The 66,418-nt window shown below is 45.8% G+C and overlaps 2 protein-coding genes across 4 annotated transcripts; one reads left to right on the top strand and one right to left on the bottom strand.

The window, feature by feature from the left end:
* Positions 1-16,805: 16,805 nt before the first annotated feature.
* On the top strand, positions 16,806-31,967 carry RMDN3 (regulator of microtubule dynamics 3; the record flags this gene model as incomplete). 2 transcript variants are annotated; one of them, XM_084239885.1, is made up of 12 exons in its annotated part: positions 16,806-16,986; positions 18,527-18,719; positions 19,151-19,294; positions 25,824-26,103; positions 26,815-26,917; positions 29,270-29,330; positions 30,381-30,456; positions 30,605-30,682; positions 30,859-30,957; positions 31,492-31,545; positions 31,627-31,707; positions 31,914-31,967. In XM_084239885.1, 12 exons carry the CDS (start codon positions 16,806-16,808, stop codon positions 31,965-31,967), a joined length of 1,404 nt encoding a protein of 467 aa, XP_084096011.1. The 2 variants fall into 2 exon arrangements, with proteins under 2 accessions (XP_084096011.1, XP_084096010.1); XM_084239884.1 differs by having other exon boundaries at positions 19,136-19,294.
* A 1,760-nt stretch (positions 31,968-33,727) lies between these two features.
* Positions 33,728-65,105, bottom strand: RAD51 (RAD51 recombinase; the record flags this gene model as incomplete). 2 transcript variants are annotated; one of them, XM_084240981.1, is made up of 9 exons in its annotated part: positions 33,728-33,851; positions 34,279-34,400; positions 34,623-34,752; positions 35,289-35,402; positions 40,835-40,929; positions 53,334-53,425; positions 55,560-55,677; positions 61,984-62,121; positions 65,019-65,105. In XM_084240981.1, the coding sequence occupies 9 exons, from the start codon at positions 65,103-65,105 to the stop codon at positions 33,728-33,730; spliced, it is 1,020 nt and encodes a 339-aa protein (XP_084097107.1). The 2 variants fall into 2 exon arrangements, with proteins under 2 accessions (XP_084097107.1, XP_084097108.1); XM_084240982.1 differs by lacking the exon at positions 34,279-34,400 and having other exon boundaries at positions 33,783-33,851.
* Between the last annotated feature and the right edge of the window lie 1,313 nt (positions 65,106-66,418).

The following is a 66,418-nucleotide window of genomic DNA, read 5'->3' as shown; positions in this document are numbered from 1 at the left end:
GCAAAGAGGACCATGTACTCCTAAAGGATCCTTAGCCGCCCCATTTATTATTCTATAGTCCCTACTGTCATTCTGTCCCCCCAGGACTAACAATTTAGCTAGAGAGATGACTTCTGCTTAACAAGGGATTCGTTAAACCGACAAAAAATGAATGCCCAGGACCTATAAGGAACTACAAAGCTGGGGTCTCCCTGGTGGCACAGGGCTTAAAGCCTCAGGGGTATGAAGCTATTGCCAGCCACTGCAGCATGAGTTTGATCCTGGCCAGGCCAGGGAGCTGACCCATAGGGCACAGCAGACCTCTCCTGTCTCCCCTGCCACCCTCAGCAGTGTTTTTCAGTTAATCCATCTGTTCTGCTGCCCCCTCTGTCTCTGGTGAATCTTCTCACCCCCCACACCTCTGACCTACACCCCAGTTTTCGTATGCATAAATGAATAAAATAAATCTTTGTTAAAAAATCCAAAATGTGTGCATTGGGATGGTTTCCCATTCATCTTGATTCAGAGTGCTTTGAGCACAGCTTCCCTTCTGTAAGCCTTGCTTTTCCTCCTGTCGCTGGCAGAAGACAGTGGAGCCGCCAGCACACAAAACTGTCATTTGTGTGTGACTGAAGGTGGTGGTGATTTTAAAGCATCTTGGGCTTTCCACATCCATGAGGTAGGAATTGAGAAATTCCCAAGAAGGGAAAATGGTGAATATACATTTACATGCTGTTCAATGTTATTGATACCATTAGAAATCCCAGAAATGCAAATGAAACTATATTTTACATGACAGTGCTTTACAGATTTGCAAAAAAGAAAATCTCTAAAGATCAAGCGTTGGTGAAGCTGTCTGATAACTGAAACACTAATGTTGGGGTTGCAAATTTTATGAATGATATAATCACTTTGGAAAGAAATTTGGCATCTACTAGCAAAGCTGAAGATGTGCTTTCCCTAGGACCCAGCCAAACCTTTCTTAGGGAAACTGACAGGCAGGAGAGCGCCTAACAGCTCTGTGATTATCAAAAATCTGGAAATAGTCCCATGGCCATGAAGTGAGGTAAGTCTGAGGTAGATTCATACAATGGAAACTGCAGAGCAATGAATGGCTGAGTGAAAAAGCAACTCTTGGAAAAATACAGAGTAATTTACAAATATGCAAAACTAAACAATACACTAGTTTTTAAATTTTGTTTCTATATATTTTACATCGTTGTTCACTTTTTCACAATGTTTGCTTTCTTTTTTCAGGTGTAGTCCTCATAAAATTCCCACCACCAATTCCCCATAGTCCCTTGTGCTCTTCCCGCCTTTGTTTTAATCCCTCTCCCTCCTCCTCCCCTGCAGAATGTCTCTGATGAATAGTTGTCTGTTTATTTTTGTTGTGTTTTTTATTGCTAATATTTTTTCCGTGATCCCTTATTTGGTTCCCCTATATTCCTCCTATAAGTGAAACCATCCAATATTTTTCTTTTTTCCTTCTGACTTATTTCACTGAGCATAATCCCTTCTAGCTCCACCCATGTTGCTGTGAATAGCATGAGTTTATATTTTTTGCTGAATAGTATTCCATTGTGTATATATATCACATCTTGATCCAGTCATCTATTTTTGGGCTTTTGGGTTGTTCCCAAGACTTACCTATTCTAAGTAGTGCTGCAATAAACATAGGGGTGCTGGTATCCTTTTGAATTAATGTTTTTGTGTCCTTTAGGTAGATCCCTACGAATGGAATTGCTCTGTCATATGGTGGTAGCTCCATTTTCAGTAGTAGTTTGAGGGACATCCAGACAGCTTTCCATAGTGGTTGGACCAGGTCGCACTCCCACCAGCAATGTAGGAGAGTTCCTTTTTCACCACATCCTCCCCAACATTTGTTGTTGCTTTTTTTTTTTTTCTTTAATATGTGCCATTCTTTTTTTTTTTTTTTTTTAAAGACTTATTTATTTATGCATACAAGAGCTGGGATACAGGCCAGAGGTGGGTGAGAGGAGTCACCAGAGACAGAGCAGGGAACAGAACAGGCAGACTGACTAAAATACACTGCTGAGGGAGCAGCGGGCGAGACAGGAGAGGTCTGCTGTGCCATGTGGGTTGCTCCCTGGCCGGCCAGGGATTGAACTTGTGCTGCAGAGGCTGTGGCTTGCTTCATAATGCGATGCTTAACCCCTTGCGCCCAATATGTGCCATTCTTACTGGTGTAAGGTGGCATCTCATTGTGGTTTTGATTTGCATTTCCCTGATTATGAGGGATGTTGAACATTTTTTCATATGCCTGTTGGCCATTTGCATTTCCTCTCTGGAGAAGTTAAACAATACATTATTGATGCAACAAAGAATATGCCTCTCTCTGCTCACTAAATAAGTTCCCCTTAGGCTTAATAAAACCCTTTTTTTTTACATTCCAAGGACAAAGATAATATCACTACCAAGGTAATATCAGAATTACTGATCACCAGAAGATGGTGAAAGCAAGCTGGCTGGCCTGGACCAGAATACAAAGAGTGGTGACCTTTGCCCTCTCTCTCCTCTGCTCCCTTGTAGCCCTGGATAAATACCCCTGCACTCTGCCAAAGAGCAGGGCGGTCGTCTTTCAGACACTAGTCTGCGGCCCTCCTCCATTTGTCGACAACCTAAACGACTTTCCTTCTGCTCACACGGTTTCCTCTCACTGGCCCGGGGACTGAGGCTGGCCGGCGTTCCAGGGTCAGAACGGGTGAGCCTAGCCCGGAGGAGGGCGCCATCCTGATTCTCCCGAGCAGCGGCCAGGACTTCCAGGTCCACTCTGTCAGAGGGGCCCAGGCATCTTGGGTGGCATCCTGCCCCCTCCTGTTGAGGAAGGGAGCTGCTTTCCAAAGAGGATGGGGGAGAGTCCCAGTGGCTGCCAAGTTTTGTTTCCTCTGGGGAACCTCCCTCCCCTCCTTGGAGGAGGCACAGCTCTTTTCTCTGCCTCATGGATTCATGTCCGAGGAGATGGAAAGTGGACCTGAAAACCGCGGTCCCCTGGCTGTGGGGTAGTCCTCCAGGGTGTACAGCGAGACAAGTGTACTCGCCTCAAACCTCTGGGAGGGAGGCCGAGGATGTCCCTCAAATTTGGGGTGCCATTCATGTGTAGGCCAGGTGAGTGGGAACTGGGAAACAGTGGGATTTAGTATTTGGAGTTTCCTATTTATTTTAGGAAGTTGGGGATTTAATTTTTTTATCTATGAATAGATTTTTTAAATATAAATTTTATTTTTATATTCCCCATACAATTGCAACCCCCTGATTTTGACCCCAATCCCTCCCCTCCCCGACATAGAGTGTCTCTGGTTCATAGTTTTTTGTTGATTTTGATTTTCACTTTTTTTTTTTTAAGATTTATTTATTCATTTATACAAGCACTGGGTACAGTCAGAAGTGCGGGAGGGCGAGAGAATTCACCAGAGCCAGAGCGGGGAGCAGAGCAGGCAGAAGGACCGAAGTACACTGCTGAGGGGAGCAGCGGGCGGCAGGAGAGGTCTGCGCGCCATGTGGGACCCTCCTCCGGTGGCCGGGGAGCAGCAAGGGATCGAATTGGTGCTGCGGAGGCTGCGGGCAGCTTCACAACCCAGCGCGCTCAACCGCTGCGCCACCGGGGAGGCCCCGATTTTCACTTTCTTATAGTTATTCATTTTCCTGGTCCCTTATTTAGGTTTTCTAGATTCCTGCTATGAGTGAGACCATCCGGTATTTTTCTTTTTCTTTCTGGCTTATTTCGCTGAGCATGATCCCTTCCAGCGCCATCCATGTTGCTGCAAATGGCATGTGTTTATCTTTTTTGAATGCTGAGTAATATTCCATGGTGTATATGGACCACATCTTCTTGATCCAGTCATCTATTTTTGGGCATTTGGGTTGATTCCAAAGCTTAGCTATTGTAAACAGTGCTGCTATAAACATAGGGGTGCAGGTGCTCTTTGGAATGGATGTTTCTGTGTCCTTTGGGTAAATACCTAGGAGTGGAATTGCTGGATCATATGGAAGCTCTATGTTTAGTAGGTCCAGAAAGTTGGGGATTTAATTTTTAAAAAAATATGTTCCATCTGAAAATCTCTTGGTAAAAAATGTTAATTGAGTGGTTCATTGATTAGTACCTGTAGTTAGACTCCTGTATATAAGCAGCAACTTCCATCCCCTCTTCCCCCTAGAAGCCCAGGTCCACCTGACGGTGGGAACAGACTAATGATTTCTCAACACCAGAGCCAGGCTGTCTTCTTTCCCAAACCGGCGCCCTCACGCATGAGTATTTTTGATCTGCCTTTCCACGATCTGACAGCGCAGTCCAGCTTAAGTTCAGGTGCTTTGGCAATAGGCACCCTAGCATAACCCCGACTTTTCTGTGACGCTGGCTACCTACACAGAAGGGCTGGGGTGACCCAGTGACGCAGTGGGCCCGGGCCAGGGCTTCTACTTACTTTCTGTTCTCTGTGACTTTTTCTCCACTGAGCAAATAACTTCGTGGTACATACAGTCTATGTGAGGAATTCAAGTGAGTATCTAGAACTGGGTCTTGAATGATTCATATATTGGTATTTTCTGCCTTTTTGTGTGTTTTGTCAGACAACTAATTCAGTATCATCCAGTCACTATAAGAGAGAATTGGATGTGGAGGAAAGTAGAGAGCTGTTTCTCTACTTTAAGAAGTCCTTTTCCTCTTCTAAACTTGCTGGTGTCTTCTGATCATACTCTTTAGTTCAGCCTCCTGGGATTGGGCTTAGTCGGTTTTGTCAACGTGTTTTAAGACCTTTTTATTTTTCACTTTTTTAAATATTTTATTTATTTTTATATACAAGAGCTGGTGTAGGCCAGAGGTGGAGGAGGGGTGAGAGGATTCACCAGAGACAGAGTGGGGAGCAGCAAGGCAGATCGACTGAAATATACCACTGAGGGGAGCAGCCAGATGGGACAGGAGAGGTCTGCTGTGCCATCGATGGGTTAGCTCCTTGGCCAGGGATTGAACTCAGGCCTTAGCAGTGATACTGCTGAGACTTTAACCCCTTGGCCACCAGGGAGGCCCCTTATTTTTCACTTGAGGTCCAATTTTTGGGTCAACAACACATTTTTTAATTTTCATATTTCTCCCTGGAACTCACACTACTGTCTGTGAGAACCAGCTTGCATTCCCCTTTCTCCAGCTTCCATCTTAGCTAGGTCATTTGGATGGTGGCTGAAGCAGCATGGGTGAGTGGCTCTGGCTGGGAGTTGGGTGAACTGGAGCTGCATGGTGGCCATGATGGCAGCAGGATGAGGAAACTAGTACTTCTGGACAAGCTGACATGCAAGGTGAAGGTTTTTGCCAGACTTCTAAACTTTCCTCCCTTATAAATATCTAATGAAGACCAAGTGGTGAGAATTTTTTATTATTAAAATAGGTAGAAAAGAGGTTTTCAGGTAAAAAAAATTAACTGACATTGTAAATTTTTACTTAAAAATGATTTTTATAGTTAATGTCAGTTACTTGCCCCAAGAAGTCAATTTTCTGTCTTTCCTGTCTGTCTCTTAAAACTTTTGTTTTATATTTCCCAACTCAAGGTTTGGCCTTTTCCACCTTGCCAAGCTGTTTTGCTCTGATGCATGAGTAGGAAATTGTATTTTCCTGGTGCTTTCCTAGCCTTGAAAAAGGGCTGCCTCCCCACTCTGTTTAAGGCAAAATTTGTTAAATTATTTTGGACTTTCTAGTAAGCCGTAAAGGATGTTTATTGGTTGATTGCAAAAATTTCTAAACAGCTTATTGGACCTATGGAAAAAATAGATTTTTTTTAAATCTAAGTTTCTTATTTAAATTAATTTGGTAAAGAAAAAAATAACCGGAAAGGAAATGTGGCTCTTTACAAGTAGAATTCCAAATCTCAGATATCTAATTAGGGTCTATGAACACGCAAATACAAAATAACGTATCTTGGGCCTCCCCGGTGGCGCAGCGGTTGAGTGCTGGGTTGCGAAGCTGCCCGCAGCCTCTGCAGCGCTGGTTCGATCCCCGGCTGCTCCCCGGCCACCGGAGGAGGGTCCCACATGGCGCGCAGACCTCTCCTGCCGCCCGCTGCGCCCCTCAGCAGTGTGCTTCGGTCCTTCTGCCTGCTCTGCTCCCCTCTCTGGCTCTGGTGAATTCTCTCACCCTCCCGCGCTTCTGACTGTACCCAGTGCATGTATAAATAAATAAATAAATAAATAAATAAATAAATAAATAAATAAATAAATAAATAATAAATCTATAAAATAAAAAAAAAGAAAATGAAAATAATCAAGATTACATATCTTAGCCTATCCCCTCTCTTGTCTTCCTCATCTTCTATGAATTAGGTGTTCTTTTTGTTTTTCTTAGAAATGGACCTGATCCCAAGCAAGGTCCAGCAGAAACAAGCGCTTTGTGAAGCCATCTGACTTTTCTCTGCTTGTCTTTAAAATGGCTCTAGTAGGGCCTCCCGGTGGTGCAGCGGTTGGGCGCTGGGTTGCGAAGCTGCCCGCAGCCTCTGCAGCGCCGGTTTGATCCCCGGCTGCTCCCCGGCCACCAGAGGAGGGTCCCGCATGGCGCACAGACCTCTCCTGCCGCCCGCTGCTCCCCTCAGCAGTGTACTTCGGTCCTTCTGCCTGCTCTGCTCCCCGCTCTGGCTCTGGTGAATCCTCTCACCCTCCCATGCTTCTGACTGTACCCAGTGCTTGTATAAATAAATAAATAAATAAATCTAAAAAAAATGGGTTAAAGAAAAAGAAATTATTTTTAGGCAAAAGGTCTTACAGGTTTGGGGGTGGGGGCAGAACAGGGCGAAGGGAGGGAGAATCTGTCATCCAAAATGTGCCTCTGGCAACTTTATTTCACTGGAGGGACTCTGGAGACTGGAAATTCCAGTCCTGGGAGAAACTCCACCTTGACTCTGTTCCTTTTATCATTATTTAAATAGTTCCCCCAAATCTTATAAAAATTAAGGTTTTACAAAGAGAAACCCCACTGACTCGGAGAACATTTTTGCACACAACACTAATGATAAAGGACTGATCACAAAAATCTACAAAGAGCTGATGAGACTCAACAACAACGAAGAAAATAATCCAGTCAAAAAATGGGCAGAAGAGCTAAAAAGAAACTTCTCTGAAGAAGAAATGCAAATGGCCAACAGGCATATGAAAAAATGTTCAACATCACTTGTCATCAGGGAAATGCAAATCAAAACTACCATGAGATACCATCTTACACCAGTGAGAATGGCACATATTAAAAAAACTAGCAACAACAAATGTTGGCGAGGGTGTGGAGAAAAAGGAACTCTTCTGCATTGCTGGTGGGAGTACAAACTGGTCCAACCACTGTGGAGAGCTGTGTGGAGATTTCTGGACCTACTAAACATAGAGCTTCCATATGATCCAGCAATTCCACTCCTAGGTATTTACCCAAAGGACACAGAAACATCAATTCCAAAGAGCACCTGCACCCCTATGTTTATAGCAGCACTGTTTACAATAGCTAAGCTTTGGAATCAACCCAAATGCCCAAAAATAGATGACTGGATCAAGAAGATGTGGTCCATATACACCATGGAATATTACTCAGCATTCAAAAAAGATAAACACATGCAATTTGCAGCAACATGGATGGCGCTGGAAGGGATCATGCTCAGCGAAATAAGCCAGAAAGAAAAAGAAAAATACCAGATGGTCTCACTCATAGCAGGAATCTAGAAAACTTAAATAAGGGACCAGGAAAATTAATAACTATAAGAAAGAAAATATTAAAATCAACAAACAACTATGAACCTGAGACACTCTATGGGGAGTGGGGGGCAGGGAAAGGAGGGATTGGGGTCAAAATAAGGGGGTTGTAATTTTATGGGGAATATAAAAATAAAATTTAAATAAAAAAATAAAATTTACAACAGGAAAAAAATTAAGGTTTTACTAAGTTTAACAATGGGAATATATTAAATATCTAGGTTATTTTATCTAAAATTACTGAGTTTTTAGGTTTCCTTTTGGCTTCTTTTTGTAAGGAAACAGGAATATTGTTATATATCACACAAAAATTTTTTTTAAGCATTTGTTTTAAAATTTGACAGATTAGGGCCTCTCTGGTGGTGCAAGGGGTTTAGATGCAACCTATGAAGCAATCGTCAGCCAGTGCAGCAGGAATTCGATCCCCGGCCAGGGAGCTACCCACATGGCACAGCAGACCTCTCCTGATTCACCTGCTGCTCCCCTTAGCAGTGTATTTCAGTCAGTCTGCCTGTTCTGCTCCCCACTCTGTCTCTGGTGAATCCTCTCATCCCCTGAAACTTTGTTTCTAAAATATATATATGAGACTTCTTGGCAGGGGTTAAGGTCTTAGTGCTATCAAGCTATCACCAGCATGAGTTTGATCCCCGGCCTGGGAGCAGCCTATTCTGCTCCCCACCCTGTCTCTGGTAAATCCTCTCACCCTGGCACCTCTGGCTTACACCCCAGTTCTTTCTTTTTTTAAAGATTTATGTATACAAGAGCTGGGGTACAGGCCAGAGGTGCGGGGGCGGGGGGTGAGAGGATTCACCAGAGACAGAGTGGGGAGTGGAACAGGCAGATCTACTGAAATACACTGCTGAGGGGAGCAGCAGGCAAGTCAGGAGAGGTCTGCCTTGCCATGTGGGTTGCTCCCTGGCTGGCAGATGATCCAACTCGTGCTGCATAGGCTGCGGATTGCTTCATAGGGCAGTGTCCGGGCCAGCCGGGCAAATCAACGGGGTACCCGGGGGAGGAAGCAGGGGCTTGGTATGGGAGAGGGGTACGCGAGGAGTGGAGACAAAGCCAGGATCATAGCCAGTCTCATTTATTCAGGAATGTGTACAATGTTATATAGGGTTCAGAGGAGGAGGTCTCTCGTTATCTCTAGCAAGGAGAGACCACCAATGCAAACAAGCCACAGTAGCAAGCAGGGGGAAAGGTTCAGTCGTCACAATAGGAAACTTGAAACCTTCCCTAGAGCTAACATTCAGTACCTGCTTCAGGCAAGAACCCGGATGTTCAGGTCTGGGCCTCAGGTCTGGGCCCCGACAGGGCAGTGCTTAATCCATTGGGCCACCAGGGAGGCTCCTACACCCCAGTTCTTACACGCATAAATAAATTTTAAAAATCTTTCCCCTGGTGGTGCAGGCGGTTGAGCGCAGTGCTGTGAAGCTGTCCGCAGCCTCTGCAGTGCCTGTTTGATCCCAGTCGGCGGGCGAGGGTCCCACATGGCAAGCAGACCTCTCCTGTCTCACCCGCTGCTCCCCTCAGCAGTGTATTTCATCAGTCTGCCTGTTCTGTTCCCTGCTATGTCTCTGGTGAATCTTCTCACCCTCCTGTGCATTTGGCCTGTGCCCAGTTCTTGTATGAATAAATAAATAAATCTTTAAAAAAATAAATTTAAAAAATCTTAAAACATATATGAGATATTAGGTTCTTAAAACCCAATATATTCTGGTGTAATACATTGGTCACTTCCAATTATTCTACAATATGTATGTTGCAAAATTAAGCAAATATCCTTGTCTATTACTTTATTCTCAAATTTTAAGTGTGGTTATTTTTAAGTTTTTTGCTATTTACAGGAATTACTTAGTAAGCTTTGTGTTCAGAAAAAGCTCAGGAAAGTGACTGACAGTACTCTGGAAATATATTGTCATGGAACTGAGAAAAACTGCAGAACTTATAGAAAAACTGGATTTATAAAATCACCAACAGAAGATTTACTATACTGAATACACTGAGAAGTGATGGGGTTCAGATGTTGGCATTCTTGGGTCTCTCTGAGAAAGATTTTGGCAGATTTTCCCATTCATCCCATTCATCGACATACAGCAAGTTTACTAAAGATGTTTGCATAGACACAAACAGGCAAAGGCTGCATTTTAAAGTTTTATTAGGAAAAAAAAAAGGGGGCGTGGAAGAGGCACCTCCATAGGTGAGCAGTGTATGCAGCCAGAGCTATGTTTTGCCTGAGCACAATGATATTTTTTATAGATTTTTTGGTAGGGAGGGGTTCTTTCCTTTGTGGAATACTGTCTCTTTGGGGTCTGGTTGGGCTGGTTCTCTGAACAGATAATCCTTTCTGAGCCCCACCTCAGATTCAAGAAATTACTGTGGAATTTATTGCTTGGGTATCAGTTTGGGTTGGTTTTCTGTAATCGATAATCCTTTCTGCCTCTACCCCAGATTCCTGGAAACTTCCATAGCTGGTTTAACAGCTGGTTAATGATCCCTACCCCTATCTCTGGCCTTTGTCCTTGTGAAATATTCCATCTAAATTTTTCTACTCTAAGCTTCCACCGGAAGGACTAATATATTTTTTAATGACTTAAAAATATTGGTTTTTGATGTTTTTATTTCCTGTTTCTCTTTGCTTCTTTTTATGAGCAAACTAGAACATTTGATTTTCTCTCTGTCTCACCCCAAAATGTAAAAAACTTGCAGCGAATGTTCCTACCTCTCATGGTAACATATCTATCTCTGCGTCATTTCAATAGGGAATGTCATTTGTTTTTCCTTAAATTAGAAAATTGGAAACATGTTTTATTACATGGGTTTGATTGAAGTTCTTCTGGGAGTTGAATTTGAGCTGAGCCACAAAGAACCTGCCACTTTGCTTGTAGGGTCCCAGAGACCTCCAACGAAGGGAGGAAGCTTGCCTCCTTTGGCAGGACTGGACAACCTGATAGAAAAGCCCCGGATAACCTCGGGTGGAGTCTGGTAAGACTGTGTTCCTTTTTTTTAAATTAAAGATTATTTATTTATGCATACTAGAACAGGGTATAGACCAATGGTGCAGAGGGTGAGAGGATTCACCAGAGACAGAGTGAGGAGCAGAACAGGCTGAAGGGAGCAGCTGGCAAGTCAGGAGAGTGCTGCACCATGTGGGTTGCTCCCTGGCTGGCCAGGGATTGAACTTGTACTGCAGTGGCTGGAGATAGCTTGATAGCTCTGTCTTTAACCTCTGTGCCACCAGGGAGGCCCAGGACTGTGTTCTTGATCCTGAAGCACAGACTGGAGTTGGGAGTTTACTCTAATCCTTTGTGGAGCACTCCAGCAAAGCCAACGAATTTTTTTTTTTTTTAAGATTTATTTATTTATTTTACAAGCACTGGGTACAGTCAGAAGCACAGGAGGGTGAGAGAATTCACCAGAGCCAGAGTGGGGAGCAGAGCAGGCAGAAGGACCAAAGTACACTGCTAAGGGGAGCAGTGGGCGGCAGGAGAGGTCTGCGCGCCATGTGGGACCCTCCTCCTGTGGCCGGGGATCAGCTGGGGATCGAACCAGCGCTGCAGGGGCTGCAGGCAGCGTTGCAACCCAGCACTCAACTGCTGCGCCACCTGGGAGGCCCAAAGCCAATAAAATTCTGCTTGGTTATTCTGCCCTATGAGTTTAGGTAATATGGTTTGAAATTAGGTTTGGTTTACCATTAAATAAAATTGGGATGAGGGTAGAGAGAAATTATGTTTCATTAAATTTTATATATCAGTCTGTGGTCCTCTTCGGCCTGGATAGGAAAAGTAAGGATATGATCCTAACACTTTTAATATCTATTTTGCATATGTTTGCTTCCGACAGACTACAGCTCCAACAGGCATCTCTGGTGATCGAAGTGTTTCTAAAAACCTGGAAATGTCATCATCTTGAGGCCTGGGAATAACCCTATACTGTCCTTCCCGTCATCCACTCTGCCCCCCAAATTGCCTCCAGTACATTTGGGACTATGTATGTTATGTTACTTAGTGCTGCTGCACCACCACAGACTCCTTCCACAATTAAAATTCCCAACTACAGCCCAGTTTAACAGGCAGTAGCCACAGGATTACAACACCCTGTTCTTGCGTAGAACTGGAAGAGTGGGGGACATGATGCAACAAAATATACGTCTGTGTCTCACCAGATAAGTTCCCTCAGGGCCTACTAAACCCTGTTCTTTTACATTCCAAGGGCAAAGAGCCTCCCTGCAAAGATAACATCAGAATTGCTGACCACCAGAGGAAGCAGGCTGGCTGGAGTGAACCGGAATACAAAGAGTGGACATGCTGACCCTTGCTCATTCTCCCCGTGTCCTCAAACTGTTTCCTTTTATTGGCGGAGGGGACTCCAAGACTGACCGGCATTCCGGTAGGTATCACTCTCAGCCTATAAACATACGTGTTTATATAGAAAAGTCAGGGACGGTAAATGCATATTCAGAGGAGTGGTTACCTCTGAGAAGGGAAGGGATAGGGTGGGTTGGGACATGCGGAGGTCTTTAAAGGCAAAAGTGATGTTTTCGTACTTATACTAGGATGCGGATGCAAAGGGTTATAACTTTTTAGTCTTTTTTTTTTTTAATTTTATTTATTTATTTATTTTATAGAGGCATGTTTATTTATTTGTTTGTTTGTTTGTTTTGTTTATACAAGCACTGGGTACAGTCAGAAGCGCGGGAGGGTGAGAGAATTCACCAGAGCCAGAGCGGGGAGCAGAGCAGGCAGAAGGACCGAAGTACACTGCTGAGGGGAGCAGCGGGTGGCAGGAGAGGTCTGCGCGCCATGTGGGACCCTCCTCTGGTGGCCGGGGAGCTGCCGGGGATCGAACTGGCGCTGCAGAGGCTGCGGGCAGCTTCGCAACCCAGCGCTCAACCGCTGCGCCACCGGGGAGGCCCATAACTTTTTAGTCTTTATATATGTGTTATAGGTATTCTTTTGTAGCCATTAAATATTTATCTTTTAACGATTTATTTATGCATGCAAGAGCTGGGGTGCAGGCTAGAGGCACAGTGGGTGGGGGGAGGTAAGAGGATTCATCAGAGACAGAGTGGGGTACAGAGCAGGCAGAGCTACTGAAATACACTGCTGAGGGGAGCAGCGGGAGAGACAGGAGAGGTCTGCTGTGCCATGTGCGTTGCTCCCTGGCCGGCCGGGGATTGAACTCATGCTACGGAGGCTGCAATCAGCTTCATAGTGCTGTGCTTAACCCCTTGTGCCATCAGGTAAGCCTGTAACCATTAAATATTTAATTAGAACAATTTTAAAGCATGATTTTTTTAAAGTATCAAGTGCCTTAGTGATTAGACACAAGAGGGGAGGCCACCATCCACGCCATTTGACTATGTCACCTCCCTTGGAAGAGCCAAGCAGATGAGGCGTTCACATTCTGGGCAGAAAGCAGGACAGGGGTTTGGGGTCTGCTCTGCTCTCCTCTCTTGGGCTGAGGGGGTGGGTGGAGGCGTGGGCAGGAGGCAGGAGGGAAGTGCTGGTAGCCAGGCTGTCAGGGCTTTATTACATTTGCAGAATGGGACTGCAGAGGCAGCCTAAGAGTGCACGCCATCCTGAATCGCCTACCCCACCGCTGATTACCCTGGCAGCTGCATGCCCACCAGATAACATCTTTAATATCCAGAGGGAAATGAATTCCCCCGCTCTGTCTGCCCATCTGGCTTTGCCACAATCAGTTTATCTGGCACATGTCTCTCCCTTGTAAAAAGAGAATTGTTCTACAGCTCAGACTTTCATCATGGAAGTGCCATCAGCATGGCAAGGCCTGGATCTTGGTCATCCATTCTTTTCTTCTCCCTCTATTCTGTTTTCAGAGATGTCCTCTGCATTAGAGCTGTGCTAGGCACAGGGCCTGAGGAGATGCATCGGCACAAACCCCGCCCTGGAAGCGTGAGAAGTCCAATGGGGTAGGTAGACTAAAAAGCAAATAATCATAGAACCAAGTGTAAGAGAAGTAACCAAGCATCGGGAGCAGCTCAAGATAAAAGATGAACTCCAAGGTGGCGTTTGGGAAGGTTTCGCAGAGGAAATGAATTTTTATTCCCTCCAAAACAAAGTCAACATTTTTAATTACATAAAAAATATATGCTTATTTCAGAAAACATGGAAAAAATACAGAAAATTATATTTAAAACATTTTCTTCACCAGCAAGACAATCATAGTTTATCTCTTAGTGTATCTCAACAGGTACTAATTGAACTGAATTTTATTTTATTTTATTTTTTTATTTTATTATTATTTTTTTAAATAATAGATTTTATTTTTATATTCCCCATACAATTGCAACCCCCCTGAACTGAATTTTAAAAGTCAGTAGGAGCTGCTGGTGAAATTCTGTTTTTTAAGTGGGTACTTCATTGCTTTAAAATTATTCTTTTTTTTGTGTGTGTGTGTGACCCTCGCTGGTGGCCGGGGATCAAACTGGCGCTGCAGAGGCTGAGGGCAGCCTCGCAACCCAGCGCTGAACCGCTGTGCCACCAGGGGAGGCCCTAAAATTATTCTTTTTAAAAAAATATTTATTTATTTATGCATACAAGAACTGGGGTACAGGCCAGAGGTGTGGGGGGGAGGGGGCGAGGTGAGAGGATTTACTAGAGAGAGTGGGGAACAGAAATACACTGCTGAGGGGAGCAGCGGGTGAGACAGGAGAGGTCTGCTCTGCCAAATGGGTGAGCTCTCTGGATACCAGGGAGAACCTAAATTATTCTTTGCAATGTACATTTACAGCAATTGTACTCTTTTTTTTTTTTTTATAGAGGCATGCTTTATTTATTTGTTTGCTGGTTTGTTTGTTTTGTTTATACATGCACTGGGTACAGTCAGAAGCGCGGGAGGGTGAGAGAATTCACCAGAGCCAGAGCGGGGAGCAGAGCAGGCAGAGGGACCGAAGTACACTGCTGAGGGGAGCAGCGGGCGGCAGGAGAGGTCTGCACGCCATGTGGGACCCTCCTCTGGTGGCCGGGGAGCAGCCGGGGATCGAACCGGCGCCGCAGAGGCCACGCAGTTTCGCAACCCAGCGCTCAACCGCTGCGCCACCGGGGAAGCCCAGCAATTGTACTCTTATATGATAAAAATAAAACAAATAATACAAAAGGTAAATATCTAGATGAGGATTTGAGAGGACTAATCTAGATCTATATCAGCTGTCACTAATCTAAATGTTAACTCTTAAGAAATGCTGATAAAATTAGAACCATAATCCATAAAGCCACATCTCTTTATTTCTAAAATTACAAGCAATTGCATGAAATCAAAAGAGCAAAATGAAATCATAAAAGAATCTATAGGCCATGGTGGGAACCGCAAAAAAAAGAAAACCAAACCAGGGCCTCCCTGGTGGTGCAGGGATTAAAGTCTCAGCACTATCAAGCTATCACCAGACACTGCAGCTTGAGCTCCAAAGTGCCTGGGAGCTGACCTGCATGGCATAGCAGATCTCTCCTGTGTCTGCCACTGCTCCCCTCAGCAGTATATTTCAGTAATTGTTCTGTTTCCTACTCCATTCTCCCTGTTCTGTTGGTGAGTCCTCTCATTCCAGGCACCTCTGGCCTATACCCCAATTGTTGTATGCATAAAAAAACCAACCAACCAACCAACCCGAGTGGTATCTGAACCACTTCAAGCAGAGATCAGTCTCACCCAAATGTTAAAAATTTTTATTAGATGAATGAATTTTATTTACATTCTGGAAATGGAGAAGTTTATAACACTTAGTTCAATTAGTAAGAGTATAAGCTTTAAATTTTTAAAAAAGATTTTGTTTTTGCATAGAAGAGCTGGGGTCTAGGCCAGAGGTGGGGGGATTTTGGGGGGATGTGTGTGTAAGAGAGAGAGAGGAGAATGTCACCAGAGTGGGGAGCAGAGCAGGCAGATTTAGTGAAATACACTGCTAAGGGGAGCAATGGATGAGACGGGAGAGGTCTGCTGCGCCATGTGGGTAGCTCCCTGGCTGGGATCTAACTTAGGAGGCAGTGGTGACAGCCCTGAGACTTAACCCCTAGTCCACCAGGGAGGAACCCCTAGTCCACCAAGTCCACCGTTTTTTTTGTTGTTGTTGTTGTTTTGTTCTTTTAATGCTGGGGTATACTTTATGAATTTTCAAGGGTTAGCAGTACTCAGGGATCTCTTGTGGATAACCAGCAATTTATCTGTTCTAACTAATTTGAACTGAAAACAGCGCTATAAATGTAGTAAATGGCTTGAAAAAATTTATAAACTATTCAGTCGAGACCAAGAACGCGCCATGACAGCGCTGCGCACCGGGGACGGCACTTCGCAGTTAGGAGACTGAGTCGTTTAAGCAGAAGCAACAGGAGACCCGCAGGTCAGGGCGCGGGCGTGCTGAGCTGCTCTCCCGGGACAGCAGGGCTGACCGCAGGGAAAGGCGCCTCGGCCGCCGGCCTCTGGGGGCTCCGGCTCTGCATCCGGGCCAAGGAACGCCCCCGCTCCCCTCCCTCGCCCCCCCGCTCCCGTGCGCGGGTCTCCGGGCCCCTCTCGCGTGACCCCGCCCCTGCGCCCCCGGCCCCACCCCTCGGGGAAAACGGGCGGCGGAGGCGGAGCTTCGTGTGGTCATCTCATCGCGCCTTCTTAACAACGGCGCGCGTGGCTGATGGCGTCGCTCAGTGACGTCACGGTCATTGACAGCGTGAGGCGGCGCCGCCGCTGCCATGGTGGAGAGCAGCAAGGTGAGGGTCGGAATTCGCCTCCTCTCGCTCCCGGGCGCGCTCCCGGGGCGCGGGGAGGCCGGGCGCTGGCCGCGAGGACGGCGGGCCTGCTCGCAGCGTCCTGAGGCGCGGGAAGGAGCTGGAGCCCCAAACCGGTCAGGACGGGGGGCGTGTGGAGGGAAGGCAGGCGGCGTCCCGCGCGGGCGAGCGGCGCGGCGTCCGGGCGCTGTGGGCGGGCGGAAGATTTTAGGGTACGGATGGGGATGAGGGTAGTCGGGAGCCCAGGGTCTGAGGAAGTGAGCTGTCTTCAGGGGTTCGGCCTTAGGGGTGCGTGGACTGGACTCACGAATCTCTCACACCCCTCCCTTCGCCTCCGGCCCGCGCGGGCTCTGCAGGTGCGGCATGCCTAGGCTGGGGGCCTTTGGCGGCGCCCGCGCGGGGCTGGGACTGTTGCTGGGCACCGCCTCGGGCCTGGGATTCCTGTGTGCCCTTTACAGCCAGCGGTGGAAACGGACCCGGCATCATGGCCAGAGCCTGCCCAACTCCCTGGGTTACGCGCAGACTTCGGAGCCGGAGCACCAGGGTAAGGAGCCTGTCACTTGAGACCACAGGGAGGCTGGGCCTGGGGTCCCTCGCGGCGTTTACAGCCCCTGAAACTACTCTTTTCCCCTATAATCCCAGGAAAGAAGAGGGTGAAAAAAAATTTATCTTTCACTTTCAGTTGCGGCCACAGGTGTGCTGTCCATGTACTGACGCCACCTGTGCAGTGTGGGTGCGATGCTTTGAGTAGAGGACGAGGCCAAGGGAAGGCAAAAAGAATGATCTTGCAGGGATTCAGAGTCTTGAGATGTACATACTAGAAGGGGCCTTGGAGGTTATCTACTCCTTTTTGCTTTTAATCCCCCTTACGAGGAAACTGAAATTCAAAAAGATTGTGTAACTTTCGGGAGGTTGTCCTAGAGCAAGTAAGTGGCAGGATTGGGCCTGGCCACCTAGACCAGGGACTTCCATACCAGGAGCTGGGACTGCACTTACTGCAGTGGAAGCTGCACATGGTGGGGAGCCAGCCATGGCTGAAGTGGGCAGCGCTTTCAGCTTTGCAAACCTTTCACGTGAACGCACTTGAGCAAAGCACCTGCAGCTGGTTCAGATCACGCCCCTGAAGTTGGTATGCGAGGAGCATGCGGACCCTCGCTCGGGTTGATTAGAAATGCCTGTTTCTCCGATGACCGATGCCGGATGGATTGGCAAAATCATCATTGCCTTGGATGTCGACCGTCAGCATTTTAGAACCCAGTGGTCACCTGCAAGCGTGCTTGTCGCTCCTGCCTTTTCCTTGTGCTTGCTCATCTGTAACTTCTCAGCAGCTGTCTTCCGCCGAGCTTGGGAGAAAAGGGCCATGCCCCCAGGGATCTTTGTCGCTCACCGTTTCTGAACGTTACTGGGTGTGTTTTGTAATCTGGCCTTAATGCATTTATGCCTGGACTCTGGATCCTCCCTCCTTGTTTCTTTCCTGTTGTTTCACAGTTCCACCGCATTCTCTGAGGCAGTTACCTGTTTACTGGCATTTGGCCATTGGAATTTACCCAGCGCTCTGCTCAGGGCTTGGTAGTGATGTTTTTTCAAGGGGGGCAGGATGGGTTTTCTCTAGTGTAGCTGTTACCTCAGCAACGGCCCCTATTCTCTTGGCCTTGCTCTGATGAGACGAAATGAAGTTGTTGAGAGGAGCTGACTTTTCTCTGCTGTTCTTTGTGAAATGAGGTCAGAACTTGAGGAGCTCACTTTTCGTTTTGCTGTGGCTGGTATTGACCACCTGGGATTTGGGCTCATACAGTCAGGTGGTAGGTTTTCTTCACTAGAGTAGGGCAGCACACTCTCGCAAGCATTTTACATGGTCTGCCATGGAAGGTTCTTGAAACAGAGGGTTGTTATTTAGAGATTGGAACTTTGATAGTTTGCCGGGGCTTGTTATCAGGACCTAGTTGTGAGGGTACATTGTCTGAACCGCAAGGATCTTGTCTGTAAATTGAGCTCCAAAGAGAAGCAAGCGTTCCTGACTTCTAGGTCCCAGATCCTTTCGTCATACATGCCATGGGCATCGCAGTCTCCTGTCCTCCTTTCAGTGAGGCCATTGCGGGCAATCCCAGGTGAGGCTGGAGATGCTGCGGTGCTGCCCAACCTTCCACGAGCAGGGCAGGAGGAGGTGCTGGACCGCCTGGACTTTGTGCTGACCAGTCTGGTGGCCCTGCGGCGGGAGGTGGAGGAGCTGCGGAGCAGCCTGCAGGGGCTGGCTGGGGAGATTGTTGGGGAGGTTCGGTGAGTACCAGTCTCCTTTGCTGCCTTGTTCGCTGCCCGCCCCACTTCCCTGCCTCTAGCCTTTACAGCCGAGGTGTGTCCGGCCTCTGCTGTCTGTTGCTAAGGAAGAAGCCTTTTTTATTTCTTTTCCCACAACTTCTCACCTTGTCTGGGGGGAAGTCATCTGCTTGGTTCCTGGCTTGCACACATCCTTTCTGGGTCTGGCCCCTGCGGTCTGTTGTAGCAGCTGAAACACTTTGCGCAGGCGCACCGTGTCTGCTGTGCGGCCGGGCGGGGAGCTGCCCTTCGTGCTTTCCCGGGGGAGGGGGGGGGGACGGGACACGCAGGGTTTGCTCTGCTCTTGGCCCTTTAGTGAAGAGTGGTGTAAGAGGCTTCCTCCCGGGGAGGAGGCGACAGGCTGGATGGGGCCTAGAAAGGGGCCTGCTTTTCAGATCCCATTTGGAAGAGAACCAGAGAGCGGCGCGGCGACGAAGGTTCCCGTTTGCCCGGGAGAGGAGCGACTCCACGGGCTCCAGCTCCGTGTACTTCACGGCCGCGTCGGGAGCCGCGCTCACAGACGCCGAGAGCGAAGGCGGGTGAGTCTCCTGGAAACGTCGTTCTCCAGCAGATGATGTTCTGTAAACAATGGGGAATTCAGACCAGGCAGCTGTAATCAATTTTTGGAAGAAAGTGCGCGTGTGAATGAAATAAAATACGGAGCAGCCGCCCCAGAACCCGTCCGCCGGCGAGCGCCCAGACGCCAGTGTTGCCTGGTCGCCGCCTGCCCGGAGGCCGTAGGGCGGCGCTTTCCCTGGCCAAGGACTTTGCAGGTGTAGCGTTAGGCCTTTGTCTCATCGGGTGAGCGCCAGCCTGAGCTGGGCCGAGCGCCCTTCCCGCAGGGGCGCCCCGCAGCTCGCGCAGCCTCGGGCCAGGGCGGGGTCGCTGTTGGGGCGCTGGGGTTGCGCGGTGAACATCTGCTGGGAGCGGCGGTTTGATGTTAAGCCATGAGTGCCATTCGGAAACCTTTTTATTTTTGTTTACGTTTTGGCTACCTTTCCCACGTGGAAACTTTGATCCGAAGAAGGCTGGAGTCTGAGTCAGTAACTGTCGTGGTGCCCGATGCATCTGCCTTTGTCCGCACAGCTCGGTCGTCTGGGGGCCGGTGTGAGGTCTAGAAACTGACCTGTCCTTGGTGGCCGCGCCTGACCTTTCTCCTCAAGGGGAAAGTTGGCTCAGAGAACAGACAGGGGTTCTGTCAGGTCAGGTGATGCATCTATAAAGATGCACATGGACACGAGTTAAAACTAGCCATTCAGGGTCATCCTTGCAGCACCGTCCTGCTTGCACCCAGACGCCTCGTGAAACTACTGTCTATTCCTCTGCGACAGACACTTTGTGAGCACTTTATTTTTTAACTTAATTTTTTCTTTGGGGGGTGTGTGAGCACTTTAGATGTATTTTCTCACTTAATTCTCATAAGGATTCTGGGAGGTAGTGTTGCTGTTCTTCCTGTTCCTCAGATGGAGATGTGAGGCCTGGTGGGGTTTGATGCCATGCCCAGGACTCTTCAGCCACGACATGCACGCTTGGTCCCCCTCTCCTGACAGGGTGGCTCATCAGCAGGGATGTGAGAGAGCCTTGGATGAGACAGGGCCTGCTTCTCAGGGCACAAAGGGCTTTTTCAGGAAGATGGCGCCGGCGTGCCTTGGGTGTTCTTCTCGTTGGCTGAGCACTACCCCAGCTCACTGCGCAGAAGACCTGCACGTCGTGCTGCAGTTTATTCCGTACATCTTACTCAAGACTGTTAGCCTTGTTTTCTTGTCTGGGCCATTGTATTCTCCTCCCTCTCCTCAAATTTTTTTTTTTTTTGGTAAGATTTATTTATTTATACATATAAGAGCTGGGGTACAGGCCAGAGATTGGGGGGGGGGAGAGGATTCACCAGAGACAGACCTGGGAACAGAACAGGCAGATGTACTGAAATACATTGCTGAGGGGAGCAGCGGGTGAGACAGGAGAGGTCTGCTGAGCCATGTGGGTAGCTCCCTGACCGGGGGATCAAACTCGTGCTGCAGAGGCTGCAGAGGCTGCAGACAGCTTCATAGTGCTGTGCTTAACCCTTTGTGTCACCAGGGAGGCCCCTCATTTGATTTTGAGAAAATGTTTTATGCTTTCCCTGTCACTGCTGTTGTCTGGATTTCATTGTCACCAAGGTGCCTCTTGAAACAAGTCTTGGTGAGGCTTTAGTACCCCGCTAATGACTGCTGTTGTATGGGTCACCTGACCCCTGTTGTCTGTATTCTCAAGGACTAGTAGAAGTGGCCCTTTCTTTTTTTTCCTTTTTTTTTGTTTAAAGATTTATTTATGCATACAAGAACTGGGGTACAGGGCCTCCCTGGTGGTGCAAGGGGTTAAGATGCAACCTCTGGAGCTAACTGCAGCATCGCAGCACAAGTTCAATCCCTGGCCGGCCAGGGAGCTACCCACATGGCGCAGCAGACCTCTCCTGTCTCGCCTGCTGCTCCCCTCAGCAGTGTATTTCAGTCTGCCTGTTCTGTTCCCCACTCTGTCTCTGGTGAATCCTCTCACCCCCGCACCTCTGGCCTGTAACCCCGTTCTTGTATGCATAAATAAATCCTTAAAAAAGAAAAAAAAAAGAACTGGGGTACAGGCCAGAGGTGTGTGGTGAGAGGATTCAGATCAACTGACACTGCTGAGGGGAGCAGCAGGCGAGTCAGGAGAGGTCTGCTGTGCCATGTGGGTAGCTCCCTGGCCGGGGCTTGAACTCATGCAGCAGAGGCTGTGGATAGCTTCACATTGCGTCTTAACCCCTCGCGCCACCTGGGAGGCCCAGAAGTGGCCCTTTCTATTCAATTTGCCTAATAACCTCTGGCCAACATACGCTTCTGGAGGGCTATGTTAGAGGAGGGGGCAGAAATGAAATTATGATAGTATTGACACACCTGGATTGAAAAGGCTAAAGTAGTGGGTCACTTGGGTGGAGAATTATCACTTGAACTTTGTAAGAGGGTAGAACAGAAGAGTAGTTACGGCTCTGCTCAGGATCAGGATGTAGAACTCAGGGTTCTTCATGATGATTTTAGGAAGTTGTATACATTTGTGGCCACTGAGAGCCAGAGGTTAACCAGGGAAACCTGTGGGTGCATCACTGTTTGGGGTGTCACTGGGACTCCCAAGACCATAAAGGGAACAGGACAAGCCTCCCAGCAGCCTGTGTGGGAGGGCAGCAGGGCAGTAGGAAGGTGCTTCTTCAGTTAGAGTTTCAGCAGAGGGGGCCTCCCCGGTGGTGCAGCAGTTGAGCGCTGGGCTGCAAAGCTGCTGCAGTGCCGGTTCGATCCCCGGCTGCCAGGCGAGGGTCCCACATGGCGCGCAGACCTCTCCGGCCGCCCGCTGCTCCCCTCAGCAGGGTACTTCGGTCCCTCTGCCTGCTCTGCTCCCCGCTCTGGCTCTGGTGAATTCTCTCACCCTCCCGCACTTCCGACTGTACCCAGTGCTGGTATAAATAAGTAAATCTTAAAAAAAATTATAAAAAAAAAAAACTTTAAATAAAATTTCAGCAGACTCGGCCCATGACTGATCCTGTGACATGTGGTGCAAGACGGGTGTAGCTGGCTGCTATCTGGGCCAGCGGCCACAGTGGGTAATTCTTAACTGCAATGGTCAGTGCAATGTAGGTCAGAGGAGATTCTGAGAGACCACACACTCTGGGCTGACTTTGAGCATGCAGGCCTGGGGGAGTGCTGCTCCGAGGGGTGGAGAGCTCCCAGGGAGTCAAGTGAATGTGGCAGAGCCAGACTCCCCAGTGGGTGTGTGAGCTGGTTCCCTGAGCATTGTCCCACGCGCAGCTTTATTCCCTCCCCGTCAGAATGCAGCCGGCCCTAGCGAGCCTTCTGGGCTTCCCAGCCACGGAGGGTTGCCTGTACCCTCATCGCCTCTCCTTAGGCATTCATCACTTCACTTAAGTTGCGCTCATCTTCCCTACCACTAGGTCTCGTAGGGTTAGGATCCAGGCCTGTCTTTTTTTTTTTTTAACATTTATTTATTTATACAAGAACCGGGGTACAGGCCAGATGTGCGGGAGGGTGAGAGGATTCACCAGAGACAGAGCAGGGAACAGAACAGGCAGACTGACTGAAATACACTGCTGAGGGGAGCAGCGGCCGAGACAGGAGAGGTCTGCCGCGCCATGTGGGACCCTCGCGGCTGGCCGGGATTGAACCTGCGCTGCAGAGGCTGCGGGCAGCTTCGCAGCCCAATGCTCAACCATTGCACCACCAGGGAGGCCCCAGGCCTGTCTCTCTCGATTGTCTCAGAGGAACCCCTCTAATAGGGCTTAGGAAGAGCTGAAAGAAATTTAATTGCTAAGAGGAAGTAATGATCACTGACTTGCAGGATATCTTTAGGTGGCCTAGGGGTTAAGTCTCAGCGCTACCACTGTGAAGGCTCACTGAGACGGCCTGAGGTTAATCCCCAGCCAGGGAGGTGCCCCACACGGCGCAGCAGACCTTCTGTCTAGCCCGCTGCTCCCCTCGGCAGTGTATTTCAGTACATCTGCCTGTTCTACTCCCCACTCTGTCTCTGGTGAATCCTCTGGCCTACCCCCCAGTTCTTCTATGCAAAAATATCTTTAAAGAAAAAAAGAGTCGCTCTGTCCTGCATCGAGTCTTGGGTCCTTGATGGGGACAGTGGGTTCTACCCGAGTACAAAGACCCAAAGGGCCTTTTCAAAGGCCCCGCCAGTCCCTGACCTAAAAAATGGCAGAGCATGTCAGACAGAAGTACCCTGGAAGCCCATAGGCTGTTGTTGGGGCACGTTTGCTCTCTGCTCGTGCTGAGGGCTGGGGGAGCGGCAGATGAGTAAGGCAGAGCCCCTCTGGGGCCGAGGTGCAGTAAAAGGCACCTGCATCACCCCAGCCTCCTCCCCACCTCCCAGGGCTCTACCCCTCAGGCTTTTCCTTGACTGAACTCCCCAGTGCTTTTAGACCCTAAAGCCCCGCAGGACTGTCCTCCTGGCTCAGCTCCCTGCAGTCTGTGCCAACACCCGTGCTCTGGAGGCCTGAGAGCAGGGAGACTCCAGAGTTCAACTCCCTCTTGGCCAAGACAGTTCTGTCCTCAATGGATGACAAAACTGAGCCTTTCTACCCCAGACAATCCAGTTACCCATTTTGCCTGGGTGGGGCACTGGTGGAGATTTGATTTTGTCATTTGGGTCACTGTCTGAAGGGATCGCTGGAAGCTCTAGGCCGTACCTCTTTATGGTCTTGCTCCTCACCACACAGGTTGGTCGTGAAATCTGATAACATACTTTTCCCTGTCCCTTTACTTTTTTTTAAAAAAAAGACTGGGAGAGATACCTGTTTATTTTTTTATTTTTAAAGATTTATTTATTTATTTATACAAGCACTGGGTACAGTCAGAAGCGCGGGAGGGTGAGAGAATTCACCAGAGCCAGAGCGGAGAGCAGAGCAGGCAGAAGGACCGAAGTACACTGCTGAGGGGAGCAGCGGGCGGCAGGAGAGGTCTGCGCGCCATGTGGGACCCTCCTCCGGTGGCCGAGGAGGAGCAGCCGGGGATGGAACCGGCGCTGCAGAAGCTGCGGGCAGCTTTGCAACCCAGCGCTCAACTGCTGCGCCACCGGGGAGGCCCTGTCCCTTTACTTTCTAAAGTTCTAGAGGGGAAAGGTTATAAGGCAGGGTGAGATTAGGAAGTTAAGTGCTGCTGGGGTCCCCTGGTAGATCTCTGTGGAAGCTCCTCTATAAAGTAGTCAGCACAGATTGGGCACCAGGTCTGGGTGCCCATGTGGTGCCTTCAGAGCCTGCCTCCTGGTCACTGGCTTTCTGGGTGAGGAAGATGGCACTTTCAGCTGCTGACTTTAGCACATTTTGATTTGGATTTATTTGTAGTTGCTTTTCTCATCTCACTTTTGTTCCAGCCATAGGGATCCTACCCCTTTTCCTTCCAGAATGGAGAAAGTCTCCCTTAAGTGATCCTAAGATCATCCCTGTGCCTCAGCACCTTCTGGCTCTGATAATACACCTGCTTTACCTTCACTCAGCCTGAAGGGCTCTTTGCTAGAAGGTTCTGGCCTACGAAGTCTTCTCTGCTCAGTTTTGGTCTGATTCATGTGGCAACCAGGGAAAACACCCTAATAAGCTGCTGGTGGAGGCCAGCATCATCGTCCTCTCCTGCCTCTAGCTGTTGCGAAGAGCCCCACACCCACCCCAGTGAGTTCCCAAAGGTTCCTCCTGCTGTGGCATAGGTTAGCTTGGAACAAAGGTACACATTGAGAAAGAAAATGTGGATATGTGGCTGCCCATGGCCTCGGAGGCTGGCACCCACCCATGTTGGTTCTGGCAGGTGCCTTTGGCTGATAAGCAGAAATGATTACCAAGTCCTTAGCCTGGTGAGTTGTCTAGTTCAGATCAGCCCCACCTACATTTTTATCTTGAGCAGTTCTTAGAATTTTGCTCACTAAAGCACAAATAGAAAAGACAGAAAAAATTACCTTTAATTCATCTGCTTGTTTTTTTTTTTTTAAGATTGATTTATGCATACAAGAGCTGGGGTACAGGCCAGAGGTGCATCCTCTGGTGAGAGGATTCACCAGAGACAGAGCGGAGAGCAGAACAGGCAGATCTACTGAAATACACTGCTGAGGGGAGCGGTGGGCGAGACAGGAGAGGTCTGCTGCGCCATGTGGGTAGCTCCCTAGCCGGGGAGTGAACTTGTGCTGCAGTGCGGATAGCTTCATAGGTTTCCTCTTAACCTCTTGCGCCACCAGGGAGGCCCTACTCTGAGTTCTGTTGGCAACATTTTGATACCTACCTCTCTAGGCCTTTTTTTATGTTTTCTGGCAGACTTGGTGGTAACTAAGCAGGGGTTCTCTGTTGCTCACATGGCCCGGGTTGGTCACTCATGCCTCTCAGGTTATTTTTCCAGGCCACAGTTCCCATAGGAAGTTTTCTCCGGGGGACTAATTCTGCTCATAAGCAGCGGGGATGGTTCCTTCTTGGTGCTTTGGACAATGCCACGAGACTTCGGGGGGTGGGTGCTCTGAGGCCGAGTTATCCCCTCCCTTGACCCCGTCACTTCACTTCTCCGCCAGTTACACAACAGCCAATGCCGAGTCTGACTACGAGCGGGACTCCGACCGGGAGAGTGAAGATGGGGACGATGAAGTGATCTGTGAGACTGTGAAGATGGGGAGAAAGGATTCTCTGGACCTGCAGGTGGCTTCCAGCCAGGTGCCTGCCGCCCTGGAGGCTGGAGGCTGCTCTGGCCTGGAGGAGGTGCTGCCCCTCCTTCGGCAGGCGGACGAGCTGCACCGGGGCAGTGAGCAGAGCAAGCGGGAGGGCTTCCAGCTGCTGCTCAACAAGAAGCTTGAGGTAAGGCCCCAGCTGCCTGTCCCCCCCCCCCCGCCCCCCCCGGGGCAGCTAGATGTGGTCACTCACCTGCACAGTGACTTGGAAAGGGAAATGAGGGGAGATGGTTGTGGTTCTGCCTTGGGCGCCCAGGGCGGCGCATCTTATTCCAATGGCGGACAGGCCTCCTGTAGCGCCGACTGCAAAACCACCCCACCTCTCACTGCAGGAGGGCATCCGGAGGCCTGGAATGCTGTGTTCCTCTCCTAGCTCCCCTGACGCAGTGCCCAAGCTGCTGCCCCTGCTTCAAGTTTCTACCACAAGTGACGTGTGTGCACGCGCGCGTGTCAATCGAATGCCACCCCTTTTCCTTAGGTTCACAGCCAAAATTTGTTTGTCCAGGTGTAAAGGCCCCCAAAGTTAGACTCCTCCCGCTTTGGGTATTTCCATTTTCTTCCTGTGCCGGCAAGGCTTCGCGCCCGCTCTGCCTCCACTGCGCCTTGGGATTGACCTTTTCCTCCTCAGTGTCAGGCGCTCGCTGTTGTGCAACCTGTTGGCTGGAGATGTGTCGCCAGTTAACTGCATGTGGGAGGTCACAGGAGTGGGGGGCTGTGCGTAAGGCTGATTGTTTTGTAACAGCGGTTTGGAAACAAACCTGGAGTAGGGGAGAAGGCCAGGGGCCCAACTCCGTGACGCTGAGGAAAGGGCGCCTCATTTGCTCTATTTGGTCTGCAGCATGGAAGCCAGCAGGACTTTCTCTGGCGCCTGGCTCGGGCCTACAGTGACATGTGCGAGCTCAGTGAGGAGGCGAGCGAGAAGAAGACATACGCCCAGGAGGGTAAGTGCCCAGGGCTGCCCGGGAAGGTGGCTGTCCCAGGGCGAAGCAGCCGGGGTCCAGCAGAACCACACAGGCCGCGGCACTTCCGGCTCATCTCACTAGGGACACACTCAGGCTCCAAGGGGCCTCGGCTTCCTCCTTAGGGCAGAGATGGCTGCAGGTTGTCGGAGCTTGGGGCTTAGCAGGTGCACGTTTTTGAGTAGTTATGTCACGTTAGCGTGATTCTTCTTATTCCCAGCCACAGAGGGGCCCAGACCCCTGAATGTGAAGGGGTATTTTGCTGCTGCAGAATCTGGTTTCAGTCATGGAGCCTGTGGGGCAGCTGTTCTGAGGATAGGGTGAGTGGGGTGTATTTGGCAAGCGCCTAGAAGCAGCAGTTTGGCTGAGCAATCCTTGGGATCTACTCAGCAACAGCACCCCCGTTGTCAGACGCTGTGCCCCGGTGGTAGGTCCATCCACCTTAGGCCAGGCACGGGCTCCTCCTTGTTTGTCATGACGTCACGCGGTCCTGGTGATTGCAAGAGACTGGTCTCTGGGACAGGTGATGTGTCTGAGCCTGGCACCGCCGGTCTTGTTACTCAGAGCTGACAGAACTATGAAGCGCACATCCATCTCCTTCCCCACTTTTATTAGCAGAACCATGCAACTATTACTGAATCTCCGATAATCTAGAATCTGACGGCATGTCAAGGTCACTGCTCTAAACATTGTAGAATTCTCTTGCCCTAACTAGAGCAGGCTATGGGGTTGAATGTTTGATACAAGTCTTCAAAAAAAAAAAAAAAAACAAAACCAAAAAACTGCTGGAAGTTGTAACAAGTGGCACTTAGTTTGTTTTTCTTTTCAAAACAGTTTCTATTTTCCCTCCTAAATTTCAGATGAAATCAGCCGATCGGCTTTGGACTCTTGGTGTACCTATTAGCACTAGCAGCCGGCAGCACGGTCTTTTAAGGCAGAGATGCCACAGCCAGTGTTGGTCCAGTTCGGTTTCCCCAGCTTAGTGTTCCCAGTTGTCTGTTGCTGCTGGAGGCCAGACGGCTGGAGTGTCTTAAAGACACTTTTTTTTAATAAAAAATATTTATTTATGCATACAAGAACTGGGGTATAGGCCAGAAGTGCAAGGGGTGATTCATCAGAGACAGTGGGAAACAAACAGGCAGACTGACTGAAACACACTGCGGAGGGAAGCAGCGGGTGAGACAGGAGAGGTCTGCTGCGCCATGTGGGTAGCTCCCTGACCAGGATCAAACTTGTGCTGCAGTGGCTACAGATAGCTCATACTGCTGCGACTTAAGGGGATGTCATTGTGTCCCTTGCACCACCAGGGAGGCCCTTCAAGACACTTCTAAGACCATCCCTGCTAAAGCTGAAGTTCTTTATATTCTAGCTCTAGAAGCTGGACTACCACCAGAAGGCAGCTGTGCTGTGGGCTCCCAGGCCATCACTGTTCATCTGTCCAGCTTAGCAGGAACTAGCTGTCTCATTTTGCGCTGTGTATTCTCCTAGTGAGATGCTCTGAAGGGACAGAACTCCCCGAGAACAATGTCTTTTGTTGGCAGGTCTCTGTGGTCCTTCTGTTTAGAAAGGGGGACACTGGGCTCTCCCTGGCCATGTTAAAAATGTACTCCTATTTGTTGTACATTGTACCACATTACCCCTGGAGTTTGAGGAAACATTTCAAATGAGACAACCCACCATCTCAGCACTTTAATTTCATTCCATTTCTTCCATGTTCCAAGTCCCCTCTCCATTTCAACAGAGGGAGAAGGCCCATTCTGCAGTGTGCTCGGCGTAGACGCGGCGGTCCTCCTCTGGAGGGATGCAGGTTCCTTCACACTCTAGGGAACGAACGCTTGTCAAGGCGTTCACATGGGTGGGCCTTGATTGCTGTTCATTGTGGCACCTAGGAAACTTGGGTAAGACTAAGTGAAAGTCAAGGCTCTTGTGAAGCATGTTGGCCTTGAGCCATGATGATTATTTTTAGATCAGGGATCGCTCTGAAAATTTGACCAAAGCCGTGGCCCCTCTTAGTAAAACGCACATGTACCTGCAGCCTCAGAGGGCTTCAGACACCCTGAAGCCTACCCACACGTAAGGCCTATTGTGAAGTTGGGGTCTTTTCATTTTTTGAAATGCTTGGACACCAGGGTGGGGACTGGTACAGCAGACTAGCCGGGGCAGCAGAGGACAGAGAGAGAAATAAAGTCATCCCCGAGCAGCTTTCTGCAGTCATCAAGTTCCGGTCAGGCGGTCGGGGTGGGCGAGCACTACAGCAGCCGTTCTGTCAGCCCGTCCTCTCCACGTCAGTGTGCTCGGGAGGAACGACTGACTCTGGATCACCTTTGTTTGCAGGAAAAGAAGCTGCTGAGGCTGCTCTGGAGAAGGGGGACGAGAGCGCTGACTGTCACCAATGGTAATGACTCGCGGTGGGGTCTGGGCGCGCCCTTCCTCCGCCCCGGCCCTGACGGCTCTGCCGGGGGAGCCAGGAGAGGGCGCTCTGGCTTTTCTTTCCATCCAGCCCCCAGCCAGGAACCCAGGGAAGTTTTCTTTGGGAGGCGCCTTGGGGTGGGGCAAGAAGTACTAACTCTCTCTGCTGAGGCTTGGGGAAAGAGGATGGCTCTTAGGAAACTACCCGGCCACACAACCTGTGGGTTCTTGGCTCCTTGGAGAGGCTGCGCTCATTGGCATCACCCCTCCCCTGCACAAGCCCCCGTCTCCCCTAGCTGCAGCCCACAGCTCGTAGTGGACTCTGGCTTCTTTGCTTCGCTGGCATGAGGAAAGGATGTATGACCTCACCCCCAGGAAACGCAGCCGTCAGCCAGCTTACAAAGCAGCAGCCCTGTTCCTCGGGGGGGTGGGGTGGGGTAGGGTGGGGTGGGGGGGAGAATGGAGCACCGAGACCTTCGTTTTGGAAGGCAGGAGGGAGCTCGCGGGCTCGGTTCCCGTGAGAGGGCACGCGGCGGCGGAGACTGGGAGGGTCTTTCTGCCTCCGCTTCTGCTGGCTCTCAGGTTTAAAGATTTCTAGAGCATCCCATCCCACTCCAGTTTGTCCTAGAAAATGTTTACAAGTTCCAGTGATACATCCACGTACTTCTAAGGCTGAGATTTTTCAGCAGTGTCTACCCAGGGGACCAGAAAGGCAGTGTACTCAGGACTCGCCACTGAGTGACCCTTTACGACACCCGTGGCTGTACTCGTGGGGAGAATCTGGGCGGAGATCTTAATATTAAGAGATTTACTATGGAGGACTCAGCCTCTAAACCTAGTAGCTTTGGAGAACGGTTAACCTACCCCTGTGTTTGCTAAAGGACATGAATGAGGCCCACAGGTCTGAGCGCGGGACCGACAACGGAGCACTTCCAGCTCCAGCGGACGGGGCAGCACAGGCCACTGGCGGGAAGCACTTCCTTGCAGTGACAGTTCCCAGGCCTTGTCCTGAGCTTGCTGCCGCTTTTGCCCTCAGGTATGCGGTGCTTTGTGGTCAGCTGGCTGAGCATGAGGGCATCCAGAAGCGTGTCCTGAGTGGCTTTAGCTTCAAGGTGAGGAAAGGCCTCCCCGTCCCTGTGCTGGCAGAGTCCAGCCCCCTTGCTCTGTGCCAGCTCCCGGCAGAGGGCGTTGCTGTCGCCGCTAGGACGCACCGCCCTCTTCCCAGCCCCGTGTGAGATGTGTGTCTGCTTCCCCGCGCAGGAGCATGTGGACAAAGCCATCGCTCTGCAGCCGGACAACCCCATGACTCACTTTCTACTTGGCAGATGGAACTACCAGGTGCGCTGAATTTCGGGGCTGGCCCCAGGTGTCCGGCATGCGAGGTCCTCAGGCTGGTCCCAAGTGCCCCTTCCTCAATAGACTATCACTGGTGACTGGACTCAGGTCTGGTTGGCCCTGTCTTGGTATCAACTAGTCAGTATCTTAAAGATATTTCATCATCGCTTTGGTGGCAGGTTTCTCACCTAACCTGGCTGGAAAGAAAAACCGCCACAGCCTTGTCTGAGAGTCCTCTAAGCGCCACCGTGCAGGATGCACTCCAGAGCTTCCTCAAGGTACTAGGGAAGGATGGCGAGCAGCCAAACATGACAAAATGTGGCTGGTTTTATTGGCTGGGCAAGGGAGAGAGGGTGTTCTTGTAAGGGGAAATGTTCTATTTGCCTCTTCTATGGGAAAGGGAGAACCACCTGGAAATTTCATTAAAAATACAGACTCCCAGGGCCTCCCCTGGTGGCGCAGCGGTTGAGCGCTGGGTTGCGAAGCTGCCCACAGCCTCTGCAGCGCTGGTTCGATCCCCGGCTGCTCCCCGGCCACCGGAGGAGGGTCCCACATGGTGCGCAGACCTCTCCTGCCGCCCGTTGCTCCCCTCAGCAGTGTACTTCGGTCCTTCTGCCTGCTCTGCTCCCCGCTCTGGCTCTGGTGAATTCTCTCACCCTCCCGCGCTTCTGACTGTACCCAGTGCTTGTGTATTAAAAAAAAAAAAAAAAAAAAAAAAAGTTTAAATAAATAAATAAAAATACAGACTCCCAGACCCACTCCCAAAGTTTTTGGCCTGACTTGAGTTTGGAAATCCCTTCTCCTTTTTTCAGGTTGAAGAACTACAGCCAGGATATTCCAAAGCAGGGAGGGTCTATATTTCCAAGGTAAACTCACCTGCCCATTTCAGCACGGATGAGAGGCTGGTAGTAGTATTTTTCCCAGGGCTCACTGTTGGCTTTTCGCAGTGCTACAGAGAACTGGGGAAAAACATGGAAGCTAGAGAGTGGATGAAGTTGGCCCTGGAGCTGCCAGTCGTCACTAAGGAGGTAGTCATTTTAAGAGCTTTGCTACCACTGGCTTCCATTCCTCCTGCATATGTATCTCACCTAGAGTTCACAGGGTCCCGGCTACCCGGGGGAAGTAGGGGAAAGGTTCTAAGAGCTCAGAGAGGACCCCTCTTGTCAGGTATCAGTGGTTTGGGAAATGTTGGCTCAGATTTTGGGTTCTAGCCCTGTTTTCTTTGTCTCCTTAGGACTCAGCTTTCCAGAAGGACCTGGAAGAATTGGAAGTAATTTTAGGAGAATAATCAGATTTTGATGGCCTTTACGGGGAAAGAAATCAAGTCTTTAGGCTCTGCTTAGATCAGGAAACTGAGCAAGACTGTTTAAGGGAGGGTCCCAACTCTTGGGTTTGATGGGTACCTGCTACTGTTGCCCCAGTTTTTCTTGCCCGTTGTCCACGGGTTAATTTATTCTAATCCCTTACCTAATCTGAAATTGGGGATGTACTTGAGGCCTGGGTTTTTGTTCTCTCCCTCAAGCGAATGCTTAAAAAATCAAGACTACTAGAGCACTGAAGGCTACTTCAAAGCGCTATAGGGACAAAATACAGAACCGTCCTTGCCAATATTTTTCACTAATATTAACACCAAAGTATACAGCTCTAAATCACACCTGCCTACCAGGGTACAAGGGCGGGCCAGGGCAGGTCACAGATACGGCCTTCGCTCACCTAGCATGTGGATTCTAACTGTTTCCTGGGCTGGACCACTTGGCTTTTGGCAGCTTTGGGGGTGACAGCAGGTGGCATAACATGACGCAACAGCCTGTGAGACTCTGTAAAATGATGATCTGAGGAGTTGCCTGGAATATATATTTTGTTACAAACTTGAAATAAACCAAATTTGACTACACGTGATTATATATCCCTTTTCTGTGTTTATCAGCTCTTAAGACTTCCATAATTGTTTCCTACCATAGAGGCTATTGCGCACACGCACACACACACACACAAATTTTTAGGTCAAAGTCACTGAAATACTTTATGTAAGAACCAAGCTTCCACTCTAGAATCTGTCTCTGTGGCTTTATTATACCATCCCATCTTTACTCTGTGGTATAGAGACAACAGAAGGCCTGAAATGTGCTCCATTCTCTAATGTCAGGGAACTAAAATTTTAAAACCAAAGCTGCATTAAAGTGACTATCTCCCTACATAAAGCAGGATCAAGAGAAGTAACAGCAGAGAATTTTCACTAGCTCTCCTTATGCTAGTTGAGCGGCCCTTTGGAAATTCTAAGGGCTGGTTAAAAACCCATTCTGAGTAGAAGTCTGAAGGGGAAGAAATGGAGTATCTCAAACCCTTGAAATAGAGTAACTGGGCAAGTGCCAGACTCTATAACATACGATTTACAGGATAAAAACAAAGGTCACAGGAAAGCCATGGCACAGCCATTTATCGGGCTAAGTGACAGTAAGCTCACGCAGGGCTGCCCCTTTAAATGTTAAAGCAAGAGAAAATGATCACTCTACCCAACACCAAAAAGATCATGGAGGCCTTATGTTGCAATGGTCAGCCTATACCTAACTCCTATAAACAGCATATTCACTGCAAGTAACTACAGGCAGTCCCGCACTGCGTCTAAAGAAAATAAAGCTGCAGGAGACCTATTCCATTTGCCACATAGCTCAGGCATTTTTTTCAGCCTTCAATGAGAAAAGGTCTCCCTAGTTTTAGTTCTTTTGGAGACTTAAGACTGTCTAGGAGACAGCTATTAGCCCTGGGTCAATCCCTAGGCAGTATGTCAAAAGTACTCCATAACACCCCCTCCGAACACCGAGGGATCATCAGAGAATACTACATTCTAGAAGGAATAAACAGATCAGATCAGTTTATAACTAGACCTGTCTCCTGTTTACACCATCAGAGAAGCCAATACAATAGCTGTTTTCCTGGAAGCCTTTTCCTGGCAGTCACAACAGGAAGAGGCCTGTGAAGAACCTCAGGGAGCGGTCCTCTCCACTAGGCTGTAGCACTGAAGATTTATCACAGGGAAAAATGAATGATTTAGTCTTTGGCATCTCCCACTCCGTCTGCATTGATGGCAAACATGGCTTCAGCTTCAGGAAGACAAGGAGAATCGTAGATTTTGCAGATTCTGGTTTCCCCTCTTCCTTTCCTCAAGTACAGTCTGAACCAAAGACACAGGTCAAAGTACCAAAGTTATGATTAAATTCTGTTCCCATTTATGGTCGACCCCCAAAAATTTTAGACATGAAATCTTCCTAGAAGGACTTCAGGTATGTTTTCCTTAGGGTACTTCCAACCGGGAGGAATCCATTTCTGTCCTAAACCATTAGATTGTTCATATTCAAGAATTATTTAATAATCAGTGAGAGGCATATTATTTCTTCATATTCACTCTTCTCCATCTGAGGGCTTTTAATTCCTTTTTGAACTAAAAGCAAATAGCTGGACTAGCCACAGCATGACAATTAGATTTAGCTCCTATCTAACAGTAGCATTAATGGGATTTAAAATGGAAATGTTACATCTTTGCATCTACTTCACAGCCAATGACATTCCAAGATAAAGACATTTATCCCATCATTTTTTACCTTGTTGTTGAGGCATGTGCAATGATATTTCCTCCAATAGGTTTTTTAGGATCTGCAGCAAACATGGCTGCTCCATCCACCTGGGCTACCACCTGGTTAGTGATGACCACTGCAACACCAAACTGATGGGGGAGAGGACAGATGTCATTATTCTGTGGCTGCAGACAGTCCAAAGACCTTACTGCTGCCACCTTCACCCCCACAAAGTGATAACTGACTATTTCTCCTCCTATCTGTTATCTTGGTGATCTCAAGTCATGATGTCCTGCTTGGTCTCCTAGCAAGACGTCTAGAATTTGTGGTCCCTGAAAGTGGGGATTCCCTCACCCTGCCCTGTAGCCTACCTCATCAGCAAGTCGGAGAAGCATCCGCAGAAACCTGGCCAAGTGCATCTGCCTGGCTGAGAGCTCACCTCGACCGGAATAGTCTGTTCTGTAGAGGGCAGTGGCACTGTCCACAATTAGCAGTGCATACCTACAGGGAAAAGGGCTCTTACTGAAGTCTACTTCCACTTTATATCAGCTTCTATTCTTTTCACTACCCCCAAATTTTCATATTTATACCTGTATATAAATGTTAAAATATCTGTATGACATTCATGTCTAAGGCACCACAAAACAACATAACACCTCCCACAAGTTCACGTGGCTTATGGCTTTTTTTAAATCCCCGTGTCCCGTCTCCCTCCTGCTTCCTTGCTAACCTCAGAGCCCTTAGAACGTTTACTAATGTCTGCTACTTTCTGTATTTAACTTTGTCCAATCATCTGCTATGTAAATGTCACTATGCAGAATTCCCTCCAGCTCCTCCACTTCATTGTAATTGGCCACACTTTGTCTTTCCTTATGGTTGAATGGCTTCATTTTTTAAACAGTGACAGGACATAAAACCACAAAACAAGAATGTCAACATAGGAACTAAAACATCAGTCTTCCCAGCTCTACTCCAAGCTGGTATGAGTTTGGCCAAATGGCTCTGGGAACAGACAGTGCCTTCTACAGTGCACGTACCTGGACTCCACCATCATGGCTGATGCCTGATAAAGAAGCTGGGTCTGGTGATCCGTGTTGAACCCTCGCGCATAGGCTACATTATCCAGGACATCACTGCCAGAGAGGCCGTATCTTGGAAGAGAGGAAGAGAACATTTTTAGCCCGCACATAGAACGCAAGAGATGAGAAATTCTTTTTTAACAATAGAAATTACCTGGATGGGCAGGTGAAAATGGTATCAGGGCTAACGAATATAATTCCCTTTCTACTAGGAAGACCAGACACACAGTATTTAGAGAGGTGACAGCATCAACCATTTTGGAGTAGCTCTACCTGGCAGGACACTTCCAGGTAAATCTAAGTTATTCTTTGAGAATTCCTGAACTAGAATTAGAAATTTCTAAATACAAGGAAACTTCTGGAGAAACTAAGGGTCTCATGAAAGAATTGGGACTGAAACAAAAATAATGGATCTCTTACAGAAAAATGAAACAAATTCATATAAATTTGTTATACAGGAGCAAAACCTATGGACTTGACATTTTAAGGTATTCAAGAGCAGTAAATAAGCATCTTTTATTTCTTCTAAACTTTTTTCTTTCCTGTACTTTTCTTTCATTACTAGAAAGGTAGAATAAGTGATCTGTATCTAATAGGGTTAAATGAGTGATACTTTAATTCACCTTATACCTCAACAGTGAATTTTGCTTTTGCATTTTAAAAAGGCAGAGAAGATACCTCCCATTTTTCTAGAAATCTCACCTTTGTGACTACCACTAAGACATGACTGCACTTTAATGGGACCCCATTTCTTCAAGGATATATCCACCAATCAAGACCCAACTAAGTGCCAGCCCTTATATAAAAAGTTCCCTGGACCTCTCAAATATATGTGATTTTTCCTCTTCTGCACTTCCAGAAAACTGGATTTAGGCACTTATGAGAAGTCACCCTGCAGTTCCTTGAGGAAAGACTACACCAGCATCTCCACCTAGAACATCTTTTACACCTAGTAAATTCTCAATAAATGTTTCTGAATAAGCTATTATCCACAAACCGAACAAAAGAAAATCGTGTACCATCACTTTAATATCAAAATATTACTTGGGTTAAAGTCACCCAAAATCGCTAAATTTCCAAAGTATAATACTTAGTCACTGACATAATTCAAAGGAGAGTCCGTTTAAATAAAATAAGTGCGTTGTATTTCTTTGAGAACCAAGTTTCTATGTTTATGTTTCTATCAATCATTTAGTAGACACTGATCTTTACCTAAGTTATACACTGTGTCAAATCTATTTTTTTTAAAAGATTTATTTATACAAGCACTGGGTACAGTCAGAAGCGCGGAAAGGTGAGAGAATTCACCATAGCCAGAGCGGAGAACAGAACAGGCATGGACCGAAATACACTGCTGAGGGGAGCAGCGGGCTTGGGAGGAGAGGTCTGCATGCCACGTGGGACCCTCGCCGGTGGCCAGGGCCAGGGATCGAACCAGCGATGCAGAGACTGCGGGCAGCCTCCCAGCCCAGCGTTCAACTGCTGCGCCACCAGGGGAGGCCCTCAAATCTATTTTTTTAAGACTCTGCTTTAGGTAAATAGTTTTTCCTCCCAAAATAATAATAAGAAAAAAACGTTTTAGCACTTGAAATAACACTGCAATAAGCTACCCGCAATATCAGAGACCACACCCTAGCCAATTGTATTTCCCACTTTAAATAATGGATTCTTCATGTAGGTAGTAACAGTCATTGTACTTTCCTGGACATTTTACCAGTTATTCTTATTAACACAAATGAATGTTCAGCATGGAATTAAGTGGCTTGATGATGAATAGTTAAATTTGGGGATGAGGATAAAGAAATGATGCAGTTTCATTTTGGGATCCTGACAAAATAAAGTGAGAATAGGAGATAAAATTTTCTATATTAAATCATGGCTGCAAGATTCAAGATCTTTTAGGCCTAGACACAAATGTTAAGCCTTATCTCAAGAAACTTTGATATAATCTGTCAGGAAGAGAGATTATCTTTTGTTATCAGAACATAGTTTACAGGGGTGGGCTGGGGGGGGGGGGGGAACAAACCGACTTTTACAAGCAGGAATATCTGGATGCTGTCACAACTGAGGTAGCACAAGGAATTTTCAATACCCATAATTTGGAAAAAATAGGTTGGCTATAAGCAGGCTCTCATAGTATTTCCAGAACTTAATTAAGAATAATCTAGAGGGCCTCCCGTGGTGGCGCAGCGGTTGAGCGCTGGGCCGCAAAGCTGCCTGCAGCCTTGGCAGCGCCGGTTCGATCCCCGGCCACCAGTGAGGGTCCCACATGGCGCGAAAATCTCTCCTGCCGCGCCCGCTGCTCCCCTCAACAGTATACTTCAGTCCTTCTGCCTGTTCTGCTCCCCGCTCTGGTGAATCCTCTCACCCTCCCGCACTTCTGACTGTACCCAGTGCTTGTGTAAATAAATAAATAAATCTTAAAAAAAAAAAAATCTAGAATACCTAGTTAAAAAAAAAAAAATTCTTAGGTCGAAACCAGACTTAAATTACAATATTTAGTTCTTAATGTTTACATCTGCTGTATCGTTAAAAGGGGTGTCTATCATTCTCTTTTTCATAGTACTTAGTTAAAACTTCCACAAAAGGTGGTCACATCGTAACTAGCAATTATAGTCACAGTTCTTAAAGTTCAGCAAGAATCCAGATCAGGGGCCTCCCTGGTGGCCTCGGGGTTAAGTCTCAGGTAGGACACCACTGAGAAGGCCCAGTGCAACAACAGCCTGCATTGAACCCCTGGTCAGAGAGCTAACTTACGTGGCGCTCAGATCTTTCCTGTTTAGCCCACTGCTCCCCTCAGCAGTGTATTTCAGTCAGCCTGCCTGTTCTGCTCCCCACTCTGCCTCTGGTGAATATTCTCACCACTATCTCCGCACCTCTGGCCTACACCCAAGTTCTTCTACACAAAAATAAAGTCTTTAAAAAAAAAAAAATCCAAATCATCTGGAGACCTTGTTAAAAAAAAAAAGGTCACAAGTTAATATGTTTAAACAGGGCATGGCAAAAATTAATCAGTGAGGGTACTGTTGTGCAGGAAAATTAGGTATTTGCTTAAGAAACACCTGTAATTTGGAACAGAAATTATTAAAAATTTCCTGCATAGGCAGAAGTGATTAAAATGTATTGAAGAAATTTACATTTAAACAGTTTTCTTTTAGTTGATATATTCATAAACATGTCTCTAATTAATATTCCTTCATTCACTAACAAATACTGAATAACCTGGTCTAGTGCTTGAGGCTACATACAGTAAGTGATCAAAACAAAGTCCCTGTCTTCATAGCCTACATTCTACTATCTCATCTATTCTACCTGAGCACTCCTTACTTATGGACTGGACAAAATCTTTATGACTTTGTCTAAAAGAAAACTCTTCAACTACTAAAACAGTATATTTTACTTAACAGTGTGTTTTCTGTTAAGAATACCAAAAACAACTTTGGGAGTGAAATACAGTTTAGTATACTCACCTGCAGAAAATTAAGATCAGGGGGCCTCCCTGGTAGCGCAAAGGGTTAAGTCACAGCACTATGAAGCTATCAGCAGCCACTGCAGCACAAATTCCATGCCCTGCCAAGGAGCTGACCCACATGGCGCAGCAGACCTCTCCTGTCTCACCTGCTGCTTCCCTCAGCAGTGTGTTTCTGTTCCCCACATTGTCTCTGGTGAATCCTCTCACCCTCCCACACCTCTGGCCTGTACCCCAGTTCTTGTATGCATAAATAAATCTTTTGGGGAAAAAAAAAAAACAGCTTCAAAATTCTCAACCTAGAGTATCTTTTTACTGAGGTCTAATTTATATACCATAAAAGTAAATTTAAAAGTAAATTTACAGTTTATAACCATGATCACAATTCAATTTTAGGACATTTCTATTATCCAAAAAAAGGATCTCAAGTCTAGTTGGAGTTACTTTCTGTTCTTACTCCTAGCCTCCAAAACCACTGATCAACTGTCTCTATAGATGTTTCTTTCTGGAAACTTCACTTAAACAGAATCCTAAGTATTTGTGTCTAGCTCCTATCATCATGTTTTTGAGATTCATCCATTTTGTAACAGGTACTTCATTCTATTTTACTGTTGAGTAGTATTCTACAAATATTTATTCATTCATCAATTGGACAATTGTGTTGTTTCCAGTTTGGCACTAACAAATAACACTATAAATATCCACATACAAATCTCTATGTAGACATGTTTTCATATCATGTGGTATATAACCACAATAAAACTGCATGGTCAAAAGATAAATTTATGTTTATGTTGTCCAAAGCAACTGCATAGTTTTACATTCTCAACAGCAATATACTAGCATTCCAGTTTTTCCACATCATTTCCATTTAAAAAAAAAAAAAAAGATTTCTTTATGCATACAAGAACTGGAGTACTGGCCAGAGATGCGGAGGGTTGGTTGAAAGGATTGACCAGGGGGCCTCTCCTGGTGGTGCAGTGGTTGAGTGCTGGGCTGCGAAGCTGCCCGCAGCCTCTGCAGCACCGGTTCGATCCCTGGCCACTGGCGAGGGTCCCACGTGGCGCGCAGACCTCTCCTGTCGCCCACTGCTCCTCTCAGCAGTGTACTTTGTCAGTCTGCCTATTCTGTTCCCCGCTCTGGTGAATTCTCTCACCCTCCCACACTTCTGACTGTACCCAGTGCTTGTATAAATAAATAAATAAATCTTTAAGGGGAAAAAAAAAGGATTGTGTCCCCAGGGACACAGTGGGGAGCAGAACAGGCTGATCCACTGAAATCCACTGCTGAGGGAAGCAGCAGGTGAGACAGGAGAGGCCTGCTGCACTATGTGGGTAGCTCATTGGCCAGGGATTGAACTCATGCTGCAGTGGCTGCGGATAGCTTCATAGTGCTGCATCTTAACTCCTTGTGTCACCAGGGAGGCCCCTCCATCCTTTTACTTTCAATCTATCTGTGTCTTTGAAAATAGTGTTTCTCTGGAAGACAGCAACTAATTGGATCTTGTTTATTGTCTAGTCTGACAGCAACTCAAAGATCTATGACTGAAGAACGCTTTTTTTCTACTGAAGGTGATTCTTTTTTTTTTTTTTAAATTTTTTTTTAAACAGAGGCATGTTTTTTATTTATTTATTTGTTTGTTTGTTTGTTTGTTTATACATGCACTGGGTACAGTCAGAAGCGCGGGAGGGTGAGAGAATCCACCAGAGCCAGAGCGGGGAGCAGAGCAGGCAGAAGGACCGAAGTACACTGCTGAGGGGAGCAGCGGGCGGCAGGAGAGGTCTGCGCGCCATGTGGGACCCTCCTCCGGTGGCCGGGGAGCAGCCGGGGATCGAACCGGCGCGGCAGAGGCCGGAGGCAGCTTCGCAAACCAGCGCTCAACCGCTGCGCCACCGGGGAAGCCCTGAAGGTGATTCTTTTGAACTACATACAACTTCGGAATATGGAACAATAAAATAGACACTCTTCAGACAATGACCATGGCAATCACGAAAGTGGTGGCTGTAACGATATTTTGCCTAGTGCAGTAACCTACCTCTCAGCCACTGCTAGTAGTCGTTCTGGCCTAAAGGTACCCTCGGTGTCAATGTACATGGCCTTTCCTTCACCTCCACCTCGGTCAATGGGAAGCTGAGAGGACAAAAAGAACAGAGGAAAATAAACACCATATTTGTGATATAGCTGACTAACTTCCCTGTGACAGGTATATAATTTCCCCATACCTCCATAATGCAAAGGGAAGAAACACTTTTTTTTAAAAATTTTATATACTTTTTGCATCATTTTTCATTTTTGCATAATGTATGCATTTTCATTTTGGTTATAGTCCCCACACAATTCCTACCCCCCCTTGTTTTGATCCTAGTCCTTCCTCCCCCCAACCCCTATAGTATGTTTCTGGTTTACAGTGGCTTGTTGATTTTGATTTTTACTTTATTATAATAGTCTTTTTCCTGGTCCCTTATTTAGGTTTTCTAAATTCCTGTTATGAGTGAGACCATCCAGTATTTTTATTTTCCTTTCTGGGCTTATTTCACTGAGTACTATCCCTTCCAGATAGGAAACACTTTTAAACTGACAATCAGAGGTACGGAGGAGGGATTCCCCTACTGAAAGAAACACAGCAAGTAGTAGATATGAAGCTTTTTGTGTCTTATAGCATGTGAGAAGAATGTTTTGCCAGAGTCACAATACTTGGAGACAAAGTCCAAAGTAGGTGATATATTCTATGACTGCATACTAACACAAGTCTGATCAACTCTCTTAAGAGCACAAGTATTTGGAAGACTGTTTACCGGAAGACTGTTTACCTTAGCCTAAGTAATGGGTGCTGATCCAATATCCAATTAATTTTAGGATATCCAGACAAAACACACTTCACTATAGAGATTTATTTATTTATTTGTTTGTTTGTTTGTTTGTTTGTTTGTTTATTTAAGCACTGGGTACAGTCAGAAGTGTTGGAGGGTGAGAGAATTCACCAGAGCCAGAGCGGGGAGCAGAGCAGGCAGAAGGACCGAAGCACACTGCTGAGGGGAGCAGCGGGCGGCAGGAGAGGTCTGAGCACCACGTGGGACCCTCCTCCAGTGGCTGGGGAGCAGCCAGGGATCGAACCGGCGCTGCAGAGGCTGCAGGCAGCTTCGCAACCCAGTGCTCAACCGCTGCGCCACCGGGGAGGCCCACTATAGAGATTTTATTCCTTCGGGTCACTAAAAGAAACTGGCAGTGCCCCAGGGGCACCTCTAACAAATAAAGAAAAAAGAAAAGAAAAAAAATGGTGTTTGCTCTAATGGTACATAGAGGTGTTAAAAAATGAAGGAGAAAAAAAAAAAAAAAAGCAAAGAAAAGGGAGGAACATGGATAGCGATAATTGTCTGATGAGCTACACTATACTAATTCCATGCCAGATACCTTACCTCTGAGTCTTACAAATTTTGAGCGAATGAGACAAAAGGGATAGTTTTCATCTAGAAATTGACTTTGGAGTTCCAATTTACCTTTAAATTTTGAGGAAACTTTTAGACTAAGGACGTGGTAGCATAAAATCTATTTGAGAAATTTTGTTTCCAAAAATCACAGAAGTATTATATATGCTTGTTTAAAGTTCAAATAATATAAATGTGTAAAAATTGAAAGCTCTTCATCACTCCCATCAGCCATAAGTAATCTCCCAGGTCATTTTGTATGCATTTTCATATCCTCCTTTTTTTATTTTTAAGATTTATTTATTTAAACAAGAACTGGGGTAGAGATCAGAGGTGAGGGAGGGTGAGAGGATTCACCAGAGACAGAGTGGGGAACAGAACAGGAAGATGTACCAAAGACATTGCTGAGGGGAGCAGCGGGGGAGGCAGGAGAGGTCTGCTGCGCCATGTGGGTAGCTCCCTGGCCGGCTGGGAATCGAACACCATGCTGCAGAGGCTGGGGAGAGCTTCACAGTGTGGCGCTCAACCCGCTGTGCCACTGGAGAGGCCCTATTTTCATATACTTCTGATATACAAATCTCCTTCAACTACGATGGGATTACATCCAGATAAATTTTATGTTGAATGTATCCTAAGTTGAAAATGCATATAATACACCAAAACTACATACTATAAACATTATAGCTTTGCTTAGCCTACTTTAAATGTACTCTGAAGACTTTATCCTGCAGTTAAGACTAAAACAGTGAACAGAAACCCTATTTGCAATAAATTGTTGAAAGCTTATGTACTTTACTGACTACTGTACTGAAAGGTCTATAGAGCTGTCTGCCCTCATGACAACGCAGCTGTAGCTTGCTGCTGCCACCCAGCACCACGAGAGAATAGCATACAACACAGCTATAGCCTGAGAAATGATCAGAATTCACCATTCCATTTCTACTGAATGTGTATCACTTCCACACCATTGTAAAGGTGAAAAATTTTAAGTCAAAGCATGCAAAGTTAAATAAAAGTTAAAAAAAAAAAAGCATGCAAAGTTGGAAACCACCTACATGCCATTCTGCCACTTACAATATGACCTTAAAAATATTCTCAATTTCCCTTTCTGTAAAACGTAGATAAAAACCACCTCGTGGGTTCGTTTTGAAAATTAAGTTATTCATGGGAAATGTTTCACACAGTGCCTGACATACAGAAAGCACTCTGAGGACATACCTCTAGGGCACTGATTGTAGTGTTAACAGCTGGTCATAAAATGACACTGTTTCCTTACAATGATGAAAAAAATAACAATCCCAGCTGACTTTAAGCAAAACGATTTTTCAGGGACCTGCTGCTTTCATTAAAGTAAAAATTTCCAAGAACATTAATTGAGGATTTAATTTAGTTATGCAAGGTTTTGTTAATTGGTAAAGGGAAAAATTACCATGCTAGCATTTGGCAGGTTGGCAGACAAAATCTTTCAAATCATAGGAGTCCATGGAAGGAGCAAAGGATATGTTTACAATAAAAGAGGGTGTTGACACAGGAAAGGTTTGGAACCAAAGGCTAAAAAGGAGAGTTGCCTGATTTTGGGGAGAGGAGAAAACCTTGACATTCAAGGAATAAGCCCTCAGGAATTAAGATGAATGAAGTTCCCCCTTCTCACTCTTGTGTCTTTAGTACTAAGAGAGCAGGCATTCTTTCCCAGTAGATCTTGGTCATAAGTAGTTGGGCAGGCTGACAGCAAAGGAGCGCATAAGCTCCCTGTGTATTGCTGGGTGAGTCTCAAGGAAATGGACTACATGTTCTCTAGACACCTTTTGTCTCTACCCCCTCACCTTCCAAAGCCACGGAAGACATCTTGTGTAACTAGGCTAGGTAAGAGTCCCACCAAGTTAGCTACATTTAAAAATAGTCTGGGCCTCCCTGGTGGAGCAGGCAGTTGAACGCAGCACTGTGAAGCTATCCACAACCTCTGCAGTATGAGTTCAATTCCCAGCCAGCCAGGGAGCTACCTACGTGGCACAGCAGACCTCTCCTTTCTTGCCGGCTGCTCCCCTCAGCAGTGTATTTCAGTCAGTCCACCTATTTTGTTCCCTGCTCTGTCTCTGGTGAATCCTCTCACTCCCCACACCTCTGGCCTGTACCCCAGTTTGGGTATGCATAAATAAATAAATCTTTAAAAAAACAGCTTATTAACAATATTTAACTCTTTTTCCTATTTTATAGTGATGCAGGTTGTTTCAAGCTTTCATGTTATAATGCTGTGGTGTAAATTCTTTGTATATTTATCCTTGAACATGAAAAGTTTCGTAAGATACATTTTCTGTCAAAGAGCACATGTACTGAAAATTGGTACGTATGCTGAACAGTCTTCTCAGAATACTAAAAATTACTCCAGTACTATGACTATGTGTGAACTGTTCAGTTTGTGACCTGTGACAACTTTAGCTAACTTCACTATTAGATCTAACACATAATGGGGTTTTACACTTAACGTTAAGTTGAAGAAATCTGAACAAATCACAGTACTGAGATTTTAGTAGTAGTATAACATCCTCTCTATAACTCCGGTTCCAGCTTCCAGCCTAGTGAAATGTAATCCTTTCATTATTGAGTGGCATTCTTTTTCTCTGGGGGAAAAAAAAATAAATAAAATAAAAAATTTCTTCTGGTCCCCCCGGTGTCGTAGGGGTTTAGTCTCAACGCTATCATGCTATCACTGCTATGGCCTGAGTTCAACCCTGGCCAGGGAGCTAACCCACATGTGGCACAGAAGACCACTGTCTCAATAGCTGCCCCCCTTAGCAGTGCATTTCAGTAGATCCAACTGTTCTGCTCCCCACTCTGTCTCTGGTGCATCCTCACTCCACACCCCACCTGTAGCCTACATCCTAGTTCTTTTTTTTTTTTAAGGTTTATTTTATTTATACAAGAGCTGGGGTACAGGCCAGAGGCATGGGAGGGTGATAGGATTCACCACAGGCAGAGTGGGGAGCAAAGCAGGCAGACGGACAGAAAGTACTGCTGAGAAGAGCAGTGGGCGAGACAGGAGAGGTCTGCCGCACCATCTGGTAATCTCCCTGGCCAGCTGGGAATCGAACCTGTGCTGCAGAGGCTGTGGACAGCTTCACAGCGCTGCACTTAACCTGCTATGCCACTGGGGAGGCCCTACACACCAGTTATTCTATGTATAAACAAACAAATCTTAAAAAAAAAAAAAAATCTATTCAGGCACCTGTGGACATTCAGTTAATATTTTTTAAAAGATCTATTTATTTATGCATACAAGAGATGGGGTGTAGGCCAGAGGTGAAAGGGGGGTGAGAGGATTCACCAGAGATAGAGTAAGGAGCAGAAGAGGTGGATCTACTGAGATACACTGCTGAGGGGAGCAGCAGGCGAGACAGGCGAGGTCTGCTGCGCCATGCGGGTCAGCTCCCTGGCTGGGGATCAAACCTGTGCTGCAGTGGCTGTGGATAGCTTCATAGTGCCGAGACTTAACCCCTTGTGCCACCAGGGATGCCCCATTCAGTTAATTTCATAGAGAATGAGGATTCTACCTCAGTTTATTGTTGACAGGCATTATCTTACTACTTAATAAATACTCCCAGGACAGAATTCTGTTTATATTCCTTAAGAGCATAAGCATGATATGTGAAGTTGCCCTGGCCAACTATAGATATTGTACTCTAAATATTTATTCCACATGAATCCCTATCAAAATAAGATAGGGAAAACATTTCTATTTAAAAAGTCACATATCGCCTGTTGAGCATGCCGCCGTCGGGAGCGGGGACCTGTGCTGGGGCGTCCCGGCCGCCCCTCAGGTTCGCCTTTCAGTGGCCCCCGGAGGCCTTCGTGCGGGCCCTGCGGACGTCGGGCCAGCCCAGCCCACGCCCTGGAGGCCCCACCCGCTGGCCACGCGCGGCCGCCGGCGTGGGGGCCAGACCAAACCAACCAAAAAGTGTTTTTGGGAAAAAAGAGAACTATCACATTGTATCTTTAAATCTACGTCAGAACAGCAGTGAGGTACTAACCAGGAACTACAAGTCAGGTGTGTACCCTCAGAAGGAGGTAATCAGCAAAGTTTACAGTCTCCACAGCCTAGAGGTCAAGCATGAGGAAGCCATGCCCCAGATGGACTGCGCCAGAGCGGGCATCCACGCTCGTCTCCTGGCCGTCACAGAAGGAAGACTGTACGGCTGTTCTTGGCTATGCATGCGAGTCAGCACCCCCAGACGGGAGCCGCAGTGCATATTAGCACCTGTTGGGAGCGGTTAACGAGCCACACTGTCTGTAAACTTGAGGCCCACTTGAGTGCTGGCTCCCAATGAACAGATACCAGACCGAGTTGTTTACCCCCCACTGCCCTCTCAGGACATGGGCTACACCTGCAGATGCTGAGTTTATGCGCTTACATCACCACACCATTGCCAAAGCAGACGCTTCCTCCAAGGAAGTACTAGTAGCCTTAAAGCCAGGTAGTGAGAAGGGACTCCCCAGTGGCCTAGGGGGTTAAGGCTCAGTACTACAGCGCTACCGCTGCTGCTACGCCTGAGTTCGATACCCGGCCCAGGGGGCCAACCCCACATAAGGTGCAGGTGGGCCTCTCCTCTTGCCCACTGCTTCCCCTTAGTGGTGTAATGCAGTAATGTTCACTCTTCCTTACTTCTGTGTGCATTCCCCCCCCCCCCCCCAATCTGCCTTCCCTTCCCCCACCCATTTGTCTACCTCCCCACAACATGAGACCAAAACTAAGGGGAGCCCGTCAACTCACAGCTACGGTGGAGGCAGAGCAGTGTTTGGTTTACATTAAAACCAAACAAAATGTTTTTAGCTGATTAAAAATACACACAGGGCCTCCCCTAGTGGCGCAGCGGTTGAGTGCTGGGTTGCCAGGCAGTTCGATCCCCGGCCACCGGCGAAGGTACCACCAAAAAAATCCCACAAAAACCTATGCTTACAAAAAAAAATAAAAAGTCACATATCATGTCAAATGATCCATGCCAGGGTGATGTTTTAATAGTCCTATTTCCTATGAACTAACAATTTTCTTAAAAAAAAAAAAAAAAAGATTTATGCATAAAAGAACCGGGGTACAGGCCAGAGGTGCGGAGGGTGAGAGGATTCACCAGAGACAGAGTGGGGAACAGAACAGGCTGATTGACAGAAACACACTGCTGAGGGGAGCAGTGGGCGAGAAAGGAGCGGTCTATGGCATGTGGGTAGCTCTCTGGCCAGGGATGGAACTCCTGCTGCAGAGGCTGTAGATAGCTTCACAGGGCTGTGCTTAACCCCTTGAGCCACTAGGGAGGCCCCTGAACTAACACTTTTCTAATGGTGCTCAGGCTATTCTACAGCTTAACCCCCTTCCTCTTTTCAGTGTTTTCCCTTTACTATACTAAAGTTCTACTACCCCTTTAACTCTTTTCTCCAAGGAATTATTTGAAGTCAAAAGTTGACTTAGGTTTCATTGATACTTGAAACTGCTTAATTTTGTTTGCCTCACAAGAAATCGGGTGACACTGTGATCAGCAATGAAAAGATCGGTGGAGCAGTCAAGAAAGGAACATAAAGTAACAAGCAAGAAAGGAAAATGACAAAAACAGGTGACAATTAAAGTTGGGTCTCTTGATATTAATTTTTTAAATTAAGAATCAGAATCTCAGGGCCTCCCCGGTGGCACAGGGGTTGAGCGCTGGGTTGCAAAGCTGCCCGCGACCTCTGCGGCGCCGGTTCGATCCCCGGCTTCTCCCCTGCCACTGGAGGAGGGTCCCACATGGTGCGCAGACCTCTCCTGCCGCCCGCTGCTCCCCTCAGTAGTGTACTTCGGTCCTTCTGCCTGCTCTGCTCCCCGCTCTGGCTCTGGTGAATTCTCTCACCCTCCTGCGCTTCTGACTGTACCCAGTGCTTGTATAAATAAATAAATAAATCTTTAAAAAAAAAAAAAAAAAAAAAAAAGAATCAGAATCTCAGCCTCCCCGGTGGTGCAGCAGTTGAGCGCTGGGTTGCGAAGCTGCTGGCAGCCTCTGCAGCGCCGGTTTGATCCCCAGCTGCTCCCCGGCCACCGGAGGAGGGTCCTGCATGGCGCGCAGACGTCTCATGCCGCCCGCTGCTCCCCTCAGCAGTGTACTTCGGTCCTTCTGCCTGCTCTGCTCCCCGCTCTGGCTCTGGTGAATTCTCTCACCCTCCCGCACTTCTGACTGTACCCAGTGCTTGTATAAATAAATAAAATAAACAAGTAAATCTTAAAAAAAAAAAAAAAAATCAGAATATCTTCCTATCTAAAGAAATGGCATTTACCAGTTCCAGACAGAAGCAGTAACTGATGAAGGACATGTCTGTAATATGAAAATGAGACAGTCTCTTGGATAACTTGAGAAAAATCAGTTTCATATTAAATTCTCCGTATTTCTATTTTATTAAGTGTGAACCCTGGGGCCTCCCCAGTGGCCTAGGGGTTAAGTTTCAGCGCTACCACTGCTACAGCCTGAGTTCAATCCCCTGCCAGCGAGCGAACCCACATATGGCACAGTAGGCCTTTCCTGTCTCGTCCGCTGCTCTCCTTAGCAGTGTATTTCAGTAAATCTGACTGCTCTGCTCCCCACTCTGTCTTGGGTGAATCCTCTCACTGCCCCCCGCCTCTGGCCCACAACCTCATTGTTCTTTTTTTTTTTCATTTTGTTTTTCCTGATTTATTTTTATATTTTTACTATTTTTTTACATCAGTTTTTTAAATTTTATTTTTATATTCCCCATACAATTGCAACCCCCTTATTTTGACCCCAATCCCTCCTTTTACCAACCCCTCCCCCCCATAATGTGTCTCTGGCTCATAGTTGTTGATTTTGATTTTTTTCTTTCTTATAGCTTTTCTTTTTCCTGGTCCCTTATTTAGGTTTTCTAAATTCCTGCTATGAGTGAGACCATCCGGTATTTTTCTTTTTCTTTCTGACTTATTTTGCTGAGCATGATCCCTTCCAGCGCCATCCATGTTGCTGCAAATTGCATATGTTTATCTTTTTTGATTGCTGAGCAATATTCCATGGTGTATATGGACCACATCTTCTTGATCCAGTCATCTATTTTTGGGCATTTGGGTTGTTTCCAAAGCTTAGCTATTGTAAATAGTGCTGCTATAAACATAGGGGTGTAGTTGCTCTTTGGAATTCATGTTTCTGTGTCCTTTGGGTAAATACCTAGGAGTGGAATTGCTGGATCATATGGAAGGTCTATCTTTAGCACCCTAGTTGTTCTTTAAAAAAATAAAATAAATAATAAACAGAACAGAGAACTTTAGATATAGAGAACAGACTAGTGGTCACCAGAGGGGGAGTGGCAGAGCTTGGGGGATATGTGAAATAGGTAAAAGGGGTTAATGGTATGGTAGAGAAATAAAACTAGACTTTTGGTGGTGATCATGATCCACTACATACAGATGCCTAGTTGTAATGCTATATACCTGACACATATGTCAATGTTACTTTAATACAATTTAAAAAAAATCACAGGTGTCTCCCTGGTGCAGCAGTTAGTCTCAGCACTATCATGCTATTGCCAGTCACTGTGGCACTGGCCAGGAAGCTAACCCACATGGCGCAGCAGACCTATCTTGTCTCGCCCGCTGCTCCCCTCAGCTGTATATTCAGTAGATCTGCCTGTTCTGCTCCCCTATGTCTCTGATGAATCCTCTCACTGCCTCGCCCGCATCCCTGGCCTACTTCAGTTTTTATATGCATAAATAAATCTTTGGAAAAAAAAATCACACTAGGATGTGAAAATACTAGGAAGCTTCCATTATCATACTGGTATAAGGAAGCAGATTTTTTTTTTTAACTTTTTTTTTAAGATTTATTTATTTATTTATTTATTTATTCATTCATTCATTCATTCATTCATTCATTCATACAAGCACTGGGTACAGTCAGAAGCGCGGGGGGGTGAGAGAATTCACCAGAGTCAGAGCAGGGAGCAGAGCAGGCAGAAGGACCGAAGCACTCTGCTGAGTGGAGCAGCGGGCGGCAGGAGAGGTCTGCGCGCCATGTGGGACCCTCCTCTGGTGGCCGGGGAGCAGCCGGGGATCGAACCGGCACTGCAGAGGCTGCGGGCAGCTTCGCAACCCAGTGCTCAACCGCTGCACCACCGGGGAAGCCCAGATTTCTTTTTTTTTTTTAAAGATTTAAAGATTTATAGATTTCTTTTTCTTTAAAGATTTCTTTATTTATGCATACAAGATCTGGGGTGTAGGCAAGAGGTGTGGGAGGGTGAGAGGAATCACCAGAGACAGAGTGGGGCACAGAACTGGCGGATATACTGAAATACACTGCTGAGGGGAGTAGCAGGCGAGACAGGAGTGGTCTGCTGTGCCATATGTGTTAGCTCCCTGCTGGGTACAGAACTGGTGCTGCAGTGGCTGGGGATACCTTCATAGTGCTAAGACTTAACCCCTTGTGCCACCAGGGAGGCCTCCACTGCTAGCAATTTTAACTTGGTTGTCATAGTACCTTAAATCCACTATCTCTAAACTTAGACTCATCTTTTCATAAAAACTGTCTCAAGTTCTTTTTGAATGTTATTGGGCTGAGGGGTATTTTCAATGCTTGATCATTACATGCTGCCCTTTACATCTGCTGCCTGTCTCTTTAGTATTTCATTGTTTTTATTTAGTCCTGATCGGCTAATGCTTTTAATAATTACATATCAAGGGCCTCCCCAGTGGCACAGTGGTTAAGCGCTGGGCTGCGAAGCTGCCCTCAGCCTCTGCAAAGCTGGTTCAATGCCCGGCCACCAGCAAGGGTCCCACATGGCGCACAGACCTCTCCTGCCACCCACTGCTCCCCTCCGCAGTGTATTTCGTCAGTCTGCCTGTTCTGCTCTCCACTCTGGCTCTGGTGAATTCTCTCACCCTCCTGCGCTTCTGACTGTACCCAGTGCTTGTATAAATAAAATAAATGTTTAAAAAAAATAATTACATATCAACTATCCTCAGGTTTGCCTCTGTCATTCAACAGCTATGAGAATGTTTCTGAAAATTTGGCTCATGTTACTCTTCAGTTGAAAACGTCTGATTACCACTCTTCACAGAATCAAGTCTAACCTAAACTTCTAAACTGTAGTCAACACCTTCTGAAATGTGGTCTTGTTTAATCTTTTTAAGGTTTACCTCCTATAACTTTCCCAAAGCAAACCTGTAAGCCAAGTAAATAGGCTTATTGTCTATTACCTCCTGCCCCATCTCTTCTGTTCATATCGTTCCCTGCAGTTGTTTTTTAATTTCTTTTCTGATCAAATTTAGCATTCATCAGGAGTCTTGCTCAATCTCTTTTCATCATAAAATATTCCATGATTACTCTAAGGTAAAGTAATCCCTATTAAGCATGTTAAGGAACCATCTTAGTAGTTATGCTATTTCAATTATACCAACTGTTTTATAGTATATCAGATATGCCTTAGGAAATCATCTCCATGAATTCAAAAACTTACTGAGTACTTACTAAGCACTTTGTGAGTGCCAAGCAATCACTTGGCAAAATAGCAGAGAACAAGTCAGCTATAGATTCTACTCTACTCTCTGAAAGATTTTAAGAGTATGGGTTCTAAAGTCAGGTTTGATTCCTGTATCTACTTCCTTAAATGTGATATAATCATAGGCAATTACTTAATTGCTATGTTTACTTATAAATCCATTGAAGAATAGAAGCATAAGTAAAGGAGGAACCTGAAGGAGTTCAGGGAAGGATTTTTCCTAGTAGAGGCTATACTCGGCACATTTGCATATACCAATGAGAACAACAGATAAGCAGCACAGAAAACAGAAGTCACATTCATGAGAAGATGGTAGTAAACTGCAACCAGATCATACTGGCAGAATGAGCCTCTGAGAAAAGAGTACTGCCATTGTAACCTGAGATAAGATGGGTACAAATGCAGGTGGATTTAAAGATTTGCTGGGAAGAGCAGCTTAGGTCACTGGCTGGGAGGGTGGAAGAGGAAAAAGGCTTGAGAAGAAAAGGACAACATATGAAAGAGTTGTCTTACCAAAGGATGCCTAACTGGAGAAATTCAGACCTCCCATGTAGTATTGAATGTTAACCTAAGTGTATCATTTTGAATTTAAAGTGAAGGTAGTGGGCCTCCCCTGTGGCGCAGCAGTTGAGCGCTGGGTTGCGAAGCTGCCGGCAGCCTCCGCAGCGCTGGTTTGATTCCCAGCTGCTACCCGGCCACCGGAGGAGGGTCCCACATGGCGCGCGGACCTCTCCTGCCGCCCGCTGCTCCCCTCAGCAGTGTACTTCGGTCCTTCTGCCTGCTCTGCTCCCCGCTCTGGCTCTGGTGAATTCTCTCACCCTCCGTGCTTCTGACTGTACCCAGTGCTTGTATAAAAAAATAAATAAGTCTTTTTTTTTTTAAAGATTTATTTTATTTTATTTATTTATTTATACAAGCACTAGGTACAGTCAGAAGTGCGGGAGGGCGAGAGAATTCACCAGAGCCAGAGCAGGGAGCAGAACAGGCAGAAGGACTGAAGCACACTGCTGAGGGGAGCAGCGGGCGGCAGGAGAGGTCCGCGCGCCATGTGGGACCCTCCTCCAGTGGCTGGGGAGCAGCCGGGGATCGAACCGGCACTGCAGAGGCTGTGGGCAGCTTCGCAACCCAGCGCTCAACCGCTGCGCCACCAGGGAGGCCCCTAAATAAATAAATCTTAAAAAAAAAAAAAAAAAGTTAATGTTTCCATTTAAAAAAAAAAATAAAGTGAAGATAGTCACTTTTATGGTATTTTTCTTCAGGATGATGAGTTATTTGGCAATATTCACTGAAAAGACAGATGAAATTCACTTACGATTGGCAACTATTCAGTGGGGGATATGATCCTGAGGCTGTTTGTAAAGAAATGATTTTAATAACAACCATAAAATCTAGACTAGTGAAGAAGGCAAGCCAAAGCATAGTAATGGAAGTTTCTATGATTTGGAAGAATTCTGCAGTAGGAATCTATATTCTAATGAGTTCTACAACCAAGGACAGAAAAAGTGCCCTTTATGCTCATCCCAATTGAAGCTTGCAAACAGTGGGAATCAACAGAGTCTTGCAGATTTGACTAGAGCTATATCCCCTACAGCTTACCTGGCATGTTACAGCCAATGTATGACAGATCTGAGTCTTCCCAGTTCGGAATTCTCCAAACATTTCAGTGATAGATCCAGTCTCAATTCCTCCTATAAGAACAGTAAGAAACATCTCTTAGCACAATACAAATGCTTAGAAACAACCATCACAGAAATGGAACTCGCATTCTTTACGCAAATCTCCCAATGCTGCCATTTTACATAACTGCAGTACATCACCAATGTCATTAAAAATGGTGTTAATATGACTCAGAGCTTCTCCAGGTTTCTCTAGTTATACACGCATTCATTATGTTATGTGTGTAGTTCTATGGAAATCTGATGGCATGTGTTGCTTCCTGTAACTGCTTAGATCAACCATCACAAACCAAAGCAGTCATTTTTTTTTTTAAAGATTTATTTATTTATGCAAACAAGAACTGGGCATAAGCCAGAGGTGCAGGGGGTGGGGGTTGGGATGTGGAGTGTGAGAGGATTCACAGGAGAGAGGGGGAAGAACAGGCAGATCTACTGAAATACACTGCTGAGGGGAGCAGTGGGTGAGGAGCGGCCTGCTGTGTCATGTGGGTAAGCTCCCTGGCAGGCCGGGGATCCAACTCGTGCTACAGTGGCTGGCAATAGCTTGCTAGCGCTGTCTTTAATCCCTGTGCCACCAGGGAGGCCCCAAAACAGTTATTTAAAATGATTATAGGTGGGGTCCAGCCTGAGCGCTGGGTTGCGAAGCTGCCCACAGCCTCTACAGCACCAGTTTGATCCCCGGCCGCTGGCGAGGGTCCCACGTGGCTGGACAGACCTCTCCTGCCGCGCCCGCTGCTCCCCTCAGTAGTCTATTTTCGTCACTCTGCCTGTTCTGTTCCCTGCTCTGACTCCGGTGAATTCTCTCACCCTCCCGCGCTTCTGACTGTACCTAGTGCTTGTATAAATAAATAAAAATAAATCTTAAAAAAAAAAAAATGATTATAGGTGGGGCCTCCCCGGTGGCACAAAGGGTTAAGACACAACCTATGAAGCTGTCCACAGCCTCTGTAGCACAAGTTCGATGCCCGGCCGGCCAGGAAGCAACCCACATGGTGCAGCAGACCTCTCCTGACTCTCCCACTGCTCCCCTCAGCAGTGTATTTCAGTCAGTCTGCCTTTTCTCTTCCACTCTCTCTGATGAATCCTCTCACCGCCCCTCACCTCTGGCCTGCACCCCAGTTCTTGTATGAATAAATCTTTAAAAAAATGATTATAAATGATTACAAATATAAATAATATCATCTAGCATTTAACCAGTAAATCTTCTTATCCTCATTTTGAAGATAAGAAAACTGAGGTATAAAGATATTAAGAAAATTTGCACCATATAATACAGCCAGTAAATGCTGGGAGTGGGGACAGGAGAGAGGACTATTCGAGTGTGATTCCTGAAACCCATGCTATTTTGCACCCTCAAAAAACAAACAAAAAAATCTCAAATGATTAAATATTCAGGGAAGCAACAGAAAGAAATTAACTTTGTAGTAACTTAGGATATCAGTCCTTTCAAAAATTCAAAAATGATAGTCTTCCATAGTCTTGAAGATTATATATAAATGTATGTGACAATGTATTGATATAATAATGAAGTATTTAAACATGGGATGTTTTAACTAATCATCAGATTTTTCAACCTTGTGTGAAGGCTATACATTTATTTCTTTAGGCAGAGGGAGTTCACTCTCTGAATGCAATATTAAATGGATAACTGGTAGGTAATTTCAATATAAGTCAGGTCCCAGTCTGCAACAGTCTTACTTCTTCAGTGTGGATACTTCTCTAATGTCTTACTTGTATCTTACACATATCCTACTCAAATACTTTAGTTTTGATCTATAAGCTGGATGTCTCTTTTTTTTTTTCTTTTAATAGGGGCATATTTTATTTATTTGTTTGTTTGTTTTTATACATGCACTGGGTACAGTCAGAAGCGTGGGAGGGTGAGAGAATTCACCAGAGCCAGAGCGGGGAGCAGAGCAGGCAGAAGGACCGAAGTACACTGCTGAGGGGAGCAACGGGCGGCAGGAGAGGTCTGCACGCCATGTGGGACCCTCCTCCCGTGGCCGGGGAGCAGCCGGGGATCGAACCGGCGCTGCAGAAGCTGCGGGCAGCTTCACAACCCAGCGCTCAACCTCTGCGCCACCGGGGAGGCCCTGGATGTCTCTTTTAACTAGAGTTCACATCACAGGAAAAGTCATTACTATACCTTGAAGTAGTTTGTCAAGCTCTTTGGAGCCAGTAGTTATCTGTATTATTTCTGATCTCCTTTGGTGGAATTCAGTTGCAGTGGTGAAACCCATTGGAACTAATTTAGCTGCTTCAGTCTAGAAAAAAAAGAATGTCAGAAGAATAAAATATGCTTAGTAAAAACAAGAACAAGGAAAACAGAGGAAGATATCTAACGAAATCTCCAGAATGATTTCTCTTAACAACATAAATAAAATTCATTGTTCTAGGATTATTTTAGTATTTCTAGCAACTAACAAAAAAAACTAGAGACTTTTTAAACTGCCGATTCAGAATTATACTCAGGTGATTAAGAAATCATGATTATAGGGCCTCCCTGGTGGCGCAGTGGTTGAGCGCTGGGTTGCGAAGCTGCCCGCGGCCTCTGCAGCGCCGGTTCGATCCCCGGCTGCTCCCCGGCCACGGGAGGAGGGTAGTAGTATTGATAAGCCTTCAATTAAATGTAAGGTTGATTACCAAACTTAAAAATAAATATACTCAAATACATGGAAACGTACACAGGGAGGCAGATGGGGTATGGGCATGTGTGGTTTGGTGGAGGGCTTAAACAAAATAAAAAATTGGGCCTCCCTGGGCCTCCCCTGGTGGCACAGGCAGTTGAGCGCCGCACTGTGAAGCTGTCCGCAGCCTCTGCAGCGCTAGTTTGATCCTGGCCAGCTGGGGAGGGTCCCACATGGCGCAGCAGACCTCTCCTGTCTCGCCCACTGCTCGCCTCAGCAGTGTATTTCTTCAGTTTGCCTGTTTTGGACCCCGCTCTGTCTCTGGTGAATCCTCTCACCCTCCCGCACATCTGGACTGTATCCCGGTTCTTGTATAAATAAATCTTAAAAAAAAAAAAATTGGGCCTTCCTGATGACACGGATAAAGTCTCAGCACTATCAAACTATTGCCAGCCACTGAGGCACTGGCCAGGGATCCACCCCACATGGCACAGCAGACCTCTCCTGCCTCTCCCACTGCTCCCCTCAGCAGTGTATTTCAGTCAGTCTGCCTGTTCTGCTCCCCACTGTCTCTAGTGAATCCTCTCACTCCCCCACACCTCTGGCCTACACCCCAGTTCTTGTATGTACAAATAAATAAAAATATATCTTTGGGCCTCCCCAGTGGCGCAGCAGTTGAGTGCTGGGTTGAGAAGCTACCTGCAGCCTCTGCAACGCCGGTTCGATCCCCGGCCACCGGGCGAGGGTCCCACATGGCACGCAGACCTCTCCTGCTGCCCGCTGCTTCCCTCAGCAGTGTATTTCGCTGGTCTGCCTGATCTGCTCCCTGCTCTGGCTCTGGTGAATTCTCTCACCTACCCATGCTTCTGACTGTACCCAGTGCTTGTATAAATAAATAAATAAATCTTTAAAAAATATATATATATAGCTTTAAAAAAGAAACAAAATTAAAAATTAAGCTAGAAAAAAATTTTTGAAATACATGATAATTAAATAATATATTCTTAGGGGCCTCCCTGGTGGCACCTAAATAAAAATAAATTAAAAAAAATGCATTCCTAAATAACTTATGAATCAAAGAAGAAATCACAAGGGAAATTAGAAAATAATCTGATGACAGAAAAAGAAGATATAACAAAAAATTTATGGCATGTAGCAAAAGCACTACTTAAAGGGAACATTATAGCTATAAATGCCTATATTAGAAATATCTTAAATCAATAACCTAACCTTCCATCTTATAAAAGTTACAAACAAAAATCAAACTAAACATAAACAAGCAGAAGTAAGATTAGAGCTGAAACTAATAGACAACAGAAATACAATACAGAAAATTAGCAAAGCCAGCTGTATTTTTGAAAAAATCAGTAAAATTGATAAACCTGAAAACAAAAACAAACAAAAAACCCAAATCACTAAATTCAAGAATCAAAGAGAGGGGGCCTCCCTGGTGGCACAAGGGGTGAAGCACAGCACTATGATGCAATTCGAAACCTCTGCAGCACAAGTTCAATCCCCAGCCAGGAAGTTACCCACATGGCACAGCTGACCTCTCCTGTCTTGCCCACTGCTCCCCTCAGCAGTATATTTCATTCAGCCTGTCTGTTCTGCTCCCCACTCTCTCTGGTGAATCCTCTCACCCCCCCCCCCACATCTCTGGACTGTACCCCAGCTCCTGCATGCATAAATAAATAAATCTTAAAAAAAAAAATCAAAGAGAGGCATTACTACCAACTTCACAAAAATAAAACTCTAAGTCAACAAATTAGGTAACAGATGAGATAGGCAAATTACTAGGACACAAATATCCAAAATCACTCGAGCAGAAACAGAACCCAAATCATGGCACCAAATAATTATTTGAATTTGATCTGAATTCAGTAAAATAGTTTGAGTCTGTCTACAAAAAATATCTATCCATCCATCCACCCATCTATATATAAAAGAAAATCTTAATAAAGTGTAAGATTAAACCTGTAATTTTAAAACTTTCTATAAAGAAAAAAATCAATGAAAAGCTGAATAGTTGGTTTGTTATTCTCTAAACTTCTCTGTATACCTAATACCTCACTCGAAAATTCATTACGTTTATAAATTCATTGCAAAGCCAAATGGCATGCTAAATTACAATTATTTCACTGATTCCAACATTAACCCTGTCTCTCAAAGATTGCTACTGTCAAATTCAAGTAAATTTTTTTTAATGCTAACAGTTTCAAAATGATGTCCATTTTTAATCTTTCTTTTACACCTGAGCCCTGTCTTTTTCTAGTGTTCTTTATCATTTGTCAAGTTTTCCAACCTCTCAGTCTTACTATGTATTCTACTGAGTCCTTCCCCCAGATCTCCTGTCTTTCTCCCAGCTGGGCTGCCTGCTCTATTAGGTAGCTGGTGCCCCGGCATTCCTTCACCGAGCACTTAGCTGGAGCAACTTGAAACTAGGTCGTTTTCCACCTCAAGTAGCTTCCTAAGAGCGGAGAGAAAAATGCTCTCAATTCTTGTATTTCTGAAAATGCTTTATTCTGCCCTAACAGTTGATTATTAGTAGTATTATAAGTTGAAAATTATTTTCCCTTAGAACTTTGAAAGCGCTGCTTTACGAGCTTCTACCATCCAGATTTCTAAGAAGAAATGTGCCAATTTTTGTTCCTTTAGAGGTAACTTTTTTCTCTGTGAGCTCTTTCAGAATCTTCTTTATAAGTGCTATGCTGAAATTTCACACTGATATGTCTAGGTGTGGATCTTTGAAACTCTGGGGTCTTACTTTACATTACTTCTACATCCCACTGCTCCCCTATTTAGCACTGGGAAATTTTCTGGTATTATTTGGGACTTTCTTTCCTTCTTTTTCCTGTAATTCTACTAATCATCGGGATGAAGAGTAATGAAAATTATAAAATATAAAAGTGGGGAGAAAAAATAAGTCAATACTGAACTTGCTTATATATGCTAAATATTTAGGGGAAATGTACTGACATCTGCAATTTTCTTTGAAATACATAAAAAGGGGCCTCCCTGGTGGCGCAAGGGGTTAGGACACAACCTATGAAGCTACCAGCAGTCACTGCAGCAGGAGTTCAATCCCAGGCAGGGAGGAGACCCACATGGCACAGCAAACCTCTCCTGACTCGCCTGCTGCTCCCCTCAGCAGTGTATTTCAGTCAATCTGCCTGTTCTGTTCCCACTCTGTCTCTGGTGAATGCTCTCAGCTTTCACACCTCTAGCCTGTACCTAGTTCTTGTATGCATAAATAAATAAAATCTTAAAAAAAAAAAAAAAAAAGAAATGCATAAAAAAGTCCAAGATGGATCGATTGCTGGCCAGATAGATGACAATGCAAATATATGAAAATGTTATTGGATGGAGTCCAGCTGGCGGACATGAATGTTTTCTGTAAAATTCTTTTAAATAAGCAGTCAGTTCAAAAATTTTAATAACAAATGTTGGCAGGGGAAAAACTCAGAGAAGTACTCTTTCCCTTTTTGTCATGTCATTTTAACACCACATTTTTAGTCTATAAGCTCTTAAAGAAACGGAATACTATAACCAATGTGACATTTACAGTAAAAACCATTCAACTGCCTTATAGGCAGAACTTTACTTCTTATATTTACATAGTAAGTCTACTTTCCTCTGTGCAAGGAAAAAAGTCTTAATTCTATGGTTTTCAATAGTCAAGAACTATCAAACCCTTGGATACGATACACAGAATCGCAAGTAAAAGGAAAATATTACCAAAAATATCCATATCTAATATATGACAGCACACTAAGAGGTGTGATAGCTCAACAAAAGCCAATTACATTAAACTTTGAAAATGCAGAGAAGGCCACATTAGAATCTGGCACTGTCTGAATGAATTATTCCATTTACAATATCTTTCTCTTTCAACCAGTTTGATTTATATTCTGAAAATGGATTTTCTTTCCTTTAGATAATTTCCTTTCTCTACTTTGACAATACATATTCTCGCTGAAAGTTACAAATCCAAAAACTTTGGGGGAATGGAAGGGAATAGCCAACTGAATAAATTCTTCTTAACCTTTAAAAGTAATTAAGAGTCAACTTTTACCCACCAAAAATTCACAATATGAAATATCTGAAATCAAAGAGGCCAGAAAACTGACCTATCAGTTTGCATCTTTCATTTCACTTATTACAGGTGTGTATTTATGTTTTCGTAGAAAGAACGCTGATCTGTTTCCTAAAACTAAGGTCTGAAAGCACAAGTGAAAATCTTGTCAGGATTTCTGACTCTCAGAAAGAAACAACAAATAGACTTTAAGGACACCTACTGGTTTAGTCAATACCACAAGCTTTCATTAAGATAAGGGAGTCGGAACTATTATTTCCAATTAACTCACTATTTCAACTGAAACATTTATTTGAATATTTCAATAAAAGACTTCTTCCATGGACGGCAATAGCTTTACCTCAAGGGCTTAAATTAAAAACCACTTTTGATTATAATGCTATAAGCCAATGTTACCTTGATATAAATTACTTTAAAAAAATTGATTTTTGAGTCCTGACTGAATTTTAGTGACAGACTTGCCACCTCTTAAAAATGCAAAGTTCTTTATATAATATGCAATAAGAGAATTTTGTGTATATATTACATGTTGTGTACATATTAACGTATGAATATTAAATAAGAATACAAAAATCTCAGATATTATCTTTTAAGTTTCACTGAAGAACTAAATGCTCTGAGGCTATCCAGTAACAGAGGATACATTATTTTTGAAAATTCTTTAGCTTTTGAAGATTATTTTCAGAGAAAATTTCTATCAAGCTCTAATAGTAATTAACATAAAAATGAAGATAATTTTTATAGATTAAACATTTGCTTTACACTATATAAAACATCGAGTAAAGCTAAAACAGTATAACTATAAATATCAAAGGATAAATACATAAAGTAAAATGTAATCATGGGGGATTATGAGTATTAATAAATATTTAAAGAAACATAAATAGTAACTAAGACATTGGAAGGAGGAAGGATCATCTTTGAGATGATCCTTTCTCATCTCCTTCTAATGTCAGATAAAAACAAGTGGATTCTAGTCTTAGTTCTGTCATCATCTGCATAACCTTGATAAATAAGTGAACTAAGGTGCCAATGTTTTCTCATTTGTAAAACAGAAAATACTGGTCCTATCTATCTTTCTCAGTGTCATGAAGGCAAAATAAGAATACGTACGAAAGAAGTGCAATTTCAAAATTACTGTTTCATACTGTACATATATGTACATCCAAGGGGTTATACCAATTTGGTTATAACCAATAAAATTTTGGTTAAGCCAATAAAATCACTTTTATGTCATTTAAGGAAACAAAACAAAACCCTAATAATGACATTATCTTGTCATTATTAAAGAATATTGCCTGTGACAAACTAAAATACAGAGTCTAATTAATATGACCTTAATATTCAAGCAACAAAAACAGCTTTTCTACTTGAAACTGACACGTATTTATTATAGAAACTGTAGAAATCAGAAAACTGAGGCAAAAATAAAAATTGCTCACATTATTACTTCCAGAAATATTGTTGTGTATTTATCCATAAACACATAAACAAAAACAAAGCATACATGTTTCAATAATCTGTTTTCTTATATTGGAACTATTTTCCTATGTCAGTGATTATTTTTCTAAACTGTTTTTAGTGGCTGTATACTAACAAATATATATCCAACACATGAGATCATCATTATCTAGGAAGACAAGGCACATACCATCAGCACTACAATTCCCTAGAGAAAATCACAATTTATGCAAGGGGGCACAAAGATAATCAACCAGTAATGCAGTCACCTCTAGAAAGGGAAACTGGATGACAAAGAGAGGAATGAAGGGATGACCACTGCCTTTTACTGCACACCTTTCTGCGCTACTCCCACTAGTGTCTCCCCAGGCAACATAAGCAGTACATACCAAAATTTTATCAGCTTTGGCTTCACTAATTCCCTTAATATTTATTAGCTCCTTCTTTGGTGCATATGCAACGGCCTCCACAGTATGAAATCCAGCTTCTTCCAATTTCTTCACATCATTGGCATTTATGCCACATTGCTGCAAGAAAACCATGGATAAATGTAAGCTGCAGTTCTTGCATCTGTCTGATGCATGTGCAGAGCCCTTACTCAGTGCTTACCCTACTTCACATAGCTGTTTCAGAGAACTGAGATTATACGCAAAAGCTTTGGAAAGTGTGCCTCACATAAGGTATTTAATAATAAATGATCAACCTTTCTGTTAGCAAAACCAGCATGTAATATATATTAAAACGGATTCATTACAAATTGGGATTGAACCAGTAATTCTACCAGGCACTCCAAAGTAACTAATAAGCCTATAACTTTCAATCTTTTATTACTGGGATTCTAACTGAACTTTGAGAGGCCAGGTTCTACAAGGTCACTTTAAACCAATGATTCCCACATTAAGCACATAAAAGTGTTGTTTTTGCTTTCTTTTTTTATTAAGCCGAGTAAACAGACAAAGCTGCCCCAAGAGTTGAGGATAGCACTGAATTTTAATACCTGTCTTGTAGCACAATGAGTGGAAAGCTCTGCTCTGATAACTGATGTTAAGAATGGGCGAAAGGGGCTTCCCTGGTGGTGCAAGGGGTTAAGACGCAAACTATGAAGCTGTCTTCAGCCTCTGTAGCACAAGTCTGATTCCCCTGCCAGCCAGAGAGCAACCCACATGGCGCAGCAGACCTCTCCTGACTCACCGCTGCTCCCTTCAGCAGTGTACTTTGCGGTCAATCTGCGTGTTCTGTTCCTCACTCTGTCTCCGGTGAATCCTCTCACCCTCCCGCACATCTGGCCTATACCCCAGCTCTTGTATGCATAAACAAATCTTTAAAAAAAAAAAAAAAAAAGAATGGGGGAAAGGTGACCTCCTTGGTGGTGCAAGGGCTTAAGATGCAGCCTACAAAGCTATCTGCAGCCACTACAGCACGAGTTGGATCCCAGGCCTGCCAGGGAGCCACCCACATGGCGCAGCAGACCTTTCCTGTCTCTCCCGCTGCTCCCCTCAGCAGTGTGTTTTGGTCGGTCTGCCTGTTCTGCTCCCCACTCTGGTGAATCCTCTCATCCCCCGCACCTCTGGCCTGTACCCCTGTATGCAAAAATAAATCTTAAAAAAAAAAAACACTCCCTGGAAAAAAAAGAATGGGGGAAAATTACTTTTGGTCAGGAACTTACACCAAAACCATGACTCTGGCAAAGTATAAATTAGTGCCAGGGATAGGTATGTAGTTAGAGGTCAATTAAGCTTTGGGAGAGGGAATAAAGTGATATCTGCCTACAGAAGTCCTATTTGCCATTAAGTTTTTTAAGATTTATTTATGCATACAAGAATTGGGGTGTAGGCCAGAGGCGCAGGGGTGAGAGGATTCACCAGAGACAGAGTGGGGAGCAGAACAGGTGGATCTACTGAAATACACTGCTGAGGGGAGCAGTAGGTGAGACAGGAGAGGTCTGCTGTACCATGTGGGTTGCTCCCTGGCTGGGGATAGAACTCATGAGGCAGTGGCTGGCGACAGCTTGATAGTGCTGTGTCTTTAACCCCTGCATCACCAAGGAGGCCCCAGCCATTAATATTTAAACAATAAGCAATATGCTTGTGTGGGTGGGTGTAAGGATGCTCCTTTTACCAAAAGTTAAGGCTCTCATTCGCTAATATTGGTCACAAACCCTCTACAGTAACTTCTGGAGTCTTAAAGCTTAGCTGGGAATGAATGGAATGTGTGTGTAAAGATAAAATAAAAAATTTCTCTGCTCTTGTTCTATTTCTTTCAGCCCAAGATAGGTACACTCACACTGAGGGCACCGTATGATGAGTAGCAATAGTGCAAAGTCCCAGCTCTGGTGCTTGATATTATTATGCAAAGTCCTGCACTGGAGCTTGACTCTTAAACCTTAACAACCATAAGTTCTCATCCTTCCCATGACAGCTGCCTTGCTAGTAACTTCAGCACAGATCTGGGTCAGTGGAAAGATGCTGCTCCCCACTCCTACTGCACAGCTGGCCCAGTCCATTGTAATTCCTTGCAGAGTAAATTCATCCTTTGTATAAACAGCACAAAGACTCCATCATCATATCCTAGCATTTTTTTTTAAAGATTTATTTATTGATTGATTGATTGATACATACATACATACAAGCACTGGGTACAGTCAGAAGCGCGGGAGGGTGAGAGAATTCGCCAGAGCGGGGAGCAGAGCAGGCAGAAGGACCGAAGTACACTGTTGAGGGGAGCAGCGGGTGGCAGGAGAGGTCTGCGCGCCAGGTCTGCGCGCCATCTGCGCGCCATGTGGGACCCTCCTCCGGTGGCCGGGGAGCAGCCGGGGATCGAACCGGCGCTGTAGAGGCCGCGGGCAGCTTCGCAACCCAGCACTCAACCGCTGTGCCACCGGGGAGGCCCATCATATCCTAGCATTTTTTTTTTACCTTTTGACAATTCAGTTCTAAGAAAATTAGTAAGTTGGAGGAGAATTCTTTTTTTTTTTTAAAGATTTATTTATGCATACAAGAACTGGGGTACATGCCGGAGATGCAGGGGTGACTCATCAGAGACAGAGCAGGAAGCAGAAAAGGCAGACTGACTGAAATACACTGCTGAGGGGAGCAGCGAGGGAGGCAAGAGAGGTCTGCTGCGCCATATGGGTCACCTCCCTGGCCAGGGATCGAACTCATGCTACAGTGGCTGCAGACAATTTCAGAGCCTGAGACCTATCCTCTTGAGCCACTAGGGAGGCCTCTGGAGGAGAATTCTTAACATAAAAAGACATATACCACAATCATAAGCTTTTACACAGGATCCTTGACAACCTTCCTGAAAACTCTAATGTGGGTCTTGATCATAAACTAACAAATTAAATGCTGTCTGTGATCTCTCCCATTAGATAAAAGAACCTAGTCCAGCATTATAATTCCAAAATCAGCAACCAAGCACATACCTCTAACCGTGAAACAGGCTGTGGACCAAAGCTCTCTTCTTCCACCGAAGTGTCTGCATTTGCTTCAAGTTGCATCTGCATAGCCATTACTTAGTGTTCAATACTGAAAAATACAGATGGCCATCAGAAAGAAACCAAATAAAGTATACACCCCCAGTTTAGCTCTTTAATAAACCTCTAAGGAATTATTTGCTAGGCTTTTCATCTAATCACTGACCTATCTATAGCAACGAAAAAGAAATTTCAGCTTCCCTTCCACCTAGTTATCTGTATCAGAAAGACTGCATTACGAACCAGGAAACGTTCTTTTTTTTTTTTTAAAGATTTATTTATTTATGCATACAAGAACTGGGGTACAGGCCAGACGTGTGTGTGTGGGGGTGAAAGGATCCACCAAAGTGGGGAGCAAAACAGGCAGACTGACTGAAATACATTGCTGAGGGGAGCAGCAGACAAGACAGGAGAGGTCTGCTGTGCCATTTGGGCCACCTCCCTGGCCAGGGATCAAACTTGCACTGCAGTGACTGCAGATAGGTTCAAGTGCTGCGTCTTTATTTAGATTTTTTTTTTTTTTAAATAGAGGCATGTTTTATTTATTTGTTTTGTTTTGTTTTGTTTTATACATGCACTGGGTACAGTCAGAAGTGCGGGAGGGTGAGAGAATTCACCAGAGCCAGAGCAGGGAGCAGAGCAGGCAGAAGGACCGAAGTACACTGCTGAGGGGAGCAGCGGGCGGCAGGAGAGGTCTGCGGCCATGTGGGACCCTCCTCCGGTGGCCGGGGAGCAGCCGGGGATCGAACCGGTGCCGCAGAGGCCGCGGGCAGCTTCGCAACCCAGCACTCAACCACTGCGCCACCGGGGAGGCCCTCAAGTGCTGCGTCTTAACCTCTTGTGCCACCAGGGAGGCCCAAGTACCAGGAAACTTTCTTTTTGAAAAATCACAGCTTAATTAGATCAACTATGCTCCTGATTCCCCTGCTTAGTAATTCTTAGTTAGGAACCAAGTCTTATTTTTATATACCCTATGACACATTAAAAATGTTAGAGGTTTGGTAAATATTTGGCAAATGAAGCACACTTTCTAGGACTTTTTCTGGGGATAAAGACTTGGGAAACTACATCCTTTTCTAGAGAAATCTGATGCTCTGGGTAGACAGTCTATGTCAATATTGAGCTGAATTGGGCCTTCCTGGTGACACAAGGGGTTGTCTCAGTATTATCAAGCTTATCTCCAATCACAGCAGCACATTTGATCCTGGCCAGGGAGCCAACCCACATGGTGCGGCAGACCTCTCCTGTCTTGCCCGCTGCTCCCCTCAGCAGTGCATTTCAGTCACTCTGCCTGTTCTGCTCCCCACTGTCTCTGGTGAATCCTCCCCCCACCCCACCCCCTACACATA

The sequence above is a fragment of the Talpa europaea genome (assembly GCF_964194135.1).
Source record: "Talpa europaea genome assembly, chromosome: 8".
Classification (NCBI taxonomy): domain Eukaryota; kingdom Metazoa; phylum Chordata; class Mammalia; order Eulipotyphla; family Talpidae; genus Talpa; species Talpa europaea.
This window is presented reverse-complemented; position numbering and strand designations above follow the sequence as displayed.